The following is a 72089-nucleotide window of genomic DNA, read 5'->3' on the forward strand; positions in this document are numbered from 1 at the left end:
CACCAATTGCACTTACATTAGGAAAATATACACACACACACTCACTCACTTTCTTAACCGCTTATCCAATTAGGGTTGTGTGTGTGTGTGGGGGGGGGTGTTGGAGCCTATCCCAGCTTTTTCAATGTGCGCAAGGCACACAGTAACACCCTGGACAGGGCGCCAGTCCATCGCAGGGCAGATACACATACACACACCCATTCACCTATAGTGCAATTCAGTGTCTCCAGTTAACCTGACTGCATGTCTTTGGACTGTGGGAGGAAACCAGAGCTCCCGGAGGAAACCCACACAGACACGGGGAGAACATGCAAACTCTGCACAGAAAGGACCTGGACCGCCCTGCCTGGAGATTGAACCCAGGACCTTCTTGCTGTGAGGCGACAGTGCTACCCACCGAGCCACCGTGCTGCCCCACACACTTATACTTAGGGTAATTTCTAGTAGCTCCAGTTAGACTGAGTGCATGTCTTTGGATTTGTGGGAGGAAAACAAAGCCCCCAGAGGAAACCCATCTAAACATAGGGAGAACATGCAACCTGCACACAGAAAGGACCCTGGTCACCCAGTCGGGGAATCAAAACCAGGTGTTTCTACCTGTAAGGTGACAGTGCTACCCACTGTGCCACCGAGCCACCTCAATTTAAAATGGTATTATTGATATATCTGGGACACTGGATACAACTAGATCATTAAACCTTGGTCAAACCTTGGTAAATTGTCTTAAACAGTATGTTGTTAGTATTAACAGTACATTGCTAACAGTATACATAATGATTTAATCATTCACTGTTTATGGAGTCTAAGATTCTGCTTATTTACATCTAAAACTCCCTTTCACAAGCATTATACTGGCTATTACTTCTCCTAAATATCATTAAAAGATTCAACACTTCACAAGTTTATATCGAACACAGTCATGGACAATTTAGTGTCTCCAATTCACCTCACTTGCATGTCTTTGGACTGTGGGAGGAAACCGGAGCTCCCGGAGGAAACCCACACGCACACGGGAAGAACATGCAAACTCCACACAGAAAGGACCCGGACCTTCCTGCTGTGAGGCGACGGTGCTACCCACTTAGCCACCGTGCCGCCCCAACCAGCAGGTAAAAGTGTCTTCACAGGAAAAGCGATTTGACATATGTGTCTATGTTCATATATAAAGGCAGAGCAAAGACAATAGTACAACTGTCTATTTAAAAATGGATCACATTTACAGTCATAGGTAAGTCGTTTTCTGACATCTATTCCTGACCTCACAAATGCTCTTTTCAGTAACTCACAATTAGCAGGCAAACTTTTTTCCACAAGGAGGAGCCCTGTACTTGGAACCCCCAGCTTCAGTACTTGGAATATCCGTTTGCCTCGATAACCTCACTGACCCACTTCCCTGCTGGACTGTGTATTCTTGTGCTCAAATACCTTTCCTTTCCTGTGTCAGACAAAGCACTGATCCACATGGCCTTCTGGAGCAATGAAATGTTTTCCTCTCTCAGCTTTTGTGACAGCTCCTTAGTTTTTACCATGGTTGCAACACTCGTCTCTGGGTGGTGTTCATAAAATATATCACAGCTGAAGCAAATTATAGCTCATTATTGAGTTCCCAATGGGTCCTACAGTCTAGCAGTAGGTTTCAAGATCAGCAATATTTTGTATTGTGTAAGGATTGAATAATTGTCACATAGCAATATTGATAAAATATCCTGCTACTCTAAAATACTTCTACTTTCACCACAAATTATTACTCATAAGCACAATAATGGCCATTAAACAAATGTGGCTTGTCCTGTAAACACAGCCCTAATCCTAGTATAGACTGTGTGCAAGTCTGGGTAAATCTGCCACTGTAAAGAAATAAACACGTTTTCACTTTTTTCTAACGATGTGGATTGTCTCAATTCTTTGTGGTTTCTTTACAGTACTTGTCAAGGATTTACTGTGCATATCAAGGCATCAAGCCAGGTCTCCAGTACCCTGAAACTCAGTAAAGCAATATGTAAGCTGTCTGGAAATGCTTTTCATATATGCCAAATCAACATGCTTTTAATTCTACTTAAATCATTCCACTTACACACCTATTGCACACAAATTACATCGTGTGCCAAGACCACAAGATGATGAAGTCTTGGTGTTTGCATTGCATAAGCCAATTTGAAACAAATATGCCTTTCCCTGGATGACACACACACAACCATAACATTAAAACCACCTCCTTGTTTTTACACTCACTGTCCATTTTATCAGCTCCACTTACCATATAAAAGCACTTTGTAGTTCTACAATTACTGCTTGTAGTCCATCTGCTTCACCCTGTTCTTCAATGGCCAGGACCCCCACAGGACCACTACAGAGCAGGTATTATTTAGGTGGTGGGTCATTCTCAGCATTGCAGTGACACTGACATGGTGGTGGTGTGTTAGTGTGTGTTGTGCTGGTATGAGTGGATCAGACACAGCAGCGCTGCTGGAGTTTTTAAATACCGTGTCCACTCACTGTCCACTCTATTAGACACTCCTACCTAGATGGTCCACCTTGTAGATGTAAAGTCAGAGACGATCGCTCATCTATTGCTGCTGTTTGAGTTGTTTATCTTCTAGACTTTCATCAGTGGTCACAGGACGCTGCCCACGGGGCACTGTTGGCTGGATATATTTTTGGTTGGTGGACTATTCTCAGTCTAGCAGCGACATTGAGGTGTTTAAAAACTTCATCAGCGCTGCTGTGTCTTATCCACTCATACCAGCACAACACACACTAACACACCACCACCATGTCATGCTGAGAATGATCCACCACCTAAATAATACCTACTCTGTAGTGGTCCTGAGAAAGTCCTGACCATTGAAGTACAGCATGAAAGGGGGCTAACAAAGCATGCAGAGAAACAGATGGACTACAGTCAGTAATTGTAGAAACGAGGAAGTGGTTTTAATGTTATGGCTGATCGGTGTATATATATAAAAGTTGAGGAGAGAATCTGACTCACGCGCAGCCCTTAACAGAACCCTTTTCCACCCATGCACTCTGCACCAGCGCCTGTGTCCACCAATCAGGGTCCTTACACAGCGTTTGAAGACCGTGCCCACATATTCCGGTCATCCCTCCCTTCAGGCACTGCCAGTATTATAGGCACTGCCCACTAGATGGCGCCCAGCCGACCGGTGGGAACTCCAAGTTTCAAACCAAGGATATCAGAATCTTGGCACTGGTGTGCTAGCGGAATATCCCGCCTGTGCGCCCCTGGATGACACACTTTTAAGAAACAACTAAAAATTTTAACATTACCATAATTATCAGCTGAAAAGAGTACAACCCCAAATCAGAAAAAGTTGGGACAGCATGGAAAATGCAAATAATAAATAAGATTCTTAAATTTATTTTGACTTATATTTGATTGCAGTCAGGATGAACCTGAGATATTTCATGTTTTACCTGCTCAACTTCATTTCATTTATTAATTAACATCCATTCCTGCATTTCAGACCTGCAACACATTCCAAAAAAAGTTGGGACAGTAAAGCATTTACCACTTTGTAATGTTGCCATTCCTTTTCACCTGTCCTTTTTGGCACAGAGGAGACCAAGCGATTAAATGTTTCAGGTTTTATTTTGTCTCATTCTTCCTGCAACAGTACGGGGTCGTTGTTGTCGCATTTTTCCTTTCAAAATTCTTCACACATTCTATTGGGGACAGGTCAGGACCGCAGACAGGCAGGCCAGTAGTTGAGTGGTACAGAGTGGTACTGCTGAGATTCAGGTTCGAGTCACAGTGGTGCTAGCAGCTGGCCAGGCATCCACACAGACATGTCTGAGGGAGAAGGGAGGTGTCCAATGCCCTGTCCAGGGAATTCATGCCTTGCGCCCAGTGTTTTCCAGTGGAACCAGACCTGCCATGACCCTGGCCAGGAAAAATCAGTCGATGAACATGAAAAAGGTCCACACTCAAGAAAAATATAGCTTATTTAGTACTGCTGCCTTCACGTTGATTTTTTTTCAGAGGCTAAAGGTTGGGGACATTTTTTAGCTTTGCTCTGACACAATCTGGGCACTAAAGAAAGTTTCCATTGGAAGGAAGGAGTGACTAGAGCAGAGGGACTGAACTGCCGGCCAAGCACTGTTTCTTTACACTTGAAGCACAGTGGGGAGGGGAAACTCTCTTTTATTAAGCTATTCAGCAACGAACCACAAAGACGTGAGATAGGATGTCTTGAATTTCCTGCATTTCCATCCATCTCAGAATGGACGCTACCTGCCACCAGCATAATAGTGTAATCTTTTTGATTTTTATCACTCTGAACTCTGTAATTCATCAAGTCAGTGAGAATGCTCAGTGAGTGCCAGCCTCAGATGACTAAGTCTAATTTTCACTGTTTTGCGGAACACCTAGTGATGGTTGAAAGCTTGTACAGAAAATAAAAATTGTCGCTTATTTAGGACGTGGTTCAGTATATATTGGCTGTCTGATTGCTCTTATTTTGGCTATAACCACCCCCAAGAATTATTTTTCTTTTTTTCATGTGACTGCTGTACTTTTGTCTTCAGTAACACTATGCAGCAGTGTTGTCTTGTATGCTTTCTATCTTACCTGAACTCATATACATTCCTTAATTAACAAGCTCATAATTTGTCTTAAGAAAACATTACATCTGTATACTACAGAACTAACAGTAAATGTATTTCTTTCCAAAATTTCAACTACACAAATAGCTTTTTGTATTACAGGCATTATTGGCTGTCTAGAGGGTGTCTAAAGTGATGGATTGTTGCCCTGTCCAAGGTATTTTTGCCTTGCGCCCAGTGTTTTCTGGCAAAACTGGACCTGTTGCGACCCAGACCTGGTGCAGTTAATGAAATTATTAAGTGTATACTGCTACACACCAGAGTTGAGGTTGCGAATACATCGTACAGAATCTCAGCTCTGCCTTCCGACTGGGCTGGGCGGCTGCATGAACAACGATTGGCTGTTGTTCATAGGGGTAAAAAAAAGTTGGATCATGGGTCCTCATAACTGGTGCAACTGCGGCCCCTGCTGGCTGACTGATGGCGCCTGCACAGGGCTGAGGAATAATGCTGATGGGGGTGTGGCCCTCCGTACACAGTGCCTATCAGTGTATGAACTCGACTTGTGCAGGTGAAAAATGCAGTCTGTACTGACTGTACTTCTTACATCATAACAAAAGTTACATTTAGATTACAGATAAAGGTGAAATTTGATTTTTCTCATATTATAAAGAGCTTTTTGTTTATTCTGATCTGGGCCAGATATGCGGTAACGAATATCCAATATAAATCTGATCTGTGGTAATGTCTCCCCGGTCTGAATCACAGTTTAAATTCAGTGGATTTAGAAAGTAATTTAGTATTCCGCTAGCACATCAGCGCAGAGATTATGAACTGCTCGGTTCGAAACTCAGCGTTGCCACTGGTCGACTGGGCGCCATCTAGCGGACATAATTGTCACTGCCTGCAGGGAGGGATGGGATCCAAGGTGGACCAACTAGGTAGGAGTGTCTGATAGAGTGGACAGTGAGTGGACACGGTATTTAAAAACTCCAGCAGTGCTGCTGAGTCTGATCCACTCATACCAGCACAACACACACTAACACACCACCACCATGTCAGTGTCACTGCAGTTCTGAGAATGATCCACCACCTAAATAATACCTGCTCTGTGGTGGTCCTGTGGGGGTCCTGACCATTGAAGAACAGGGTGAAAGGGGGTAAAAAAGCATGTAGAGAAACAGATGGACTACAGTCAGTAATTGTAGAACTACAAAGTGCTTCTATATGGTAAGTGGAGCTGATAAAATGGACAGTTAGTGTAGAAACACGGAGGTGGTTTTAATGTTATGGCTGATTGGTGTATATACACCATTTAATGTATTTTTGTTTTTTCAGATTTATAAATAATAATAAGAGGTTGATTGTGGATATACTGTATATTAATTGTCAAAAACTTGCAAATCCCTGCTCCTAACTGACATACTATTAAAGCACCTACCCTTAGAAGCATATACCCTTATATATTGAAGCATATACCCTTAGATTTACATTTAAGACATTTATCCAAAGTGTCTTACAATTATAACTGAATACATTTACATTTTCGGCATTTAGCAGACACTTTTGTCCAAAGCAACTTACATTTGAAAGTATAAATAATTAGAGATCGCTACAAGAGCAATTACATTTCCATTACTCTTCAGGTGTTATTGTCCCCAATTACCACTAGATGGGAGCAGCGTCTAGTTGCAAAAAAAGCTCAGGATTCACACTGATTTCCCATTCTATAGTTATTCTATTTTAAATCCCCCCACCCCCGCCAGTCTGTGAGATTATATCTTATATAAAACTTGTCAGTGGCGCAAAAAAGGTTGGGTACAATTCAGTGTTAAGGGCCTTGCTCAAGGGCCCAACAGTGGCAACCTGGCAGCGGTGGGGTTTAAACCAGCAACACTCTGCTTACTAGTCTGGTATCTTTACCGCTAGGCTACAACTGAGCAACTTAAGCTATTAAGGACCTTGCTCAGGGGCTCAACAGTGGCAACTTGGTATTATTGGTGCTTCAGCGGGCAACCTTCCATTTACTGGTCAAGTACCTTAACCACTGAGCTGCCACTGCCCTTAGCCTATTAGTTTTTTTAACTTATGCATAATAAAATATGCAGAAAAAATTGCTTATATGTTTTTACACATTTGAAGAAATTCATTTTGAAATACATTTGTAAATCACGCTGGATAAAACTGGGAAAAAATAGCATGAATATAAGTATATTGTATGACATGATACTGATACTGACAATACGATACTGTATGTAATAAGCAGCAGTGTAAAGATTCTGTGTAAGACCTAAAGTGTAAGTAAAAATTACTGAATGTGTTTCATTCTGTTTTATGCAATAAAATGTCCTGTTTTGATATTTAATTCCTTTGCAATGCAGGATGGCAGTAAGGAGCACTAATGCCAAATGCTTTCAGGCTTAAGGCAGCACCCCATTAGTGTGTGACAGCAGCTGATAAAAGGCCACTGGGAGAAAGCCTGACTCTATTCACATACAAGCGTGGCATTAGCATTTTTCAAACAATATGGCTGAACGTCCTGACCACCTGTAACTGCACTGAATCTCAATGCTGTAGTAGAGTACTCCTCACTCCCCATGGTTTACCTTCTAGTAAACTGTAGGTTATCTAAAAAGTGGAGAAAAAGAAATGTTTGAATGGACATAAACTCTCATATTATCAGTTTATGAGGGTTTTACTTCTGACAAACATAAGTGAACTCCATGACCTGAGTCATAAATGTCACATGACTCACCAAGTTAGAAATGGTTGCTTGGTATTTTGGGTGATAGCACCATGAGATGACAAAGCTAATCTGATTTTTTGATGCCTTATATAAAAAACAAATAAATACTAAATAAAACTATTAAAGTACATTGTATAGCCAAAATTGTATATTACTCCACATTACTCACTATTAGGTATGTCAGTTTGGTAGACACTGTACGCCAAACAAATAAGATGAGGTCAAAGTAAACATTAAAATGAAGTAAATAATCATAGAGAAACCCAGACTTTATAAAGGACACAGTATCATGTTATAGACATTAAAACACTACACATTGACCAGGGAATAACATTATGACCACTGACAGGTGAAGTGAATAACACTGATTATCTCTTCATCACAGCACCTGTTAGTGGGTGGGATATATTAGGCAGCAAGTGAACATTTTATCCTCAAAGTTGATGTGTTAGAAGCAGGAAAAATGGCCTCCAAATTCCCCAGATCTCAATCCAACCGAGCATCTGTGGGATGTGCTGGACAAACAAGTTCAATTCATAGAGGCCCCACCTCACAACTTACAGGAGTTAAAGGATCTGCTGCTAACATCTTGGTGCCAGATACCACAGCACACCTTTAGGGGTCTAGTGGAGTCCGTGTCTCGATGGGTCAGGGCTGTTTTGGCAGCAAAAGGGGGACCAAAACAATATTAGGAAGGTGGTCATAATGTTATGCCTGATCTGTGTACATCATAGCTTGGTTCAATTGATCATTAAATATAGAGAAAATTATGAAACTACAGCTACACCATTGGCTGATCCCTTAAAATGAACGCTGCTTTATAAAATGTAACCAATATGACCAAGTCAAAAGAAAAGAAAAAAACACCCTTTGTTAATAATATAGTCAATAAAATGTAATAATTAAATGTAGCATTTACTCTAAGTGATATATGTGGTGTAAATCTAACAAACTGAATCAGCCAGGTAAGACAATTCCCACTGTAACATATGGTGGTGGTAGCTTCAAGACTAAACCAGGGAAAGAAGTTTGTTTGACATGCAAAACAATGACCCAAAGCAACACTAGTTTAGAATTTGGAAAATTGATATCCCTTAGAGGGGTGGCAAGATGGTCCTGGGTTCGATCCCCAGGCGGGGCGGACCGGGTCCTTTCTGTGCAGGAGCTCCGGTTTCCTCCCACAGCCCAAAAACATGCAGTCAGGTTAATTGGAGACACTGAATTGCCCTATAGGTGAATGGGTGTGTGTATGTGGTTGTATGTGTGTCTGCCCTGTGATGGACTGGTGCCCCGTCCAGGGTGTTACTGTGTGCCCTGCGCCCATTGAGAAGCTGGGATAGGCTCCAGCACCCCCAGTGACCCTAATTGGATAAGCGGTTAAGAAAGTGAGTGAGTGATGTCCCTTGGAGGCCCGGCCAAAGTCTTGATGTTAACTCTATAAAAGATCATTGCTCAGACGTCAAAATAACTGCACACTTGCACCACTTACATGTACAGAGAAATAAGACAAAATTGATTAATGACGTCCAAAATTACCTAAATAACTTTAACAAAACGACTACTGGCTGGCATATTTTTTTTAAATAGATGCAGACTTTATTTTTTTGGTATTTGGTCTATGAAAATAGACTATGTCTATTTAAGAAATTATAATCATTATGTTGTTAAAATGATTGGGGGCAAATACTTTTTAAAGGCACTGTATTTAATAAAACAGACATTAAATGTTACCTGAAAAAAAAATCTTGTCAGAAATGATACTAATTGTAAATGAACATATTTTGACTGCTTGGGTTAGCTGGACATACCTGACCAGTTCCTCCCTGATGTTTTATATGTGTGTAAGTAACATGATGAGCACACACACACGTACACACAGGTCAGACCGTGTGACTAGGGGAGGTGAGCTGTGGGGGAGTGCCAGACCATTTTTGAGTGCCGCCCACTGAGAAGTCGTTGGCTGTGGTTAGTGGAGGCAGGGCTACAGAGTGCAGAGCCTGTGGGAGGTGGAGTGGACTTGCAACTTGCTTGGGGGCTGTCGGCTGGTAAATCCAGCCATCCACTCTCATTCTTTAAGTGCACCTCAGACAGCCTAGAAAAGAGCAGAGCAGTAAAAGCTGCTACTCATCCTCTTTAATCAACAACCTGAATCAGTGAAATCACCAGACTGCTCAGCTCTACTGGAAGATCTGCATGACAAGACTAAACCAGAAGGAGATTCTACAACTCTGAAAAAAATATTGCATTATTTTTTCTCTTAGTTCTTATTACAAACCAGAAAGAAAAAGGATTACTCTTGGATACTTTCCCCCCACACTTAATAGCTCCTTAACCTAAAAAAACATGGCTGGACAGAACAGGCAGGTGTGTGTGGCCAGGGCTCTGACGTTGTTACTGGGACTGTTATTCATCAGTTTAGCCACCTTGGCAGAGGAGTACGACTATTACAGCTGGCAGTCAGACAACTTCCACAACGGCCGCTTCTATGCCAAGCAGCCCCAGTGTGTGGACATCCCAGCCGAGCTGCGCCTCTGCTACACCGTGGGCTACAAGAAGATGAGGCTGCCCAACCTGTTGGACCATGAGACCATGCCTGAAGTGATGCAGCAGGCTGGCAGCTGGGTGCCCCTCCTGGCCAAACGCTGCCATGCTGATACGCAGGTGTTTCTCTGCTCACTCTTTGCTCCCGTCTGCCTGGACCGGCCCATTTACCCCTGCCGCTCTCTGTGTGAGGCCGTCAGAAACAGCTGTGCTCCCGTCATGGAGACGTATGGCTTTCCATGGCCCGAGATGCTCCAGTGTGACAAGTTTCCCATTGATAATGATCTATGCATACCCATGCAGTTCTCTGGGAACCATGCCACCCAGACACCAGGTAAGACTGTAAAATAAATAATAGAAGAACTACAGTACATGCACTGTACAAGCAATAATGTCACAAGTGAAATGTAACTTTTTTCCAGTCCAGTGACTTACATCACTGACTAAGTAAATAAATATTTATGTACCTATTTAGTCACTTATAGAACTAAATATGTTAGTCTACTTTAACCACTGAGCTACAACTGTTTATGTATGTGATCAAATTAAACAGTTTAATACTTACACACCTACAACACTAATAACCTAAACAGAATTTAACTGTGTTAATAATTTTATAAATAAGTATTTATTGAACTAGCTGGCTAAATATTTATTTATAATGTGCATTATTATTTAAGTATATATTCATTTGATAAATACTCACATGACTAAGTAACCCAAACTAATAATCTTCCATGTAAAAAAAGAAAATAATAATAATAATAATAATAATACAATAATAACAAAAAACAATAATAATAATAATAATAAATTATAATGATAAATAATAATAATAACTGATGTCTTGTCCAGGGTATTCCTGCCTTGTGCCTAGTGTTTCCCAGTGAAATCAGACCCTGCAGCCCTGACCAGGATAAAGCAGTTGATAAAAATGAAATAAAAATTATATTAAAACATTAGGAATTTATTAAAAGAATAAACTTAAACATTTAAATTTAATTTAAATAAATGTAAACATTGGCTTAAATCTTCTTCAATCATTAAGCTACAACTGTTTGTGTTGTGATCAAATTAAACAGTTACCTACACACTTACAAGACTAATTAACTAATATTATTATTATTATTATTATTATTATTATTATTATTATTATATACTGTGATGGACTGATGCCTTGTCCAGGGTATTCCTGCCTTGTGCCCAGTGTTTCCCAGTGAAACCAGACCCTGCAACCAGCTGTAACTCTGACCAGAATGCAGTTAATAAAAATGATATTAAAACATTACTTACCAATTGATATTTTTTTAATTAATAACCCAAACCACTGGCTTAAATAATATAGATGCTAAAAGAATCAAATACAGAAAACAAATACAGAAAACTTTTGTACTATTAACTATTAAAACTGCTTCAATCTGTCTAAAAACTCTACATAATACAAAGTATAATTAAGCAATAAGTGGTAACAATGTAGCCCAAAAAAATTTAACAATATAAATGTCTTTCATAATATAAACTGTAAAGGTAAAAAAAAATCTTATAAACATTGTCAGTATCTAGATTTTTATTATTTTATGATCCATAATACTTGAAGTATAAGTAAAACAATGAGGACTGACAATCACTGCCAGTTTAACTTGCTTATTGTTAGTAAAATAATTGGGAATTGAGGAAATTGTATCAACAGACAAAATGTACTTTTACTATCTAAAAGTAAAATCTTATTTGAAATGTAAAGGGAAAGGGGGCAACTTTAACTGCGTCTGGCTTTTATCTTTCGTTTTAATCTGGCACTTAGGTGGCCAATTAGCCAGGGAGCCAATTACTCTGGCTACCTAATTAGACTGAATGGCCATAAATAAGTTACGTTAGGTTTGTCAAGGATATAAGCACCGTCTGTGAAAGAAAAAAACATTTAACTAGAATGAAATAGTCTGACAATAAACAGACATGAAGAGTAAGAAGAGAAGCATGTTTTTCTTATTTAATATTTAGATAATTGCACAATATAATAAACAATGACAATAAGGGAGCGGTCAAAATAAGAGACATGCACAGTCACAGTGCATTCTTTCTTTTTATTAAAAGAAGCTGGCAATGGGAGTGGGTCGAGTTGGCCCTGCGATGGATTGGTGCCCTGTTCAGGGTGTTCCTGTTTTGCACCCCGAACAGGATTAAGCAAATGATGAAAATGTAATGGTTTATATATTTTCTAAGCATTAGTTGATAGTTTGGGTTTTATTCTCAAACTTGATGAGGAAACACTGTTAAACGTACTTTGTGAAGGGTGCAGTTAAACTAGCTGTATTCATATAGGCACAGAAAAGGAAAGAAAGTCACCAGCTATAATGAACTATAATTAATATCAGTAAGAAAGAATTGGGATTCCAGTCATTCAGTCAAAGAAAAAGAACAATTACAGCAGTCATGGAAAAATGCCATAATTTCATGATTTGGTTATGACAGTTTTTCTTAAAATGTGTCCAGATAATTAACTTGAACTTGGCATATATTTGTTTCTGGTTTCTGTTTTTTTCTTTCTAAACACGCCAGCAGGTTAACTGGCTACACTAATGTACCGGCTAAACTGGTGAACTGACTAAACTAGAGTGAGTTTAAGAGAATGAAATAATTTCTAGTCAAAGATGCATGTCCACTGTTCGCCCACTAGTTCCCGGATAGGTTTTAAACCCAATGTGACCCTAATCAAAATAAACAAGTAAAATATTATGACTGAAAAATGACTGACAGTTGGCCCCTATTAAAATAAAATGATCCTGCTTCCTCCCCCCAGCAGTGCCTCATTGTCACCCAGATGTCACCTACCCTAAAGCCAAAAAAAATCATGTTTCTATATTAGTCTAATAGAATAGCCAAATAATAGAAATATAATAGTCTAGCCAACATCATTGACTGCAGCAAAAGACTTTTATTTTTATATGGTTGTCAGCTTCATCTAACATGTAAGAAATCTTCAAAGGAAAGTACATCAGTGTAATACGCTAGCCCGCTACAACCTAGACTCAGCTCTCAGACTCTGCACTAAAAAGACACAAGTGGTCTCTCTGAGTAAAAGGACCAGCGAGTCCTACTATATGGTGAAGGAGCCGACATGAGCGATGGAACAAGACCAAGGAAGAAGTATAGTACTGCAACTCTCCATAAAAATGCTTTACCAATGTCAAAGTAGGCATATGCTAGCTTGTAGCCCTTCTTTGCCAGCAAAGTAGCCTCAGCTTTAGGGGAAAAAAAGAAAATGACGATTAATTGCAATTATGAGTGGACACTTTACTCACTCATTTCAAAATCTAAATTCCCTTAGATTTTAATCATATAACCAAAATTGTCACTCAATGGAAACATTCTTCCAGATCTGCTAGTGCTATAAAACCCACTCTCCCATAATATTGTAGTTGTTGTTAAAGAAAGATGACACGTTTCATATTTGAGTAGACAACAACAAGAAGTGTAACAGTAATCTAACACTTAAAGAGCAGGGGTGCGTTTCCCAAAAGCATAGTTGCTAACTACGGTAGCAACTTACATAGTTGGAACGATGCAGCTGCGATGCAAGTGTTTCCCGAAACCATAGTTCGAACTACTGTTGTAGTTCACAACTGCTGGGCCAGTGATAGCTCAGTGGTTAGGGTACTAGTAAACAGAAGGTTGCCGGTTCAAGCCCCACCACCACCAAGTTGCCACTGTTGGGTCCCTGAGCAAGGCCCTTAACCCTCAATTGCTCATCGTGTTCAGCTCATTGTGTAAGTCGCTTTGGATAAAAGCGTCTGCTAAATGCTGAAAATGTAAATGTAAATGTTGTAACTACATTGGTAAGTTGCATAGTTCAAAACATCGTAAGGTGACAGGTGTTTCTCAAAAGCATAGCTCCAACGAACGTTTGTAACTACTGTGGTAAAGTTGTGTAGTTCCAACTACACCTGTAGATGTGTGGTTAGAAGCGTAGTTCCTGGTGACTACGTCATTGCTGACGTAGGACGCCGTTAAAGGACGGTAGTTTTGGACGGTAATCTTGGTGTACGAACATTTAAAATGTCAAATCTTTAATAATGTAGTTCTTAATGGACTTAATGTATTTATGTAAATATAGTTGCATTTGTCGAATAATTATATATATATATATATATATATATATATATATATATATATATGTATATATATGTATATATAATGTATGGGAAAGGATGTGGATGTTGTTTTCCCATTTGTGACTGTGATATTTGGTAGAAACCATCATCTGTACATAATGGATTCATGTGAATGAATTAAATAAATGGTTAATGGATGAATGAATGAATGAATGAATATATGAATGAAACGGTTGTAAAATAAGTGAGAATTATTATATGTAAAATTACAAAATGAATAGTGAAGGGAAAAGCTGTGGTTTACATAAAGGGTGTGTGAGAGGGTGGGTTGGAAGAAGATTTGTATATAATTCGAATTATTTTACTTATAATAATTATAATATATTAGTATTGATTATTTTCACGCTTATTTCAATATTATTGTCATTTCTATGAATGTTTTTGTTGTTGGTGGTGGCGGTGATATGAATATATATTATTAGATTAAATAATAATGACGTTATTTCGGTCACAGCGCTCATATTTTGGTCTAAAATTACAAAGTTTGTGAGTTTTGCATGTTTCTCGCTGTGGAAATCAGAGCAAACACGTCGGGAAACATTGTAGTTCAGACAACGGTGGTTTAAACCAACGTGGTTCGAACTACTGTGGTACCAACATGTTACGACAGTTTCAGGAAACAGTCGTAATTCGGATGTTTGTTAGTTTAACGATGCATCGTACTATGGTAGTTCAATGCTAACCTCCGTGGTTGTTTGGGAAACGCACCCCAGAGCAGTATGCCATATTGTCTGTTTTGTTAAGGTGGCATTTTGCTAAGGTGCCAGGTCTAATGTTTTTCTAGCAGCCTGGAGAATACTCCATCTCACAGTAATCAGTGGCCTAGCAATATGTAGAAGTTTTACTCTTTTGGTCCAAGGTGAAATCTAGAGCGGTCCATTCACAGCCAAGATCCCAGTTCCTGAATATGTATCTGGGGACTGCCATGACTACATGATGGATGCACTTTGGTAAATGGTGTTGCTACAGTAAAGGAGCGATGTGTGTAAGGGTTATTTAGACATTAATTACTATAACAGAAGAACATTTTTCACTGTGAGGCACTGCACTTTTTCTTTGAAAGCTAAAGCCAAACTGACGGAGCAGCAAACGCGAACACTGAATCATGGGCTTGTAATGTTTTTTGTCATAAGTGTTATTGCTTGTGGTTTGAGTGGTCTAAATGGAATGTTTTCTTCTCTTACGCTGTTTCAGAGAAACATGCTGGGGAACACATACTAAAAAACCTAAGAGGTTAAATAGACCAGAAGTCTGAGATGTTTGTCATTAGCATAACAGGCAAACAAATCACATTACGCTCTGATGACAAATCCAGTTACAGAGACCTTAAATCTTAACAAACCCTCCTCATGCATTACTACTTATTGTGTAAACTTAGAAGCATCCTAAAAATTGTAAATAAACCTAAAATTACTATATATATATATATATATATATATATATATATATATATACAGTGTATCACAAAGGTGAGTACACCCCTCACATTTCTGCAAATATTTTATTATATCTTTTCATGGGACAACACTATAGAAATAAAACTTGGATATAACTTAGAGTGGTCAGTGTACAGCTTGTATAGCAGTGTAGATTTACTGTCTTCTGAAAATAACTCAACACACAGCCATTAATGTCTAAATGGCTGGCAACATAAGTGAGTACACCCCACAGTGAACATGTCCAAATTGTGCCCAAAGTGTCAATATTTTGTGTGACCACCATTATTATCCAGCACTGCCTTAACCCTCCTGGGCATGGAATTCACCAGAGCTGCACAGGTTGCTACTGGAATCCTCTTCCACTCCTCCATGATGACATCACGGAGCTGGTGGATGTTAGACACCTTGAACTCCTCCACCTTCCACTTGAGGATGCGCCACAGGTGCTCAATTGGGTTTAGTCCATCACCTTTACCTTCAGCTTCCTCAGCAAGGCAGTTGTCATCTTGGAGGTTGTGTTTGGGGTCGTTATCCTGTTGGAAAACTGCCATGAGGCCCAGTTTTCGAAGGGAGGGGATCATGCTCTGTTTCAGAATGTCACAATACATGTTGGAATTCATGTTTCCCTCAATGAACTGCAGCTCCCCAGTGCCAGCAACACTCATGCAGCCCAAGACCATGATGCTACCACCACCATGCTTGACTGTAGGCAAGATACAGTTGTCTTTGTATTTCTCACCAGGGCGCCGCCACACATGCTGGACACCATCTGAGCCAAACAAGTTTATCTTGGTCTCGTCAGACCACAGGACATTCCAGTAATCCATGTTCTTGGACTGCCTGTTTTCAGCAAACTGTTTGCTGGCTTTCTTGTGCGTCAGCTTCCTTCTGGGATGACGACCATGCAGACCGAGTTGATGCAGTGTGCGGCGTATGGTCTGAGCACTGACAGGCTGACCTCCCACGTCTTCAACCTTTGCAGCAATGCTGGCAGCACTCATGTGTCTATTTTTTAAAGCCAACCTCTGGATATGACACCGAACACGTGGACTCAACTTCTTTGGTCGACCCTGGCGAAGCCTGTTCCGAGTGGAAACTGTCCTGGAAAACCGCTGTATGACCTTGGCCACCATGCTGTTGCTCAGTTTCAGGGTGTTAGCAATCTTCTTATAGCCCAGGCCATCTTTGTGGAGAGCAACAATTCTATTTCTCACATCCTCAGAGAGTTCTTTGCCATGAGGTGCCATGTTGAATATCCAGTGGCCAGTATGAGAGAATTGTACCCAAAACACCAAATTTAACAGCCCTGCTCCCCATTTACACCTGGGACCTTGACACATGACACCAGGGAGGGACAACGACACATTTGGGCACACTTTGGACATGTTCACTGTGGGGTGTACTCACTTATGTTGCCAGCTATTTAGACATTAATGGCTGTGTGTTGAGTTATTTTCAGAAGACAGTAAATCTACACTGCTATACAAGCTGTACACTGACTACTCTAAGTTATATCCAAGTTTTATTTCTATAGTGTTGTCCCATGAAAAGATATAATGAAATATATATCTAATGAAATTGCAGAAATGTGAGGGGTGTACTCACTTTTGTGATACACTGTACAGTATATATACTGTATATATATATATATACTGATCAACCATAACAATAAAACCACCTCCTTATTTCTACATTCACTGTCCATTTTATCAGCTCCACTTACCATATAGAAGCACTTTGTAGTTCTTCAATTACTGATTGTAGTTCATCAGTTTCTCTACATGCTTTATTAGCCACCTTTCACGCTGTTCTTCAATGGTCACGACCCCCACAGGACCACTGCAGAGCAGATATTATTTAGGTGGTGGATCATTCTCAACGCTGCAGTGACACTGACATGGTGGTGGTGTGTTAGTGTGTGTTGTGCTGGTATGAGTGGATCAGTTTTTAAATACCGTGTCCACTCACTGTCCACTCTATTAGACACTCCTACCTAGTTGGTTCACCTTCTAGATGTAAGGTCAGAGACGATCGCTTATGTATTGCTGCTGTTTGAGTTGGTCATCTTCTAGACTTTCATCAGTGGTCACAGGATGCTGCCCACGGGGCGCTGTTGGCTGGATATTTTTGGTTGGTGGACTATTCTCAGTCCAGCAGTGACAGTGAGGTGTTTAAAAACTCTAGCAGTGCTGCTGTGTCTGATCCACTCATACCAAAGTTTGTTGCTAATCTCGTATAAGCTGATTTATTACTTATGTTCTCTATATGTAATAATGTACAATCAGTACAATCAAAAATGTTCAACCCTCATTGCAAATTAGATGTATTAGCAAAATGTTAAAGCTTTCGTCTGTTTGCAGTAAACCAATTAAACAAAAACAATTTGAACAGCTCAACACATCTAATAATAAAAGTGGTTTCTTCAAATTCTACACAAAATGACACTTTTAATGGCTACTGGAGTCTGAGAACTATTCAACTCCTCCATGACAAGCATTTTTAGTACTTTGTAGAGCAATTATGCCTGTGCTTCAGCTTCCTCATAGAAGGCATGAGGTTTTCCTCTAGAATTTCCTGATTTAATTTAATATGCCCTCCACATGCTTGCCCCATAGCATCACCGAGCAACCACCATGCTTCAAAGTAGGGTGTTTTTTTTTTGCGTATGCTCCTCCAGACATATCGCTGATCCATAGGCCTGAAAAGTTCCATCCCTCCATAGAATAGAATTGCAAAACTTATGTGGCTTATTTATAAGGTTTTGAGTATACTGGAGTTGATTTTCTTGTGCTTTTGGGTCAGTGGAGGTGTACGTCTTGGAGTTTATGCAGGTAAATGTTACATTCAAAAAACCCCTAGCCAGTCCAGGTTTTTGAAAACCTTAATTAGTTGCATTATGTGTGCTTGAGATAATGTCTGATTTGCAAATGTGTGCTGTTATGAGGGATTTTATTCAGGGGATTGAATAATTCTGAAACTACAGTAGTCACTAAAAGTGGCAATTTCTTTTTTGTTGTTGAATTTGGAGAAACCACTTGTTATATTAGTTGTGTTGATCTATTTAAACTGTTTGGTTGGGTACATTAATGCACATATCTAAAACCTAAATTGCAATATGGTTGAATATGTAATTATAAGTGCAGTAATGTGAACATAGCAATTGCTTTTCTTTTTCCTGTTATTGCATATGTTATTCTCAAATCATAAAGCAAACATGATATTACTCAATGAGGATGAGTATAAAACACAATACATTTAAAATATAAACCTTATATATTTTAAGAAATACAGTTATCTAATTAGGGCGGCACTGTCGCCTCACAGCAAGAAGGTCCTGGGTTCGATCCCCAGGCGGGGCGGTCTGGGTCCTTTCTGTGCAGAGTTTGCATGTTCTCCCCGTGTCTGCGTGGGTTTCCTCCTGGAATTCCGGTTTCCTCCTACAGTCCAGAAACATGCAGTCTGGTTAATTGGAGACGCTGAATTGCCCTATAAGTGAATGGGTGTGTGTATGTGTGTATATGTGTCTGCTCTGTGATGGACTGGCGCCCCGCCCAGGCTGTTACTGTGTGCCTTGCACCCATTGAACAGCTGGGATAGGCTCCAACACCAACTGTGACCCTAATTGGATAATGCCTAATTCACACTACATAACTTTTGCCCTGATTTTCGCTCGCTGACTGGTCGGTGCTAGATTTGCCGGCTCGGGAGCAACTCGGCGTTCACGCGGCGATCAAAACTCGGCTCTCAATCGCCATGTGTGAACTACTCAACAACTCGATCCGAGCGGCTCGCCGAGCACTCGGTGACCGAAGCGAGATTTCTAGCATGTCAGTTATCTGAATCTGAGTTGCCCGACTGGCAATGAGTGCTATGTCGAACAGCCAATGAGAACGCAAGATAGGGTGTGAGGGGAAACGTATGGGAGGAGTTGTAAAAAGGTGGGACAGAGACATAATATAGTTTATATCAGAATACATCGGCACACACACAAGTTTTACAGTATTTCTGACCTTATCGTTCTCTACAAAACATAACACCAACGTTGCATTGCAAAAATATTTATTAAACGCCAACTCACTATACAACAATCCATGCTGTTCGCATAGCCAAATCCACTCAGATTCATTTATTTTTTCTTCTGGATTTTACGCTGCACATCAGCGCACAAACTTTGATCGCTCGCTACTTGTTGACGTGCATTTTTGGACGTGGTATCATTAAACCCCTTGTCACTTCTCGCATTTATTTTCATGACAAAACATAGTTTGGGAGACCAGAGAAGCTCGCCTGCGATTCCAGTTAGTGATAGATAGTGTGAAACCCCCCTATCGCCGATCAGTCGTGTAGTGTGAAATACACACCGACTTGAAAGACTCCCGATTACAAGAGATCCAGTCATGTAGTGTGAACTGTACAACGACCTGACGACTTGGAAAATCATGTACGTAGTGTGAACTCGGCATTAGTGGTTAAGATAGTGAGTGTGAGTGAATTATCTAACTAAAACTATTTGCCTCTTGATTACCCAATTAATCACTTCACCAAATTGAATTGATAAGCGGGTTTATTTAATCGAAGACAGCCAAGCTTCATTGTTGCCAGCTGTAGTTGCAGTCATTGCGGCTACAGTTGATGCAACCAGTTATAATATGAGTGTTGGATAACAGATTTTATATTTAATCATGTTTCACAAAAGATGCTGTGTGTTACTTCAGTTCTCTTTGAGTCATATTAATGTTTAGTGAGCTAAATTAATTTAATGTGACATGCAATACCAGACAATTGCAAACAAATGAAAAGTGGGAATTTTTTAAAGTTTACTTCACTTTAAAAAGCTTTTAAAGAAAATCCATATACAGTATATTAGAGACAAAAACACTCTCTCTTTTTTGGATCTTTGGATGCATCAAATCATTTGCCTTTGGTAGCTTTACTAAACTTTGTGTTCAGTAAGTTGAATATGGTATGAATTTAAAACTGACAATGAGTTTTAGGTAGTGGTAGACCTGTATAACATTTGACCAATGCATTAGTGTTATATATACACACGACAATAAGAAAACATACAGCTGAATGCTTGGCTCAATAACCAGTAACTTTAGTCTGTCTGCTAATGTGAGTGAATCACAAAATCCACAGTGCACACAGAAACTCAGTTTGCAGAATTCCCACTGCTTGCTCCTCAAGTAAAAGCTTTGGCACTGCTTCAAGAAGGCACCCTGCCAATAAACCACCCTGCAAAAGCGAATAAATTACTCTGCAGTTTAAATAAGACGTTACAACTTCAAGAGGTTGTCAAGAGACCAGAGCCATGAACGAAATCCCACAGTCCTTTATGCTGTGTAAGAGTCATCAGCAGACAATCACTCTGAGGACATTTCTGCTGGTTAGTGCATACAGAGGGGGTTTAACTCCCCACCACCCAAGCAATGAAGCCTGCTGAACTTTAACCCTACTTATTATCTTGCACAGCGACTGCGCTTGTGACAGGGGTGATAAACTGTGACCCGCACTTTTTAACCTGGAAGGCGGAATCCGGTGTGGAGGCATGTAATTGCTTCATCACAGGCACTTTTGTTATCTTATGTGGTTTATTGAGTTTGTCATTATCAAATTAAAAGTACTTTCGTTTACATACATTGTTGTATGTACAACATAAACTATCATTGTGATTTTTTAATACTTTAAAAGCTATTTTAATAGTTACAACCATAAGTTACATTTGTTCTAATACAGCACAATAAAACCCATTGTAATTGTTACTGTAATAGTGTTGCTGTCAGTAACTATACAAAGGGCTAAAGTCGGATTTACTTGAGCACTCAGTAATGCTTGGGAATATACCTCTTTAGAGGGTACTAATACAAACTATTAGCAACAATACATAATTCCCAAAAATCTAGTAAAATGGTGTAGGTACACCACACAGTCATGACCACAAATATCACCACCACTGCATTTCTGCCAGATCGTTGCAATTACAAATGCTTTATTACTTACATGTTTATTTCTTTCAATTGCTTTGGGACATCACGAAAAGATGAAAAGAAAATATCTGATATCTGATATTATTTTTCAAAGAACTCCAGAAATGAAGTAGACAAAATTATTGGCACCTTCTCAAAATTGCAACTGCTGGATTTGAACCATGTGATGCTTCTTTAACTTGTACTTAAACTTTGGCGTTTCGCAAAGAACATGCTGGAAATAGAGAATCACAACTTATAACTAGTTTAAATGTGAGAAAATTCACTAAATTTTTGTGCCTACTATTTGTCTACATTTTCAGAATTTAGCAGACGCATTTTATCCAGAGCAACTTCCAGTACTATGACAGTATACAGTCTAAGCAATTGAGGGATAAGGACCTTGCTCAAGCGTCCAACAGTGGAAACCTGGCAGTGGTGAGGCTTGAACAGGCAACCTTCTGATTACTGGACCAGTACCTTAACCACTAGGCTACAACTGCCCTACCACATTGAGCATGGAGAAACAAAAAAGGAGCAAAGAATTGTCAGTGAATAGGAGAACCAAAATTTGCAAAATCATGGACAATCACGTGGCTACAAGTCCATCTCCAGAGAACTTTATGTTCCTGTGTCCACTGTGTGCAGCGTCATTAAGAACTTTACAGCCTATGGCACTGTGGCTGACCTTCCTGGATGTGGACAGAATAGAAAAACTGTTAGAAGATTGCAGTAAGGTCATTCTTACAATTCGGTGCCTTTTGTGTCCCCAGTACTGATCATTGTATTTATTAAGTGAATTTTAAACAATACAATTTTCTAAACATCTTATTGAAATAATGAACACTTTCAAATACTAAACACAATGTTTTTACCCCCCCCCCCAATAAAATTACTGTATACATACTGTTATCTCTTAGATACCTGAGGTTTTCTCATGTCCCCAGTGCTGTACATTCTGATTTAGTGATGGATACATGAAGTTTAATCATGAAAATATCTCAGTCTTTCAATACTGTTTAAAAAGGTTTACTTAAGTCCCTCTAAACCTTGGATTTTTTTCTTTATGACTTTCATTTTATTTTTAATGTTCCACATTTTATCCTAAAAGTCTTATATGGTCAACATGTCCACCCTGTTATGGGATATATGAGAAAAATAATCATACTAAAAAGCAGAGAATTCTTTGTCTGAATTCACTTTTATGCTAGCATGGTTTTGCTCACTTGCTAGCTAATGGCTAATTTTATGTCAGAATGTTCACCCTGTTATGGTCCACCCTGTTACAACCTAATACATAACAGAGTGGACGTCACAGTGTATATGAGGTGCATGTGTAATTTAGCTTGACCAATATTAGTTTGGAAAAGTAGAACATGTCCTTTTTATAATAAAACATGAAAAACAAATTAAAACAGTGTTTCATTTTCAAAAAGTTTTAAGGTCCAAAAGGCACCCAATCCCAGGAATGACCCAGTAACTTGAATGCTATAGTAGAAGACCCAGCTGACTGAACGTTTGCCATAGGCTGTAAAGTTCTTAATGACGCTGCACACAGTGGACACAGGAACATAAAGTTCTCTGGAGATGGACTTGTAGCCATGTGATTGTCCATGATTTTGCAAATTTTGGTTCTCCTATTCACTGACAATTCTTTGCTCCTTTTTCGTTTCTCCATGCTCAATGTTATTACTTAAGAAAGTCACAATTCTTCTGGGAGAGCATCCTGTGGACAGATGAGACTAAAATAGAGCTTTTTGGTTAAGCACCCCTGGGGTGCCATCTGGCTTCGTCAGGGGTGCCGTCAAAAATATTCTGATAGCGATGGGTCATTCGCGAATGATCCGATTCTATAGAATGGCTCTTTAAAATGAACAAAAGGAACCGAGTTGCGCTTCTGGGAGCCACTACATATATGTTTATTTCTGCGCAGTTCGGCTGTAATCCACCCAGTCCGCTGCGCATCAGTAGAGGGAATTAATCAGTCATAAGAGCTGTTTACTGTTGAAATTCAAATCCGAAAACGGAGAGCGGAGAGCGAGCGACACACACACACACACACATACACACACACAGACACACACACACACACACACACACACACACAGAGCGCGAGAGAGAGAGACACTCAACTCAAACTCAAAAGAAGCTTTATTGGCAAGACAAATAAGGACATTCGTATTGCCAAAGCAAGTTACAGAGAAAAAATAAAAATAACAATAAGAAAGAACAAATATAAACAAAACAGTTACATGTGCAAAAAAAATATAAAATAAAATATTAATAAAAACAGTGCAAAATAATAACAATAAAAATTATACACACACACACACACACACAGAGAAAGCGAGACACACACACACACACACACACTCAGACTGATCGTTATTACTACCTCATTACTGTAAATATTAATACTGTTTGTATTAATATTTTATTCTATTTCATATTTTTGCACATGTAACTGTTTTGTATATATTTGTTCTTTCTCATTGTTATTTTTATTATTTCTCTCTAACTTGCTTTGGTAATACGAATGTCCTTATTTGTCATGCCAATAAAGCTTCTTTTGAGTTTGAGTTGAGAGAGCCGTAACCGAGCTACAGAGAGAACATGCAGAAAAGAAGCAGTGCTCATAGTATAATGACAAATAATTGAGAAATAAACTATAAACTCGTTTAATTATGTTAAATCTGATTTGTTCATGGCTCGAACTGAGCTTTTCGAGTCTAACTTACATCAAGAAGAAGCACAGGGAGCGACTGAGGGCTCTGGACCAGGAGCTCCGTGTCTGCCTCTCATTCATCTCTGCCAGAATAGGGTGATTGTGTGCATCATCCCAGGCTCAGGTTTCCCATTAAAAGTAAGTCATGTTTACCCCTCCCTCCCTAAATGACACCTTATGGTGTGTGTGCGTGTGTGTTAGCAGTCCGAGGGATGCAGAGTAAGTACGTTTTTTAATAAATTTTTGACTGGGGTGACTTTAGATTTTGCACACTTTTAAAGGGTGCCGTGACTGAAAAAAGGTTGAGACACTGGTCTAACATGCTAGCAAACCACTGAATCTTGTCACAGCCACTGCCTACACAATTTGCCGTGTTTGAGGGAGGGTAGAGCAGATGTAATCCTCAGGACTGGTCGCGGCATCTGCGCGAGTGGGTTCGGGGGGGGGGGGGGGGGGGGGGGGAGCATATCACAAGATGCCTAGCATAGCTCTCCATACACAATTCTTGCCTGTGTCAGAATCCAACACCGGCAGGTGATAAGAAGTGAGCGCAGATGAACATGTGACAGATGGGGCATGTGGTGATCCTGCTGTCCATGTTCAGATTAGGGGGATTAGAACTAGAAATGACTACAGATAAAGGGAGGAAAATCCAGGAAAAAAGACCTGGATCAGTTGGCTAAAGAAAAGTAGTCCAAAATTGAGGTGTAAGAAACTCATTCATGGTTACAGGGTGTACTACCAAATATTAAGTTGAGGCTGTCAATATTTTTGTCCAGTTCATTTCTGGAGTTCTGTGCGGATTAATTTCACATTCAAAGCACTGGAGTGTTAATATTTTTGGCTATAACTGTAATAGCTTGCATCTACTACTACATGTGTCACAGGTAGATATGAGAGGAGTTTAGAATTAGAGCTTTGACTTGTATTATTACATTTAAAACCTCACAGTGCCAGTCATGTGCTACCATCAGTTTAAACCACAAAAAATAATAACTATTATATACACTGATGAGGCATTACATTATGACCACCTCCTTGTTTCTACACTCACTGTCCATTTTATCAGCTCCACTTACCATATAAAAGCACTTTGTAGTTCTACAATTACTGACTGTAGTCCATCTGTTTTTTTGCATGCTTTGTTAGCCCCCTTTTATGCTGTTCTTCAATGGTCAGGACTCTCCCAGGACCACTACAGAGTAGGCATTACTTGGGTGGTGGATCATTCTCAGCACTGTAGTGACACTGACATGGTGGTGGTGTGTTAGTGTGTGTTGTGCTGGTAAATACCACGTCCACTCACTGTTCACTCTATTAGACACTCCTACCTAGTTGGTCCACCTTGTAGATGTAAGGTCAGAGACGATCACTCATCTATTAATGCTGTTTTAGTTGGTCATCTTCTAGACCTTCATCAGTGGTCACAGGACGCTGCCCACGTGGCGCTGTTGGCTGGATATTTTTGGTTGGTGGACTATTCTCAGTCCAACAGTGACAGTGAGGTGTTTAAAAACCCAAGCAGCGCCACCACCATGTCAGTGTCACTGCAGTGCTGAGAATGATCCACCACCTAAATAATGCCTACTCTGTAGTGGTCCTGTGGGGGTCCTGACTATTGAACAACAGCATGAAAGGGTGCTAACAAAGCATGCAGAGAAACAGATGGACTACAGTGAGTAATTGTAGGAGTACAATGTGCTTTTGTGTAGTAAGTGGAGCTGATATATATATGATGGCCTTTTTGCCACCACCTAATTCTTTAAAAAAGTTGTTAAAATTTATTAAAATGCATTATAGTGCAGATAGCATATGTATAGTGTCCTATTTTACTAGTACTTTGATTTTTACTAGTTAATCCCTGACTCTGGCAAGTCCACACAGTACAATATTACAATCCTGGCACACCACTGTGTTTTCCACCATTGGCCTGAAACAAAGCAGATTTTGCAGAAAGACATTATCGAAGTGTTTATAGCAACACATTTTCTGGATGTGCTTGTCTCTTTGGAATAAGTAGACATCTGAGTACTAAGGTCAATGGTTTTCTCATTGCTGAGAAAATCAAACATGTAGTTTCCTAAAGCAGTGGCTCTCATTATTCTGAGAGCAATAGATTAAGCACCATTAGCTCTGGCCTTTGGCCTCTGAATGAAAGCAGCAGAGTTGTACAGCTTACTAGCTCTTCATCCCACTGCCCAAATGAGATGTTCGTGCAAAAAAATGGTCGGAGATATTGGACGTGCAACTTATTACATATTACATTCAAGTGTCGCTTGAAAAATAATTGGTGTCTGGTTTTGTGCTTTAACTTATTCTTTCCAAGTCAAGTTCTAGAAAGTGGTTGCCAGATTCTCTATTTTCCTAGTAAAATATTTTAGTTAATATTTGTATCCAAAACACATTTGTTACGTAATGCCAGGCACAGCCATATAGTCGGTTTGGTTATCTATGCTTTTTTGTGAGTTGGAAGTTCTCCAAATTGAGTTGAATGTTAATGACAGCACATTGTTTTCCTTCATTGGTTTTCTTTATTTTTTTAATTAATGCTAAATTCTTTTTTTTTTTTTATTACAACAGTTAAATGTCCCAATAAGGTCAGTTTTGTCATGTAATCTTATCAAGAGGTCATTTCGTCTGCAAAAAAGATAAATACATTACCATGCACACACACACACACACACACACACACACACACACACACACACACACACACACACACAGTCTGTATGTCTACAACCCCAAATCAGAAAAAGTTGTGACAGCACAGAGTTTCTTACATTTACTTTGACTTTTATTTCATTGCAGACAGGATGAAAAAAAGTTGGGACAGTAAAGCATTTACCACTTTGTAATGTTGCCATTCCTTTTTATCACACTTAAAAGACGTTTTGGCACCGAGGAGACCAAGTGATTTAGTGTTTCAGATTTTATTTTGTCCCATTCTTCCTGCAAACATGTCTTAAGATGTGCAACAGTACAGGGTCGTTGTCTCATTTTTCCTTTCAAAATTCTCTATTGGGGACAGGTCAGGACTGCATGCAGGCCAGTCCAGTACTCGTACCCTCTTCTTCCGCAGTCACGCCTTTGTAATGTGTGCAGCATGTGGTTTTGCATTGTCTTGTTGAAAAATGCATGGACGTCCCTGGAAAAGATGACGTTATGAAGGCAGCATATGTTGCTCTAAGATCTCAATGTACTTTTCAGCATTAATGCTGCCATCACAGAAGTGTAAATGACCTTTGCCAAGGGCACTGACAAAGCCCCATACCATGACAGACCCTGGCTTTTGGACTTGTTGCTGATAACAGTCTGGTTGGTCCTTTTCGTCTTTGGTCCGGAGCACACGGTGTCCATATTTTCCAAAAAAGACCTGGAATGCTGATTCCTTTGACCACAATATACATTTCCACTGTGTGATGGTTCATCCTAGATGCCTCAGAGCCCAGAGAAGTCGACGCCACTTCTGGACATGGTTAACATAAGGCTTCTTTTTTGCACAGTAAAGTTTTAAGTGGCATTTGTGCATGTTACTCTGTATTGTAGTGCTTGACAAAGGTTTGCCAAAGTAATCCCTCACCCATGTGGTTATATCAGCTATTGTTGAGTGGCGGTTCTTGATGCAGTGTCGTCTAAGGGATCGAAGATCACGGGTGTTCAGCTTAAGCTTGCACCCTTGGCCTTTACACACTGAAATTCCTCCTGATTGCTTAAATTGTTTAATGATATTATGCACTGTAGAGGGAGAAATATGCAAATCCATTCCAATCTTTCTTTGAGGTACATTGCTTTTAAACATTTCAATAATTTTCTCAAGCATTTGTTGACAAACTGGAGATCCTCTGATCATCTTTGCTCATCAAAGACTGTATAGCCTTTCCTGGATGCTGCTTTTGTACCAAACCATGATTACAATCACCTGTTGACATCACCTGTTTGGAATCACATCATTATTTAGTTTTTTTCACCTCATTACTAGCCCTAAATTGCCCCCATCCCAACGTTTTTTGGAATGTGTTGCAGGCCTGAAATGCACGAATGGAGGTATATTAACAAATGAATTTGAAGTTGAGCAGACAAAACATGAAATATCTCAGGTTCAAACTGTCTGCAATCAAATAAAAGCCAAAGTAAATGTAAGGAACACTGCATTTTTATTTAATTCGCATTTTCCATGCTGTCCCAACTTTTTCTGATTTGGGGTTGTATAAAATACCATAATTTATATCACTTTCACATTCAGTGGTTTTAAGGTTATCGCTGCAGTCTCCTACATGAGCTAAGTTTGTAGAAACACAATCTGAGTCTTGCATTTGTCAGATTTTTGGACCCACCAGAAAAGAAACATATGACTTCAGTTGTCACTCAGTAGTTGTTTAAAAAAAATGTTACCACTTTGCATTGGGAGATTTTTGCCATGCCTACTTACTAAAAATATACAGATATCTAAATTCAAACATTTTCATCACCTTAATTGCAAAGCAAACATTGCAGCAGACTCCTGTTCTGCATATGGTCCTGGCAGAAAATAGCATCTGACAAGACGGAATTCACCATGTGTTTACAAAGAACTTAGCGCTGCTGAGCTTTACTGTAGACCTGTGTCTACCTCCATCTGTCATACAAGACCAAACATCGACTGTCGGGCACGAGTGAAAGAAATGCAACGGCTTATTAAAATATCACAAATATTGAAATAAAAACCCTCTGTTTTATTTTTTTTTATTATTTCTTCTTTGCAGCCTCAAAGGCATGTCCACCCTGTGACAATGAACTGAAAGCTGAAACTATAATGGAGCACTACTGTGCAAGTGATTTTGGTGAGTAACATTTTAACATGTAAACACACACACACACACACACACACACACATGAAAAATTCCAGCTTATCATTCCTGGGACCGTGATTAGATACTATTGCACAAAGCACAGAGTAGTAGAAATCCTGTTCATAGCACTGGCTACAGAAATTGCTAAAGAGTTTTGTCACCTCCCAATTTCTTCTATTTTTGCATTTCTGTCAAACTTACACTGATCAGCCATAGCATTAAAACCACCTCCTTTGTAGTTCTACAATTACTGACTGTACTCCATCTGTTTCTCTACATACGTTTTTAACTTGCTTTCACCCTGTTCTTCAATGGTCAGGACCACCACAGAGCAGGTATTATTTGGGTGGTGGATCATTCTCAGCACTGCAGTGACACTGACATGGTGGTGGTGTGTTAGTGTGTGTTGTGCTGGTATGAGTGGATCAGACACAGCAGCACTGCTGGAGTTTTTAAATACCGTGTCCACTCACTGTCCACTCTATTAAACACTCCTACCTAGTTGGTCCACCCTGTAGATGTAAAGTCAGAGACGATCGCTGCCGTTTGAGTTGGTCATCTTCTAGACCTTCATCAGTGGTCACAGGACGCTCTACGGGGCACTGTTGGGTGGATATTTTTGGTTGGTGGACTATTCTCAGTCCAGCAGTGACAGTGAGGTGTTTAAAAACTCCATCAGCGCTGCTTTGTCTGATCCACTCATACCAGCACAACACACACTAACACACCACGACCATGTCAGTGTCACTGCAGTGCTGAGAATGATCCACCACCTAAATAATACCTGCTCTGTAGTGGTCCTGTGGGGGTCCTGACCATTAAAGAACAGCATGAAAAAGGGCTAACAAAGCATGCAGAGAACCAGATGGACTACAGTCAGTAATTGTAGAACTACAAAGTGCTTCTATATGGTAAGTGAAGCCGATAAAATGGACAATGTGTGTAGAAACAAGGAGGTGGTTTTATTGTTATGTCTGATTGGTGTATATACCAAATTCAATTGACAATAATGTTTCAAATTCACTAGCAACACTATGGTATGATTTTTGAAAAATAGAACCTGTCTCGTAATGTAAAGCAGACCAGAAGGTCTCAAAAAGCAGCACATGATGCCAAGGATGCGAAAAAAAAAAAGTAGTTGAAATTTACCAGTTGGGAAAGCATTATAAAGTCATTACTATGGCTCTGGGACTCCAGCAAACCACAGTGAGAGCCACTATCTACAAATAGAGAAAATTTGGAACAGTGGTAAACCCTCCCAAGAGTGGCCGGCCTTTCAAAATTTCACCAAGAACACATCGACAACTCATCCAGGAGGTCAAAAAAGAACTCAGATGAACATCTAAAAAACTAGGCCCTACTTGCCTTAGTTGAGCTACATGTACATTATTCCACAAACAATGGGCAAAAATGGCATTCATGGGAGCGTTGCAAGGCGCAAACCACTTTTTTTATTTTAATTCCACGTTATTACTATATTTATTCACTGGGCTCTTTGGGTGTGTGCAAAAATTGTACTTATACTGAATGTATTAACAGTGGTTCTCTAAAGTCTACTTTAAGTAGAATAGTTTCAGCCTAATGGATGTCTGTGACTGACCTTTCCAGGTGAGTATCCAAAAATCATAATTTCTGTATTCAGAATTGGCTAAAAGATTTGGAAAAGACCTTGTAAAGTCCAAAGCAAATTCATATGAAAAGGTCTATTGAAAACAACCAAGGGAAGCATAAAATTAAGTGGGTTTTATTTAGTCAGTTGCTTTTGGCTGTGCAGATTCTTTGGAATAAAACAGATTTTAAATATGACAGATTACACCAAATGTGTTGAATAGAAGGACTGAAATTTAAAAATACAGCAAGTTAAATTTGTGACTGCTGAATTGCATAAATCCCAGTTGTTTCTGGTAAAATATAAAGCTTGTCAGATTGTAAATGACGTGTACAGGTTCCTGGTCTACATTAATGCTCACTGTTTTACAGTTGTTTACTAAGTACAGCAATTATACAGAAATATTAGTTAAAAATGGACTACGCCAAATATGCCTGGTGTACATACTGTAGGTTGCTAATGTAGTTAAACAGGAATAAAATATTATGACCAAGCGCCCAGGTGGCGCAGCAGGATATTCCGCTTGCACGCCAGCACCGAGTTTCTGAACTCCCCGGGTCGAAACTCGGTGTTGCCACCGGTCGGCTAGGCGCCATCTAGCGGGAATAATTAGCAGTGCCTGCAGCCACCGTATCTGCAGGGTGGGGTCCGAACTATGTGTGGGTGGGTCTTCATACGCTGTGTAAGGACCCTGATTGGCGGAAGAGACGCCTGTGCAGAATGCTTGGGCGAGAAGAGGAGGGCTGTACACGTGTCGGAAGAGGTGCGTACAGCGACGTGCTCTCCTCGGATGCAATCTGGCATCTCTAAGCAGCGGAAGACAAACTTGAGTGCTAAATCGGGAGGAAGATGGGGAGAAAATGCATTTAAAAATTTTTTTTTACATTTTGGCGCCAAAAAGTACCAAAGTCAATAACATTTAGTACACTGGTGATTTATGTTGGGAAGCCCAAAACCGAAGGGAAAGAACTGGTGTTTAAACTGGCCTCTAAACTCCATTCTTACCTCTAATCTTATATTTCCCCTGATATTAAATTGGGTTATAGGAGTTTTCTCTGTGGGTAGCATAGTTTTCAAATTGTATTTATGTTTAAAATGTTTAAAAAATCCATTTGGCTGAAAAACATCAAAATAAATTCTAAACCAATATATTTGACAACTTTTATACAAAAATCTAACTGGAGGACTTGCTTTGAGGCTCTTGTTAAGAAAGAAATAAGGGAATGAAGGAAGGATGGACAGACACTAGGGCCATCAGCAATTTTTGTTACAGTGTATAAGGACATAAAAACACTGATTTATTATTGTTTGTGTACTCTCCCTACATTCAGGTATTATTTGGATAGTGGATGATTCTCAGTGACACTGACATGGCGGTGGTGTGTTAGTGTGTGTTGTGCTGGTATGAGTGGATCAGACACAGCAGCGCTGCTGGAGTTTTTAAATACCGTGTTCACTCACTGTCCACTCTATTAGACACTCCTACCTAGTTGGTCCACCTTGTTGATGTAAAGTCAGAGACGATCGCTCATCTATTGCTGCTGTTTGAGTTGGTCATCTTCTAGATCTTCATCAGTGGTCACAGGACGCTGCCTCCGGGCCGCTGTTGGATGGATATTTTTGGTTGGTGGTTTATTCTCAGACTATTGAAGAACAGCATGAAAGGGGGCTAACAAAGTATGCAGAGAAACAGATGGACTACAGTCAGTAATTGTAGAACTACAAAGTGCTTCTATATGGTAAGTGGAGCTGATAAAATGGACAGTGAGTGTAAAACAAGGAGGTGGTTTTAATGTTATGGCTAATCGGTGTGTGTATATACTGTATATACAGTGTATCACAAAAGTGAGTACACCCCTCACATTTCTGCAAATATTTCATTATATCTTTTCATGGGACAACACTATAGACATGAAACTTGGATATAACTTAGAGTAGTCAGTGTACAGCTTGTATAGCAGTGTAGATTTACTGTCTTCTGAAAATAACTCAACACACAGCCATTAATGTCTAAATAGCTGGCAACATAAGTGAGTACACCCCACAGTGAACATGTCCAAATTGTGCCCAAATGTGTCGTTGTCCCTCCCTGGTGTCATGTGTCAAGGTCCCAGGTGTAAATGGGGAGCAGGGCTGTTAAATTTGGTGTTTTGGGTACAATTCTCTCATACTGGCCACTGGATATTCAACATGGCACCTCATGGCAAATAACTCTCTGAGGATGTGAGAAATAGAATTGTTGCTCTCCACAAAGATGGCCTGGGCTATAAGAAGATTGCTAACACCCTGAAACTGAGCTACAGCATGGTGGCCAAGGTCATACAGCGGTTTTCCAGGACAGGTTCCACTCGGAACAGGCTTCGCCAGGGTCGACCAAAGAAGTTGAGTCCACGTGTTCATCGTCATATCCAGAGGTTGGCTTTAAAAAATAGACACATGAGTGCTGCCAGCATTGCTGCAGAGGTTGAAGACGTGGGAGGTCAGCCTGTCAGTGCTCAGACCATACGCCGCACACTGCATCAACTCGGTCTGCATGGTCGTCATCCCAGAAGGAAGCTGACGCACAAGAAAGCCAGCAAACAGTTTGCTGAAGACAAGCAGTCCAAGAACATGGATTACTGGAATGCCCTGTGGTCTGACGAGACCAAGATAAACTTGTTTGGCTCAGATGGTGTCCAGCATGTGTGGCGGCGCCCTGGTGAGAAGTACCAAGACAACTGTATCTTGCCTACAGTCAAGCATGGTGGTGGTAGCATCATGGTCTTGGGCTGCATGAGTGTTGCTGGCACTGGGAAGCTGCAGTTCATTGAGGGAAACATGAATTCCAACATGTACTGTGACATTCTGAAACAGAGCATGATCCCCTCCCTTCGAAAACTGGGCCTCATGGCAGTTTTCCAGCAGGATAACGACCCCAAACACAACCTCCAAGATGACAACTGCCTTGCTGAGGAAGCTGAAGGTAAAGGTGATGGACTAAACCCAATTGAGCACCTGTGGCGCATCCTCAAGTGGAAGGTGGAGGAGTTCAAGGTGTCTAACATCCACTAGCTCCGTGATGTCATCATGGAGGAGTGGAAGAGGATTCCAGTTGCAACCTGTGCAGCTCTGGTGAATTCCATGCCCAGGAGGGTTAAGGCAGTGATAATAATGGTGGTCACACAAAATATTGACACTTTGGGTACAATTTGGACATGTTCACTGTGGGGTGTACTCACTTATGTTGCCAGCTATTTAGACATTAATGGCTGTGTGTTGAGTTATTTTCAGAAGACAGTAAATCTACACTGCTATACAAGTTGTACACTGACTACTCTAAGTTATATCCAAGTTTCATGTCTACAGTGTCGTCCCATGAAAAGATATAATAAAATATTTGCAGAAATGTGAGGGGTGTACTCACTTTTGTGATACACTGTATATATATACTGTATATCTATATATATATTGTATATTGTATGTTCTCTTTGTGTCAGCATGGGTTTTCTCCGAGTGCTCTAAGATTGGAAGCCAGATCTCAGTGCTGGTGGGCTACAGTAACAGACCACTGTGACACCCAAGCGTCTACAGCAGAATATATTGCAAAGTGTCTTAAAAACAAATATACTCAGATTAATGCACTGCATTAGTGTTTTAATCATACTCACTGCTTTCCCAGTTGGAAAGTAGTGATCATCACTTACCTCATAGCAAGTCATCCAAATTCTGTTATGCTAATGTAGTTCACAAGTAATGGAAGGTTATGACCACCAATTAGTAACATGCACTATAAGATTAATTGGTTTTTAATTGCTATTCTGGTTGGGATCTACAAAATAAAGGAATAAATAATGAATTAAAACCATTAAAGACCTAAATGTATGCATTTAAATAAACCATGACTACATAATGACTCATTAAATAAATACCAGGTTGTGTCCATTTAAATTCATGAAAGCCAACACAGCTCATTTGGGTGTGACAGGCAGCACACAGAAGTGCTTATTTAAACACATCTGTGAAACTAAACTAGTAAATGTAATAATACAAAATAAAGTTGCACCCAACTCTACTGATAAATCTAGTTTTTGTATGTTGGCACTGTTGCTATAGTGCCTCAAAACAACTAAAGAACAGGATCTGGTTCTTCTCAGGGTGAATACCTTTTCCCACTTGCATTCATCAACCCTTACTAACTCCATCAATCCAACCACCCGCAATTTGGACCAGCTCTTGTTTAAAAAGTGGGTGTAGCTTGTCACCGTGATGTTTCCCAGGCACTTAACTAGCATTATGGCTGATGGGCAAAAACCATTTACATTACTTTTACATTTTCAGATGCTTTTAGGTATTATTCCAAAGCGACTTACAGTACTGTGACAGTATATTGTCTAAGCAATTCTGGGTTAAGGGCCTTGCTCAAGGGCCCAGCAGTGGCAACCTGGCAGTGGTGGGGCTTGAATCAGCTACCTTTCGATTACCAGTCTAGTACCTTAACCACTAGGCTACAGCTGGCCTACAAGAACCAAAACTTGATGTACAGTAGGTTTCATTTTCGTGAGTTATGAGCTTTTCCAAAATAACCCAACCATCATTGTTTAATGTGATCATCAGTGAGTGTAAATAATCTATTTCTTCTGTCATTTGAATTTGATTTTTTTCTTAATATCTCTAACCAAAATATATCACTGTCAGTGATTATTTTGAACAATGTTTAGGCTGTTGCCAAACCACAAAGCAAAGGAAAGTTAGAAATAGTATTCTAATCTGAATAGATTACCTGAAATCTATACTGACAGCATGTAGAGAGATTCCAGACAGTAGGTTTAACCAGCATTTAGTAGATTTATTTGAGCATTTACTAGATTCATTTGACTTTTTCTACTAAAATCTTTTATTCATCAAAGTAGTGGTAGCTAATCAACCTGCCATGCAGCCACTGTTGGGCCCTTGAGCAAGGTCCTTGGCTGACCCTGCGCTCTGACTCCAGCTTCCAAACAACCTGGGATATGCGAAGAAAGAATTTCATTATACTGTATGTCTGTATACACTGATCAGGCATAATATTATGATCATCTTCTTAATATTGTGTTGGTCCCCATTTTGCTGCCCCATACATAACCAACTGTGATGCACGGTGTATTCAGACACTTTTTTATCAGAACAAGTATTAACTTCTTTAGCAATTTGAGCTAAAGTAGCTCGTCTGTTGGATCCACACGGGCCAGCCTTTGCTCCCCACATGCATCAATGAGCCTTGGCCGCCCATGACCCTGTCGCCGGTTTACCACTGTTCCTTCCTTGGACTACATTTGATAAATACTGCAGACTGCAGACCGGGAACACCCCACAAGAGCTGCAGTTTTGGAGATGCTCTGACCCAGTCGTCTAGCCATCACAATTTGGCCCTTGTCAAACTCACTCAAATCCTTACGATTCCCCATTTTTCTTGCTTCTAACAACATCAACTTTGAGGATAAAATGTTCACTTGCTGCCTAATATATCCCACCCACTAACAGGTGCCATGATGAAGAGATAATCAGTGTTATTCACTTCACCTGTCAGTGGTCATAATGTTATGCCTAGTCGGTGTATGTATATATGACAAATAGATGCATTCTGTATTTAGATTCAATACGTTGTAGGCAGACATTACAGGTTTTTTTTTTACATACATTCCTGCAGGTTTTGCATACTTAGATTTGGGCAGTTTAATCTATTTTTCAAGCATTTACTCAAGCTCTGTCAGATTGAATGGCAAATGTCTATGAACTGCAGTTTTTTTTTTTTTTCTCCACATTTGCTCAATGGGTTTTAAGTCTGGGCTTTGGCTGGGCCATTTAAGGACATTCAGACACATCAGCAAATTTAAAGCAAATGTATTGTTGTTTTGGCTCTGTGTTAAAGGTCTGTATGCTGCTGCCAAAGTGAAAGGTGAACTGGCACCTCTTCTCATCTAAGATGTTCTTGTATTTGGCTGTATTTACCAGTTCTTTAATTCTTACCAGTCTCTTTGAGATTTCCAGAGACTATATTTGATTTCAGTCCCTTACCGATTCAGGGAGTGCAGCAGAGATTGTTGTTTTTCCCAAAGAGGTATTCACAAAACTTTTGGGCATTGTCTTGTCCATTAGTTAATACTTTGTGTAAAACATTTCTACTACACAACGTAATCCAAACCTCATATAACCAACCACTGAATTTATACTCAATCTGTAAACCAAATTCAAAAAGCAACTCACTCAAAATGATAAGGCTTCATTTTAGCCAGTTTTTACATTAATTTTATTTATTTCTTCATAGAGGATAATAAGAATTACAGAAAAAAATAATTATAAGAACATAAGATTTTAATAACTGTGTTTTCAGTGATAAACCAGGCACATTTTTGATTCTTAGTATATAGGTTTATCCAATGGTTGACTCACAATTACATTATATTAGAAGGCCTCAGTAGCAAGTTATAAGTAGCAATAAATCAAAAGTCAAAAGTAATAGTACACACTACAGAGATTCACATTATACAAATAAGTATCTGTATAATAACAACACTCAGACAACACACTACAACAACAGGACCTGTGGGTACATATGGAGGTGTTATTTCAGTTTCCATCTTAAGGCTGGTATAGATTGTAAGTAACAGCTGTAAAATATAAATTATAAAGTAATTCATATTTTACATTGTTGTTTCTGTTCTGTCTGGAATGTTTCCATGTATATACATATGGTTAAAACCTTACAGCATTTTAATATATACAAGGGATCTATAAAAAGTTTCCGCACTTTTATATTTTGGTTGGAAGCAGTGAGGGTGGGAGGACGAGTAATTGGTCGTGTCTGAGAGAATGAGAGATGCTTATAGTCTGGATTAAGTGCCACTGATTTCTACCTTTTTGTACCTCTCAAGGAAGCTTTAAGGGGAAGAAGATTTTTATGTGATGATGATGTGAAAGCAGTGGTGTATCAGTGGCTACACTCTCAACCAAAAATATTTTTTTGCTGATGGCATTGCATTGCAAAGGAAGGTGACTGTGTAGAAAAGTGATGTAATTAGTTTTTGAAATTCTTAATGAACTAAAATAGTTAAAAAAGTGTGGCAACTTCTTGAAGTTCTTCTTTTAAAACAGCAAGTTTTAGACCTAGCAAAGGAATATACACCAATCAGCCATAACATTAAAACCACCTCCTTGTTTCTACACTTACTGTCCATTCTATTATCTCCACTTACCATATAGCAGCACTTTGTAGTTCTACAATTACTGACTGTAGTCCATCTGCTTCTCTGCATGCTTTGTTAGCCCCCTGTCATGCTGTTCTTTAATGGTCAGGACTTCCACAGAGCAGGTATTATTTGAGTGGTGGATCATATTCAGCACTGCAGTGACACTGACATGGTGGTGGTCTGTTAGTGTGTGTTGTGCTGGTATGAGTGGATCAGACACAGCAGCGCTGACAGAGTTTGTAAACACATCACTGTCATTGCTGGACTGAGAATAGTCCACCAACCAAAAATATCCAGCCAACAGCGCCCCATGGACAATGTCCTGTGACCACTAATGAAGGTCTAGAAGATGCCCAACTCAAACAGCAGCAATAGATGAGCAATCATTTCTGACTTTACATCTACAAGGTGGACCAACTAGGTAGGAGTGTCTCATAGAGTGGACAGTGAGTGGACATGGTGAGTGGACACGCTGCTGTGTCTGATCCACTCTTACCAGCACAACACACACTAACACACCACCATGTCAGTGTCACTGCAGTGCTGAGAATGATCCACCACCCAAATAATACCTGATCTGTAGTGCTCCTCTGGGGGTCCTGATCATTGAAGAACAGGGTGAAAACAGGCTAAAAATATGTGGAGAAACAGACAGACTACAGTCAGTAATTGTAGAACTACAAAGCGCTTCTATATGGTAAGTGGAGCTGATAAAATGGACAGTGAGTGTAGAAACAAGGAGGTGGTTTTAATCAGTGTATATACCAGATGACCTAAAGTTTTTTTGATTTGCTTTTTTGCTTTGACCCTAATATTTAAATGTAACTTTTACAGTACCCTGTTTAGTACTTTAGATCCTTTTATTTTATTATTTAATTTTACAAGGCACTTTATAAACCACATGTGTGGGTTAGAAAGCTCTGTAGCTCCATGAAGGAGCAGTAAATGATGTGGAGTGTTTCACATCTGTCTTTAAAACTTTCCATTTGACTCTGTCTTATACCGGGTGACTGCAATTAGAGCTGCGCAAGGTTAAATGATGCTCCTCTGGGGAGGTGTAAACTATTCCAGTTAATGGGATTGACACGGCTGGTCCTGTGTGCTTGTTGTGAAATGTCTTGCTGCTTGAGAGAGTACAAATGAATAAAAGACCCAGTGTGACAGTGGGAGCCCCAAAATCAGTTACTAATCAAGGGATTTTTAAGTTTTTCCGATGTGTAAATATGAGTGACAGCACGCACACAAACAATCTAGACTTTTTTCCATTCTTAACCAATGCTCATCCTAGCTAAATAAAAGAGGTTTGTTTTTCAAAGATCTAATCATTTCAACCGCTCAGGTGGCGCAGCGGTAGAAACACACGCTGTTCACCAGAGCTGAGACCTCGAATACATCGTATCGAATCTCTGCCTGCCGGCTGAGGTTGAGCGGCCACATGAATAACGATTGGCCTGTTGTTCAGATAGGGTTGGGATTAAGCTGGATGGGGACTCTCTCAGACTGGTGCGATTACGACCTCTGCGGGCTGGTTGGTGGCGCCTGCACGGAGATGGGAAAGGAGTGCGGTAGAGGGTGTGGCTCTCCGTACACAGCGCTGTACTGCACTGCACTCGTCAAGTGTAGGTGATAAGATGTTCGATTGCTGTTCACGTGTCGAAGGGGGCGTGGAGCAGCCTCGTCCTCCCCAATCAGGAGCAGGGACCAGCATTAGTGAGAGGATGATTGACGGGCAGAAATTGTATGCACTAAAGAGGGAGAAAAAGGAAAAAAAAAAAGATCTAATTATTTCTTCTCTCTTGCAGCACTTAAAATGAAGATCAAAGAGGTGAAAAAAGAGAAGGGTGACCGCAAACTTATTGCCGCACAGAAGAAGAAGAAGGTTCTAAAGATGGGCATCCTGCGCAAGAAAGACCTAAAGAAGCTGACGCTGTACATAAAAAATGGAGCAAACTGCCCCTGTTCCCAGCTCGACAACCTCGGGAGCAGCTTCCTCATCATGGGCCGCAAGGTCGACCAGCAGCTCTTGCTTATGTCTATCCACAAATGGGAGAAGAAAAGCAAGGAACTTAAGTTTGCCCTTAAATACATGAAGTCTCATCAGTGCCCGACATACCAGAGTGTCTTCCAGTAAACAAGAACTACGATTATACTCTGCTCGCTCAAAGCCTTCCAGTCCTCCACAAATATAGCATACATATTCTTATTCAGCCGTGGCCTTTGGGAAGCATTCATTTGCTAATGGTTTAATACTTCATATTACTACAATCTTCATATTTTCTTCTATATATACTGTACTTATTTACATTTCTTAGAGCAGAGGATTGTGTATTACTTCCAAAGAACAGTTCTAGGTGGAATGCTATATTTTATGTGGTAAAATAAAAGTAAGAATGATTCCAGAGCCATGTTAAGCTGCCAGACCGAGGAAAATCAGTAAGTAAATGTTTGATTAAAAGCCGAACATCACCGCTCAGGTGGCGCAGCGGTACAAAGTACGCCAGCACACCAGAGTTGGGGTTTTGAATCGAATACATCGTATCGAATCTCAGCTCTGTCTTTCCGACTGGGCTGGGCGGCTGGATGAACAACGATTGGCTGTTGTTTACAGGGATAAAAAGTCGGACCATAGGTCCTCATAACTGGTGCAACTGTGGCCCCTGATGGCGCCTGCACAGGGCTGAGGAATAATGCTGATGGGGGTGTGGCCCTCCGTACACAGTGCCCGTCGGTGTATGAACTCGACTCGTGCGGGTGAAAAATGCAGTCTGTACTGACTGTACGTGCCGGAGGGGGTGTCCTCAGTCAGCAGTGAAGGGTTGAATCAGTATAGAGGACATAATCAGGGTAATTGGACACGACTAGATTAGGGGAGAAAAATTGGGGGTTAGAAAGAAGAAAAAAAAAACGGCTGAACATCCAGTTTAAAAATATACTGACAATTGGACTATTTTTGTAGACATGAATAATTCTACACCATGTATGATGTTGAAAAGATGATTGTTCTGGAAGGCTGTCTAGAATGCAGAACCACGTGAAATACGGTTCAAATTGAGATGGAGGACTTTGTTGAAGCTACAGATGATTGATGGTCAGTGGGACTATAAGCAGCAGCTAGATTACTTTCCTGTTTTAGGAAAGTGTCATAAATCAGCCAGCTGGATGGCAAATTTTGGACAAAAACTAGCAGTTGGGTTGGTGATTATGCTGGTTTCCTTTTATTGATTTTATTTTTATTTTTTATATTTACTTATCAGTATCAGTTGCTTCAAATATTCATTCTTCTATGGTATGACAAAAAATCAGATGGGCATATCATCTAAATTCACTGTTGCTACAATAAATCATAAAATCTTTATAAAAATGTTGTCATAAGTGATTTCCATGAATAAGCTGGGTCAGATTTAAAGCTTTAAAATATTGTCTGTTTCAGCTCTTTCACTTTTAGGAGTAGCCAGTCCAAAAATGTGCAGCCAAATAGTGCAGTTAATAGAGTCATTGCTGCTCAGCATCAAGGTCCTAGGGACATAGATTTAAGCTTGCAGTTACTGTTTCTGGGTAGTTTTATATGTTTATATGTAAGGGTTTTGTCCATAAACTTTCTTATAACTTCCAAATCATTTAATATGGCTACTTTAAACTGCCCAAAGGTTTGATTTAGTAAATATACACTGATCAGCCATAACATTAAAACCACCTTATTGTTTCTACACTCACTGTCCATTTTATTAGCTCCACTTACCATATAGAAGCACTTTGTAGTTCTACAGTTACTGACTGTAGTCCATCTGTTTCTCTGCATGCTTTGGATTAGACACTTCTACCTAGTTGGTCCACCTTGTAGATGTAAAGTCAGAGACGACTATTCTCAGTCCAGCAGTTACAGTGAGGTGTTTAAAAACTCCATCAGCATTGCTGTGTCTGATCCACTCATACCAGCACAACAAACACTAACACACCACCACCATGTCAGTGTCACTGCAGTGCTGAGAATGATCCACCACCCAAATAATACCTACTCTGTAGTGGTCCTAATTGTAGAAATATAAAGTGCTTCTATATGGTAAGTGGAGCTGATAAATTGGACAGTGAGTGTAGAAACAAGGAGGTGGTTTTAATGTTATGGCTGTGCGGTGTATGTTGCCGTGAGTGTCTCCCTGACTTTTTTAAAGTGACGTCAAACCAACCTCAACCTTGATCATGATAAAGCAGTTATTATGTCCTCATTTAGGTATGTTTTTGGGAGGTGGAGATAACCAAAATGTCTAGAGGAGGCCCATGCAGACACAGGAAGAAAATGTCTTGCCATTTTTGGCTTGCCCATAGTATTTCTGGGTGACCACTGGACACTCACCACTGTTGCTCTAAAAAACACTTAATCATCTCAGCATGACACCAAGTCAATTACACTGTAGGAATCAATCAAGCATAAGCAATTGTAAATCAATTTCCCCTTATTTGGTATAAACCCATCACACTGGAGACGCAGCGGTGAATGTTATGCTGCCCGCAACATCATCCAGCATAATCGATTTGGTAGAGGGTCAGTGATGGTCTGAGGAGGCATGTCTTTGGAGGGTCGCACTCACCTACACATGATAGCCAACAATATGCTGACTGCTTTTAGGCACTGGGAAAAAATCCTCAAAGCCATTGTCACCCCCTGCATTGGTGCAGTGGGCCCTGTGTTCCAGCTGGTGCAAGACGATGCCCGGCCAGAGTATGTAGGCAGTTCCTGATAAAGGCCCTCACTTTTTCCAGACCATAATCCAATTGAGAACCTCTGGGACGTTATGTTTTTGAGCATCTGAGGCCACCAAGTACCACCACAGACTGATCACAGACTGATCACCACTCAATTCCTGGTACAGGTCTTGGAGGTGATCCCTCAGAAGGATACCTGCCGTCTCATGTGGAGTAGACCCAGATTTTATCGAGCGTGCATACGAGGTACATGGGGGCCATATACAGTACTGAGACATGTAATGGTAGAGCTGCTGTGATGAAATTCAGGCAAATTAGATCAGCAATCAATTTAATGGATAATTAGGCCAACCGCTAGACATGTGTGTTATGTTTTAGGTTGTGGTAATGCTGTACATAATCCGAACCTAGTCATTAATCCATTAAAAAAAGGTTTAATGTGTCACACCACTATGTACAATCTCTAATATCAATTCCTAGGCATTAAACAAACTATGCTTTATTGACTGGCTATATACAAAACAGAATAGATGATCCTACCCTGGAGCCAAAAAGCAAAAAAGAAACATCTTCAATGTATAAGAGGGAGGAAAGAAAAATGTTAAGCAAGAGATAGCAACCATGCTGAGAAAGTGGAAAAAGAAACATAGGAAGTGTGTCCAGTAAAAAGAGCCTAGTCATGGTAATGCATCAGACAGGCGATGTGTCTGTGGTACTGGCCCCCAACCCTCACGTCTCTGTCATCACCTGCTCAAAGGTCACTTAACATCATTAATAAGAGCCTGATGAGTGCAGGCGGACGGAACAGGGGGCCGCATTGTGTCAGATGACCGATAATATAAACAGGCCACCTCTCTAGCAATCAAAAGGTAATTTAGATCCTCCGTCAGCTTCTGTGTCAGACTGATTTTGCTGGACAGTTAATATAACTGGGAATGCAGTTCTCTGTCAAGAGCTCCCTTTCATTCTCTCCCACTCTTGCTTTCCACAGTATTGGCTAAGATAGAGAATGAGCTCTTTCTCTTTGTCTGCTGGTGCAGAGATAGTGGGCATCTTTTCACGGGTAACTTATGTATATTTACATAATTTACATGTATATTTAGAGAGCTTTTCTCCCAGACACTGACTATTTCTCATATGTTTAAACATTACACAAATATGGCATAGGTGTTTATCGTATGCTCTTCTCCTTATCAAGTGCACAAGTCAGTTTAATGCCTGGTTCAGACTACATGATTTTTGCCCTGATTTGCACAAACCGACCGGTCGCCGCTAGATGTGGCAGCTCGGGAGCAACTCAGGGCTCTCGGTCGCTATGTATGAACTGTTCAACAACTCAATCCGAGTGGCTTGCCAAGCGTTTGCGGACTCAAGAACAATACGTCAAGTGCTATGTCGGACTACAGCCAACGAGAATACGGATACGGGTGAAAACCCAGGGGAGGAGTGTAAATATGTGAGACTTTGGCATTATACACTGATCAGCCATAATATTAAAACCACCTCCTTGTTTCTACACTCACTGTACATTTTATCAGCTCCACTTACCGTATAGAAGCACTTTATAGTTCTACAATTACTGACTGTAGTCCATCTGTTTCTCTACATACTTTTAGCCTGTTTTCACCCTGTTCTTTAATGGTCAGAACCCCCACAGGACTACTACTGAGCAGGTATTATTTAGGTGGTGGATCATTCTCAGCACTGCAATGACAATGACATGGTGGTGGTGTGTTAGTGTGTGTTGTGCTGGTATGAGTGGATCAGACACAGCAGCGCTGATGGAGTTTTTAAATACTGTGTCCACTCATTGTCAACTCTATTAGACACTCCTACCTAGTTGGTCCACCGTGTAGATGTAAAGTCAGAGACGATCGCTCATCTATTGCTCATCTATCAGTCATCTTGTAGACCTTCATCAGTGGTCACAGGACACTGCCCACGGGGCACTGTTGGCTGGATGTTTTTGGTTGGTGGACTATTCTCAGTCCAGCAGTGACAGTGAGGGCTGATAAAATGGACAGTGAGTGTAGAAACAAGGTGGTGGTTGATGTTATGGCTGATCAGTGTAGTTTCTATCAGAAAACATAAGTTTTGTGATCTTATCGTCCATGCAAAACCATAATACCAACAATACATTGCAAAAGATATGTATTAACCTCCAACTCAATACAGAACAGATTATCCCTGCTGGTCATGTTGCCAAATCCACTCGGATTAATTTATTTTTTCCTACTTGCTTTTACGCTGCACATCAGCACACAACTTTGATCGCTTGCTTCTTGTTGACGTACGTGTCACTTTTGGCGTGTGGTTTCGTGACAAAACGTAGTCTGGGAGACCGGATAGACTCGCCTGTGATTCTTCCCGGTGATAGATCGTGTAGTGTGTAATACACAACGACTTAAACAACTCCCGATTGCAAGAGATCCAGTCGTGTAGTGTGAACTGTACAGCGATCTGACGACTTGGAAAATTGTGTAGTGTGAACTTTAATTACTTTAATTACTTTAAATTAAAGCAAATGTTTACAGGTGGTCACCAGTATGAGAATTTTATTTAGGACTGTTACAAAGGTTTAGTGTCTGAGCGTGTTAGCCTGTATAGAACATGTTCCAATGCTATTATTAGTTCACTTAGTTTTACAATAGAGTTTTCAAGAAAATGTGTACAATAGAGCAGAAATGTCTGAAAGATTATGTATTAAAAAAATATTTGGAATCTAAACTAAGTCAGCATTAGACTGTGCAACCGTTGGCAGGATTTCTCTCCTGCAGACAAAATCACAAATCGAGAAGACTTTCTTTGGTTTTGAGTAAGGATGGGTGGTCTTGGATATGTGACATTTTTATTGCTGGCCGATTTAGTGTTGCGATTAAAGACAGCCCACAAAAGTTCTGGCAGAGTCAAAACTCTTGAAACAAAATCTTATAATGTGAAGGTTCATCTATAATCCACCATTATAAAACCATAGGTGGATTATAGATGAACCTTCACGTTGTAAGATTTTGATTTAAGTTCTGACCCTGCCAGAGGTTTTATGTTCTGGCAAAGAATAGAGCAGATTAATCTGGTTTAGATGTGCAGACAGTATACAGAGGATTATGAACAACTATTGTTGACACAATTATTTAAAAGAACAACTTAGTTGCTCACACTGATTTACACCGCCATACAAAGTAATGCCAAGTTCACACTACACGACTTTTAAATAGTCAGATCACTCTCACACTACACGACTGATCAGCAATACTACAACATCTACCATCAGCAGGAATCACAGGCAAGTCTGTCTGGTCTCCCAAACTACGTTTTGTCATGAAAACACATGCGAGAAGTGACGAGGGGTTTAATGATACCATGTCAAAAAATGCACATCAACAATAAGCGAGCGATCAAAGCTGATGTGCAGCGTAAAAGCAAGTAGGAAAAATAAATGAATCTGAGTGGATTTGGCAACATGACCAGCAGGGATTATCTGTTCTGTAGTGAGTTAGAGGGTTAATAAATATTTTTTGCAATGCAGCGTGGGTATTATGGTTTGGCGTGAATGATAAGATCACAAATACTTTAAGCTTGTGTGTGTTGATATATTCTGATAAATCCATATTATGCCACTGTCCCATAACTCCACCCCCGGGTTTCTCCTCACCCCGTTTCTGGCGTTCTTATTGGCTGTAGTTCGACGTAGCACTCACTGCCACTTGAAACCATTAGGCATAACATAGACACTACTATGGCAATATGTTTTACTGATTGCTGGCATGACATGGCATGACATGTCAGTGTATCTGCAAGTCTGTCATTAAATAGATCTAGAAGAACAGAATTGTATTTATTTATAATGTGACACAGAGTACACATGATGCCTAGTGTGTATGAGCTCTGTCACATTTTTAGTGTCTTCTTTTTGTCTTTGATGTGAGTTTTTAATTTGTTAATAACTACCTGATTTACAGTGGCTCGTGGGTAGCATTGTCGCCTCACAGCAAGAAGTTTCCCCAGTGTATGTGTGCAGTGGCATAACTAGGAGCTCATGGGCCCCAGCCAGTGCAAAAAAAAATTAAAAATTGGGCCCCCTCAACAAATTTCATATATATACGTAACCACTGAGCTACCACTGCCCTTAGACTGCCTAGCTCCAGCACCCGAACTACCTATTGGGTTCAATGCTGCATTCTGATTGGCTGAGCTGAATGTCACTCACATATCGCCGCTACAATATTGTAATATAATAATAACGACCTGGCGAGTGCAGAGCCAATGTGGGGCAGTGCGGTGGGGGGTTGAGTTCATGTCATGGAGGGCCCCAATCCCCCCACCCACCATGGGCCTCAGTGCACCTGCCCCCCCCGTAGTTACGACTAAAAAATTACTACTAAAATTGCCCTTATTTGTGTATGTGTATGTTAAGGTGTGACTGTGTTTGTGTGTATGTCTGCGCTGCGATGCCTTGTGCCCATTGAGACCTGGGATAGGCTCCAGCACCCCCCATGACCCTGATTAGGACAAGCAGTTTAGAAAGTGAGTTTTTTATCCACATTCTTTTAGCTAAGGTGTTAAAATGTATTTGCAACCTTAAAAATATTTTGTTAACTGATAATGTCACAAAAGGAGCCTGAAGAATCAGACTTGTGCAGATAATAACAAAACAGTTTATTGGTAACAGCAAACAAATACACCAGGGACACCCAAACCAAGCAGAGAGTCAAGCACGCTGAGACGTCTAAACTAACAAGATCAAATGGCAAAACTGAGAATCGTCGTCGAGAGAGTTTAACCTGGGTCATACATGAGAAGTCAGAATCACACATGAACACTCAGAATGCAGGGAAATGCTGGCGATACCTCACAAAGAGTAAGCTAACAGAAACATGGTATATTTTCAATGGGCACAAGGCACACAGTAACACCTTGGACCCTAAGCGCCAGTCCATCGCAGGGCAGACACACTTACACACACACATACACATACACAGACACACACATTCACCTATAGGGCAATTCAGTGTCCCCAATTAACCTGACTGCAGGGGACCCAGGGGAAATGCACACAGACACGGGGAGAACACGCAAACTCCACACAGAAAAGACCCGGACCGCCCTGCCTGGGGATTGAACCCAGGACCTTCTTGCTGTGAGTCGACAGTGCTACCCACCGAGCCGTAGTGCCACCCGCACCACAACCACTCAAGATAAATTGAGGGTTCAATGTTAAAACCCCAGATTAGGCTGGTGCTAATAGAATGTAATGACTATGCAGAACAGATTTTATCCTGTTTATAACTATTATCACATTATGACCCACACAGAATAGAACACCTGCTAGAGCTTTTAGTAATTCGCAGAAGTGATGGGTAAGCCTACTCATAATATTTTGCCCTAGAAAGCCATTACAGGATGCATTACAGTGTCCAAACATCTCTCCAGCTGAGCACTGAATGGCTTGATGACAGCATTTTGGGATTCATTACAGTGTGATTCCAGGGGAAGCTCCTCTCTGTACACATTAATAGTGATTCCAGATGGTGAGCTGGATAAACGGCCAGTGGGACAGCTGAGAGACAGCGCTTAATCTGCAAAAGCAATTAGATAAACTGTTTAAATAAAACGTAAAGGGACAGAGATTCTAAATCTTAGATTGTTATTCCACATATGAAGAGTACAAAGAGGCTAAGTTAAGGAACAGTCTTAGGGTGGTGTCGTACACAACAGTCACACTTAAATTAAAGTTACAGTATACATATGAGAAATGACAAGTTTAGAAAGCCATCAAGGAAGTCAAGATTGTGAAAAGGCATTATATATTTTTTTTACTATTAGCAACAGGTTAATGCAAAATCCAGACTGTAATATTTTTATTGAGCGAAAACTACATTTGTTCACAGTATTAAGAGTACTAACTAAACTAGAAGACTAACTATACAAATGTAGAAACAAGATCAATTTAAATCATATATTAAAAAATAATGAGATTTTAAATCTTCCAAAATACCAGTTTTTATGTATTTATATATACAGTGGATTCAGAAAGCTTTATTGTATTGTGGATTTAATTTAAATATGCTACTGTTTTCATGTATGAAAAACTACAACCCTGTTTAAGATCACTGTTTTCCTATAGATAGATGGATAGATGGATGGATGGATGAATGGATGGATGGATGGATGGATACTTTATTTATCCCAAAGGAAATTATTGGCCTCCAGTAGCTAAACAAGAACAAAAGGAAAAAAATAAGAACTAATACAGATATACAATATGCAAATAAATGCAAAAGATTTGCAGTTGTGCACATGGCTTGCAATACAACTAAAATAATAGCAGCAGTAGTATTTACACTGGCAAGGCATAACATTATGACCACTGACAGGTGAAGTGAATAACACTGATTATCTCTTCATCATGACATCTGTTAGTGGGTGGGATATATTAGTCAGCAAGTGAACACTTAATACTCAAAGTTGATGTGTTAGAAGCAGGAAAAATGGGCAAGCGTGAGGATTTAAGGGAGTTTGACGAGGGCCACATTGTGATGGCTAGAGGACTGGGTCGGAGCATCTCCAAAACTGCAGCTCTTGTGGGGTGTTCCTGATCTGCAGTGGTCAGTATCTATCAAAAGTGGTCCAAGGAGGGAACAGTGGTAAACCAGCGACAGGGTCGTGGGCGGCCAAGGCTCATTGATGCACGTGGGGAGCGAAGGGGACAGAAGAGCTACTGTAGCTCAAATTAAAGAATTAAAAAGGTTAATGCTGCTTCTGATAGAAAGGTGTCAGAATACACAGTGCATCACAGTTTGTTGCGTATGGGGCAGCAAAAGGAGGACCAACACAATATTAGGAAGGTGGTCAAAATGTTATGCCTCATCGGTGTATATTCTCATTAACAATCTATACAAATGTATGCATGATCCATATAGGACATGACTGAATGACTTGTAAAATGATTGTAATATAGGGCTGTTTAAATCTATCAACAAAGTAATATTTAACAAACGCATTCCAATAATAATCACATGATTACACCTCCCATGTAAAACTTTATACTTATACTGACGGCCTGTCCAGGGTGTTTCTGTGCCTTGTGCCCCTTGAGAGCTGGGATAGTCTCCAGCACCCCCCGCGACCCTGATTGTCATATAAGCGGTTTAGACAGTGAGCGAGTTATAGATCTGTTAGTAAAATGACAATGTGTTTCTACTGTTACTATACACCACTGTCTAGGAGGCACAGGCAGTGAACACAGTGAAAACAACATCTGTATTCCCAGAGCTGTGTTCACTCACTTTCACACACTAATGTGCTGATATCAATCTCTTGTAGTGTCAGTGTTAGACTTATTTTTTAAGCTCTAGATACTTACAACAGTATGTCAGACCCTGTATTGACATGTTTTATATAATAAATAAAACATTGACAAGAAAAAATGTAGTACCTTTATAGTATATATAGTGATGTTATATAACAATGGCCTCCCTCACTCTTTTTCTTTTTTTTTCTTTTACTGTCCTGCTTAATTAGCAGTGGCAACTTAAAAGTGACTTTATATTGTAAACAAACACAACTAAAGCCACTGAGGGTTAAGGATTTGGCAACCACTGCTACCATATACAACAATAAAGGGGGTAGTTTTTTTTATGCTACTGTAGAAATTATAATTTTCTATGATTTTTCATTGAGCAGAATTGGGCTATAAACAGCTTAAAGTTAAAGTAATACTAAGCTTTGTACGGCTGTAATTACAAACCACTTCAAGAGCAGTCAGCTGTTTTTAGTGGCTCATGAAGAACATTTGGTTGAAGCTCATTAGTGGCTACAGAGGAAGGTGGTATGAAAGGTACGCTCATTTAGGCAGTTGAAAACACAAGACTCAGATGAGTAGGTCTTTCAGCAAAGCCAGCACACAGTCATCTGGACAAGGCAATCTGTATATTGTTCAGCACTGAAATGTAAATGGAAAGTTCTTGCTAGCAGCTGCTCATGGTTAGAAACCAGCTCTTGTGGCAGTGCAGCCCAGCAGCTCTCCCATGTAAGAAGGAACTAATTGCCCTGTATGTTTGTGTGAGAACTTTACGGGATGGTTCTCGTCTCCCGCTGCTGACAGCGCTAAAGCGAGTCCATTATACAAAACCATTCTGAGGTTGGTCTCAGACCGTGGGCTGGATAGGTATGTTGTTTAACATAGCCTGTCAACTCTGTAGGCTTACTACACATCACTTAAACTAAGCCCTGTGTGCAAAATAGCACCATGTGAGGTTGGTATGGCAAATAAATAAATAGACAAAAATCTAGTCAAGGATTAGAAAAAAGTGGGCTTAAGCTTAGGTCTAGGATAAACATGCTAAATTTTTTTTACTGTGTTAATTAAGGTCATAATGTGCACAATCTTTAGTATGTGTCTTTTTGAGGACAATATTATTATTATTATTATTATTATTATTATTATTAATTATCATTATTATTTTTATTATTATTATTATCATTACTATTATTATCATTATCATAATTATTATCATTATTATTATCATTATTATTATTATCATTATTATAATTTTTATTATTGTTATTATTATCATTATTATTATTATTATTATTATTATTATTATTATTATTATTATTTTCTGGGCTAAGTGGGTAGCACTGTTGCCTCACAGCAAGAAGGTCCTGGGTTCAATCCCCAGGTAGGGCAGTCCGGGTCTCCTCTGTGTGGAGTTTGCATGTTCTCCCCGTGTCTGCGTGGGTTTTCTCCGGGTGCTCCGGTTTTCTCCCACAGTCCAAAGACATGCAGGTGAGGTGAATTGGAGACACTAAATTGCCCATAACTGTTTGATATAACCTTGTGAACTGATGAACCTTGTGTAATGAGTAACTACCGTTCCTGTCATAAATGTATCCAAAATGTAAAACATGACATTTAAAATCCTAACAAATAAACAAACAATATTATTTCCTCTATCAAGGGTCGCCACAGCAGATCTGGTCCGCATACATACAAAACTTGGCACAGTTTTTATGCCAGATGCCCTTCCTGACGCAACCCTCCTATTTTTATTTGGGCTTGGTACCAGAACTGAGAGCACACTGCCAAGTCCACCTGCCACAGACCAGGCTGTTTCAGCTATCCGTTCCCCCCTCGGACATTAGCCAATCATGTTCATGCAGATACTTGCCCAGCTGGTACTATTAGGTACATATTAAGCATATTAAATAGTCATCAGAAGATTGCAGTTTCAAGCTCCACCTCCACGAAGCTGCCCATGTTGGGCACCTGAGCAAAGCTCCTTGATCGCTTTAAATAAAAGTGTCTGCCAAAAATGTAAATGGAAACATGGGGTGACAAAGTGTGCAGACATTTACATTTTCGGCATTTAGCATACGCCTTTATCAAAAAAAAAAAAAAAAAAGTACTAGTCCAGTACCTTAACCGCTAGGCTACAACTGCCTAGAAAATGCAGACCAACAATGTTTGTCTTTATGGTAAGTTTAGTTTAGACAATAATCCCCAATCTACTAAAAATAATTGATACTATGGAAAATAAAAATTAAGGGAGAAAATGTATGAATGTATAATGGTTATATAATGTTTTGTCTGGTCAGCTTAATTTCATTTGTTAACATACAGTAAATCCATTCCTTCTCACAACACTTAAAAGATGTTTTGGCACCGAGGATACCAAGCGTTTTAAGTTCTTCAGGCAAACGTCTTAAAATGTGTGACAGTACGGGGTTGTCCCTGTCAAAATTCTTCTTCCACAGCTATGCTTTCGTAATGTGTGCAGCATGTGGTTTTACATTGTCCTGTCTGCAAAAGTTAAGTAAAGGTAATAAACACTGCTTTTTATTTGCATTTTCCATACTGTCCCAACTTTTTTTTTTATTTGGGGTTATATAAATGTACATACCAGATAGATAGTACTTATAAAGTGTTTTGTGAGTCTACCTTGCATTGTCTTAAGTGCCGACTGGCCATATTCATTTTTTTTCACTATAGCTTTGTATACTACGGAGCCCCTTAGGGGTCACTAAGGAAAAAAAATATGTGAAGACAAAATCCGTACCCTCGGTTTACTAATCCGTACCCTCAGTTTAGTAAACCGTACGCACGGATTAGTAAACCGTACCCTCGGTTTACTAATCCGTACCCTCAGTTTAGTAAACCGTACGCACGGATTTGTAAACTGTACTCTTAGTTTAAAGTCCGTCCGCGGTCACGCTAACTGCGCTACAAGTTTTACTGTGCGCCTAAAACCCGTTTTACGGTAATACAGTTGCGAAGCATTGAAGAGGATAAAGCATCTTTTTGCAGCTTAATATACTATATATTAGATATAATAACACACACACACACACATATATATATACAGTATATGTGTGTGTGTGTGTGTGTGTTTGTTATATCTAATATATAGTATATTAAGCTGCAAAAAGATGCTTTATCCTCTTCAATGCTTCGCAACTATATATATATATATATATATATATATATATATATATATATATATATATATATATAGACGACAACAAAAGCACATAACATGGTAAAATTACGCAAATGTATAATTTTAAAATTCCATTAAAACAAGTGGAATTCTTACAGACCAATTTGAAAGGTCTAAAATAAGCAAATTATTATCAAAGCACTCCACTTTTTTCTTTAAGAGCATTAGCTCTTTTATTAATGGAATACATTTCATACATCTTTACTGTAGTAATCTGGGGTGATGGGATAGCAAACTTATTAAAAAGTCAAATCAATAACAATAAATAAACAATAAATAAATCAATAAATAACACTAGTACTCATCTTGTGATTTTGAGACTATTTTACCCTAGGAATTTAGAATAATAGGATTGCAAACCAACGTAAAGTAAAATGCAAATCAAATTATTATCAAATCACCCCATCAGACTCTTAAAGAATACTCCTACTTCTACTTACTGACTTTATGAGTCTCAGACATTTATACTGTACATTTCACTTTACGTTAGTTTGCAATCCTATTATTCAAAATTCCTAAGGTAAAACACTCTCAAATCACAAGCTAAGTACTCGTGTTATTTATGATTGTGGGGTGGCATTTGATAAGATTTTGATTTGACTTTTTAATAAGTTTGCTATCCCATCACCCCAGCTGTAAAAAGATGCTTTATTCTCTTCAATGCTTCGCAACTGTATTACCGTAAAACGGGGTGTGGGCGCACAGTAAAACTTGTAGCGCAGACAATCCGTGCGTACGGATTACTAAACCGAGGGTACGGATTACTAAACCGAGGGTACGGATTACTAAACCGAGCGTACGGATTACTAAACCGAGGGTACGGTTTACTAAACCGAGGGTACGGATTACTAAACCGAGGGTACAGTTTACTAAACCGAGGGTACGGATTACTAAACCGAGGGTACGGTTTACTAAACCGAGCGTACGGATTACTAAACCGAGGGTACGGTTTACTAAACCGAGGGTACGGATTACGCTCTTCATATATATTTTTTTCCTTAGTGACCCCTAAGGGGCTCCGTAGTATACTATATCTTGACTGGTTTGATGACAAAATATGACTGACATCTTTTAGTACTTTTTTAAACTTGTAAATTTGTAACGTATCCTTAACATTACCATCCAACAACTGGCCATAAGGTAACTTCTAAGATTCTAGGATTTGAAGTTCCTTTGGTTTGACTACTGTATAATGAATAATGAAACATGGGGATATGAGTGTGAGCAATAGATTTTGTTTTGTGAACAATTGTTTTATTGTTTTTTTAAACTTATATGTTGTCATACACATTATCATGAACACATACAAACATAGAACACCCCCCACCCGGGTGTGTTGGCCAAAAAAACAAAAATAATTAAGATATAAATAACAACTCTAGCGAGAGCCTAGTAAAGACTCCACTGATTTTAGCACCTTCTTCCAAGTACAATAGTCCTTGACTGAGCTCCATGTATACGAGCAACTGAAAGTTCCAAAGAAATAATGTCAAGTGCAGACAAAATCCATTGCTGTTTTGGGATGACATGAGGAGGCTAGATGAGTGTGAGCAATAGATGACAAGCTATTGGTCTATTAGTTGGCTTTATATGCACTGTTTTGTTCAAATTTCCACTTTACAGTGTTACTGTGCTTGTTCTGCAGAATTAAAAAACACAAAGAGCAAAAACTATAGCCAGTTACCACTTACTAGAAAACTTTGGTTCAAATTTGCTTACTTCATAATCCCTTGAGTGACTGTAATACCTATGGCAAGAGTTAGCAAGCTGGCTAAATTACAGGAAGGGCTAGCATGTGCAGATGAAAACATGAGGAATGACATTATGCTGCACCACCACAGATGCTAATAACATTAACTGAGCATCAGTTAAGTCCATTGCAGTCTCAGCCCTGCTAACTTATATGTGAAATAAACACATCCACCAAAGACATTACACCACTCCAAAGTCAATTTTAAAAATAAGTCATGACAGCTCTGCTTTTCTATCTTGTTTTCTGTAAGCCTTATTAATAAATGCTCCCATAGGGTCAAGGTTGTCAGAGAGGTCAACAGAAGCGACATTGTCAGTTAGGTCTAAACGGTTTCGCCTCAGGATTGAAAACATTAACCTCTGGGTCATGTGTCCAGCCTGAGAAGTCCGGACAGTTTGGAGTTAACACACAAAACCATGCAGCTGTCCGGCAAGCCTATGACTACTAATTAATATAAACCTTAAATAGCATCTTGTTAGTCTCCTTTCAGGTTAATCAATGGGGTCTGCAAGCTGGGCAAAGGGGAAACTTGGGGGTGGTAGAGTGGAGCGAGAGCTTTAGTTAGCCCATTCAGCGTCTCCAAAGCTTCTCTACGTATCGCCTGAGGAGGGCTTGACAAATAAAGCTATTCTATGGCATTGTTCAATAGGAATGGCCGACTGCCATTGCTGCTCTTGTCCGGCTATTGCAGCCCCCCTCCACACTCAAACACAGTTCCCATGGGGGAAACGGGTAAGCACAATGCTTCATTGGGAAAGAAATACAGCTTTCAATAAGAGAGAAAGAATTGAGGTCATTAGGGTTGTGCCACCCCCTTCCTAACCCTTACCTCCCTCACTGCCCCAGCCACACACATGCACACACCCCCCCTCCCCACAAGTCTTTCTCATTTCTGTGAATCCGTTTCCTGTGAAAAGTGCTGGACTGACAGGGGATCATTGATGGATGGCCTGTCAATGAATGTGTCAGGTTTGCTGAATGAGCAGGTACAGCAACTTCAAACAGTATTAGGAATTTGTTTCTAAGACTAAAACAAAATCTACTTAACTAAAACTGTTACCAATAACATGTATACCTACCACAGCTACCACTGCTTCAGTAAGTTTAAAATAGTCTTAATAAAATTTACACTACATAAATATAGCTTTTTGTCCCAAGATTTTCAGGTAATTTGGGCAGTGGCTAAAACACTATAAGGTATCCTTGCAACTTTTTATTGGACTTAAGATCAGCACTTTAACTGGACCCCTCATTTAACTGGACTTTCCTCATTTTAAACCACTATATTGTTCATTTGACAGTAAGCTTTAACTTCCGAACCAGTTTAAGTCTTGACAGTATGGCAATGGACTTAATGCTGGAGTTTTTAAATACTGTGTCCACTCACTGTCCACTCTATTAGACACTCCTACCTTGTTGGTAGTTGGTCCACCTTGTAGATGTAAAGTCAGAGACTATCGCTCATCTACTGCTGCTGTTATATTTTTGGTTGGTGGACTATTCTCAGTCTAGCAGTGACTGAGGTGTTTAAAAACTCCATCAGTGCTGCTGTGTCTTATCCACCATTGACCCACCACCTACCACCCAAATAATACCTACTCTGTAGTGGTCCTGTGGAGGTACTGACCATTGAAAAACAGCATGACAGGGGGCTAACAAAGCATGCAGAGAAACAGATGGACTACAGTCAGTAATTGTAGAACTACAAAGTGCTTCTATATGGTAAGTGGAGCTGATAAAATGGGCAGTGAGTGTAGAAGGTGGTGTTATGGCTGATCGGTGTATATTTATTGTACTTCATTGTTGGCAGTTTGTTTTAATTATGCTTGAATTGTACAGTGTCCTTGGGTGGGGAATTAAATTCTATTATTAGTATTTTTTACATTGAAAACATTTAGAGCACTATAAGGTGCAATACACACCAAAAAAGAACTCAGACTGCTGAGCAGCTTAAAAGTTATACTAAGCAAGAATAAATTTACTACTACCACTCCCCCCACTTGGGTTTATAATTTAGAGATGATTTTTGTTGTAAATAAGACAGACATTGGAATGAATCATTAACTATTCCCTGCTTGATTAGTTTTTGCTTCCATTTTTAGAGTAATGTGTTTCTACTTGAAGTAATTGCCAATTGCCGGACAGTCATTTATGCACATTGCTTAGTGGGCAAGACTTCAATGTCTTCGGTAAATCACAAAAAGTTATACTTGATTAAATGATGTAAGATTATTCGAGTTTACACTCTCAAAATAATCATGTATTCTAAGGTCTGAACATCTCAATTTTTTAATAGTGCTTTAATTAATTCACTTTCACTAAGCTCATGTAAAGACATGGACCACCTACGAAACCCCTCAAAGACGATGACCGGGACCCATGCTGCATCACAGGTACATCAACTATCTAAATACACCGATCAGCCATAACATTAAAACCACCTCCTTGTTTCTACACTCACTGTCCATTTTATCAGCTCAACTTACCATATAGAAGCACTTTGTAGTTCTACAATCACTGACTGTAGTCCATCTGTTTCTCTACATACTTTTTTAGCCTGCTTTCACCCTGTTCTTCAATGGTCAGGATCCCCACAGGACCACCACAGAGCAGGTATTATTTGAGTATTGGATCATTCTCAGCACTGCAGTGACACTAACATGGTGGTGGTGAGTTAGTGTGTGTTGTGCTGGTATGAGTGGATCAGACACAGTAGATGTAAAGTCAGAGATGATCGCTCATCTATTGCTGCTGTTTGAGTTGGTCATCTTCTAGACCTTTATCAGTGGTCACAGGACGCTGCCCATGGAGCGCTGTTGGCTGGATATTTTTGGTTGGTGGACTATTCTCAGTCCAGCAGTGACAGTGAGGTGTTTAAAAACTCCATCAGCATTGATGTGTCTTATCCATTCATGTCAGCACAACACACCCTAACACACCACCACCATGTCAGTGTCACTGCAGTGCTGAGAATGATCCACCACCTAAATAATACCTACTCTGTGGTGGTCCTGTGGGGGTCCTGACCATTGAAGATCAGGGTGAAAGCAGGCTAAAAAAAAGCATGCAGAGAAACAGATGGACTGTAGTCAGTAATTGTAGAACTACAAAGTGCTTCTATATGGTAAGTGGAGCTGATAAAAATGAACAGTGAGTGTAGAAACAATGAGGTGGTTTTAATGTTATGGCTTATCGGTGTATAAATCAGTAAAAAAGAGGATTTCCAGCTTTTAGCACATAATTCTTAAATAAACAGTGAGCACCTGCCAAAGTATACAGCATGAATGTTTTACTCCTGTATGACACTATTTAGGGAGGCGTTTTTGTCTGTGTGTAATTGCTAGGGCTGGTGACCCCAATGTTCACAGTTATGTCTTTGCTCCAACAGAAAAGGCACTTTCAGTGTCGGCTGCTCAATTGTGTCAATAAATGCGTCACAGCAGCCTTTAAACAACATGATTAAGGACTTCCAGTCCTGTTTCCTGTTTTTAAAAAATGTACAATGGAGGTTGTTCCCACACACAGCGGTTACCACAGAGGCACCTTGACTACACTAACAAATAAATGTCAAGCTTAAGGAACTTAATAAAATCATCCAAGGTTTAACATGGGCAGGTTGGCCAGACTACAGTGGTTGACATTCTTGATTACAGAGCTGTTTGTATCCAGATGTTTTTCCCTGATGTAATGTCATTGTGTCCAGTTATTTTATCCTTTCTGTAGCACTTGTGGCTGGTATAGAGTGGCAGCAGGTGGTGTGTATGCCACACAGACTCAGAAATCAGGGTTCTTGTCTCTATTTTCTGCCATGGGAGTCAAACACTGACATTTCTTTGCAGGGGTTTCAATGTTTTGGATTTTTGAGGCACTGTGATATTGAACGCCTTTAGCAGGATGGTCACTTCTGGGTGATTATAGCTATAACTTAATGAAATACCTCAAAGACTGGATTGTGAGTAGAGAAGTTTTAATCTTGTCTGCAGAGAAGGATCACACTGAGGCAATGTGAATGTGATAACACAGGAAAAAACAAACATCCCTGTACACTGATCAGCCATAACATTAAAACCACCTCCTTGTTTCTACATTTACTGTCCATTTTATCAGCTCCACTTACCATATATGAGCACTTTGTAGTTCTACAACTACTGACTGTCATTTATTAAGCCCCGTTTTATGCTGTTCTTCAGTGGTCAGGACCCCCACAGGACCACCACAGAGCAGGTATTATTTAGGTGGTGGATCATTCTCAGCACTGCAGTGACACAGCCATGGTGGTGGTGTGTTAGTGTGTGTTCTGCTGGTATGAGTGGATCAGACACAGCAGCGCTGATTGAGTTTTTAAACACCTCACTGTCACTGCTGGACTGAGAATAGTCCACCAACCAAAAACATATCCAGCCCACAGCGCCCTGTGGGCAGCGTCCTGTGACCACTAATGAAGGTCTAGATGATGACCAACTCAAACAGCAGCAATAGATGAGCGATCGTCTCTGACTTTACATCTACAAGGTGGACCAACTAGGTAGGAGTGTCTAATAGAGTGGACACGGTATTTAAAAACTCCAGCAGTGCTGCTGTATCTGATCCACTCATACCAGCACAACACACACTAACACACCACCACCATGTCATTGTCACTGCAGTGCTGAGAATGATCCACCACCTAAATAATACCAGCTCTGTGGTGGTCCTGACCATTGAAGAACAGAGTGAAAGCAGGATAAAAATGTACATAGAGAAACAGATGGACTACAGTCAGTAATTGTAGAACTACAAAGTGCTTCTATATGGTAAGTGGAGCTGATAAAATGGCCAGTGGGTGTAGAAACAAGGAGGTGGTTTAAATGTTATGGCTGATCAGTATATACTCTCATTGGTGACCTTGTAGGACAGTGGGAGATTTTAGACATCATATAGTGCAATTGACACACTTCTTATCCTGTACACCATGTACACATCCAGAATCATTGGAATATGACTACTGGCAATCATGCCCTAACCATATCTCCATTTCCTAAGTAGTAATTATAGAAATAGTAAAAATAATACTTCTAGTGTAAATTAACATTTTTCATCTCTCACACTGTGGTTAAGTGGAGTCCTAGAATCTTAGAAATTACCTTATGACCAGACTTGGCTTGATGGTAAAGTTCAGGATAAGTTATACATGTACAATATATATATATATTTTTTACAATTCATACAGTGTGACAGATACAACAATGAGCCAAAACATTAGGACCACCCTTCTAATTTGGAGTCAAACCAGCTCTGTGTACTGTGATATTTGATCCAATAAAATTACCAGGTGGTTAATCAATCATCCTACAGTGCATTCTGCTACCATATCTTCCCCAATTAAACAAAGCACACCTGCCCAGACCTTCATATTATCTTGAAGAAAATAGGATTTGGCAGACTAGTCAACTATGCAGCTCCATACACAAAATTTGTAGCCCTTCTGTTGGTCTGTAACATCTGACACTATAGACCTCATGTCCTTTGGTATTGATGAGTCTTGGCCACCCAACAACCTGTTGGTGGCTATTCCCTCCTCAGACCATTGCTATTGGGTACTCTGGGTTGAATTACCTTTGGAAAAACAAGGTGGTGCTCATGATCTGGCCCTTATAAAAGTCGTCCAGGTAACTAACTACACCTAATAAATCCAGCATATCATATACCTAAGCGTAACACTGTTACAAAATGTAATTAATGGCTCATCAGTGTATGAATTAAGAGTCACCCACTTTTCACACCACGGTATAAACACATCCAAGAAGGTGTGACTTTCTTGATCCAACATGATTTCAGACAAATATTTGGAGTTTGTGGCCTGACCTCAACCCAAGTGAATATGTCTGTAAGCCAGACATTGTGGTTTACCTCACAAATGTTCTTTTGAGGGCAGCGTTGGCGCAAAATTCTAATTCACTAGCCCACCAGATCTCAAGCTTGGCTTTAACTTAGTATATAATTGTCAACGACATACTGTGTACAATAACAGAAAAAGCTGTTTTTTTTAGGGTGATGCATTTTTGGATGTGTAGCATATAGCTGAAGCTTTAAATAAACAAAGTATAATTAAATAGACTGTGTGCATCAGGATCAGTGTTTCCCAGCTGCAAAAAGATATATTATTTTATCTTGGTTTTACACCAAGTCCCACACCTCAGTGCTCAAATTCCTAAGCAAATGTGTTCCAGCAGAGTAATCCAACATGGCTAACTAACTTCCCATAATGGTGTCATCCAACATTTGCAAAGCAGTAAAAAACCCAGGGCTTACACTAGCATACCAGATCTGGGATCTCAGATACATCGTATCGAATTTCAGCTCTGCCATCCGGCTGGGCTGGGCAGCCACATGAACAACGATTGGCTGTTCATTCTCATAACTGGTGCAATTACGACCTCTGCGGGCTGATTGATAGTGCCTGTGCAGAGTTGGGGAATAATGGTGATCAGGGTGTGGCTCTTCAGGCACAAGGCTGGTCTGCATATGAACTTGCCTCGTGCAGGAGAAAAGAGGCAGTCGGTACTGCACACGCGTCGGAGGGGGCGTGTGTCAGTTGCGAAGCTCATCAGTCAGCAGTGAAGGGTTGTATCGGTAGAGGTGAAGCATAACACAAACAGGGTAATCGGATACAACTAGATTAGGGGACAAAATTGGGGGGGAAATCAGAGAAAAAGAGAAAAAAACATATTTTTCTGGAGCACTTAATCTCTACAGATGCTTTAAGCTATTATTGGATTGTCTTTGGGATAGAAGGTTGGCTCTGGGTACAGAATGGTAGCTTAAAATATGTTTGGCTATGCTGTAAATACAGGTACAGCAGAAGCTGTTGGGCACTGGACCAGGGGCTCCACCTGGAGGTGCTCACCCATATCATGGTACGGCTTTAAAAACATGATTCATGGCTTTTTTTAATTAAGCACCCTCTCATCTGCCATAATATCTCCCTCTCACTTTTTAATTTACATCATATCTCTACCTCCAACACGTCGATCCATTCAGGAGTGTCACTTGAAGGTTATCACCTGCCGAGTCATAGCCAGGAATGATTAGTGTGCTTCCAGAGAGCAAATTATGGTCTAGTAGACTTAGCAGAAATGCTTTCAGGGCTGAATGAGTGGGGTAGTGGTCAGCAATCTCAAAAGCCTCAGATATAAATTCTCATTGACATGCAAATCTATAGACATGCATGGCATGCATTTCCTATAACTACTGATCAGACTTGATCAGACAGTCGTTTAGTGTTTCTTCTGGGATGCCACATCAGTTAATATAGTATTTCACTTTTGTTAAGATTTATGTGACAGACCACTACTCTCCATTTAATCCTCCGCTACTGTGTTGTCCATAATGATTGCAAGATGTCAGTTCAAGAAGCAGCAAGGAATTTCCAGTCATACACCTGCCATCATGCTTCACACTTATTTAATGTTGCAATTCTGTTGCATTAACACAGTGGTTCAAAAAAATTTTAAGACCCCCTTGACAGGGATTATGATATTATTCTTACACTTTCAGCATGGATGACAAAAGGGTCATTTTTTTATTGCTCATGGGAAATGGTATACAGGGTAAGGTATATTATCTTGGTATGTTCTCATTTTGGTCGATGTAGTGGGTTTACTTCTGGTGAAGTAGTGGTGGGAGCCTCCTCACGTTGGTCTACTTCAGCGGGATCTGAACAACAGAATCAAAATCTCTCGTAGTTGCCGTCAGTTGACCTTTGCACTTGTGTGGTGGTCTCAAAGACCCACCATAGGCTATAAGCCCACCATAGGTTTAGAATACATTGATATGACACCACAAGAAATCTCCTATATGCAAATAACCCATTGATTTTCCCGTCCCATTAATTGTTATTATTTTTTAAATGCAACAGAACCCCCCTCTAGGCTCACTAAGGCCCCCTAGGGGTCCTTGGCTTCATGGTTAAGAACCACTGCATTAACACATTTGTACAGTGTTGTTCTCAAATTGGACTCATAGGAGATTCAGCCCAATGCAGGTCTTTAGTTGTTACCTTGTTGGTTTATTATTATTATTATTTTATTATTATTATTATTATGTTATTGTTATTATTTTATTATTATTATTATTTTATTATTATTGTTATTTTTTATTATTATTATTATTGATATTATTATTATTTTTTTTTTTATTATTATAATTTTTTTTTTTATTATTATTATTATTATTTCAGCTTTATTTCTTACCATAGCTTTATTCTGATCATTTCCACACGGAATGCAGTAACACACCCAGGACAGGATGCCAATCCATCACAAAGCCTCAGCCACCCACTCTCCTCAGACATAGCTAATCATGTCTATATGTTGACGCCCAATGAGCTGATAGCACTGCTGAGTATTCGAACCCTGGATCCCAGGGATTGTGAGCTAGTTTAATTTACTGCTGCACCACCCAAACGCCCAGAGTAAAATGATTTAGTGTATGGTATTTATTTTTTTTACTTAGATTATTGGGAATTGAAAAATCCATCATCTAACACTTTCTGTTTTACTCAATATACACTATAATGCCAAAAGTATGTAAACAGTCCCCCTAAGTATTGAGCTTAGGCTTTAAAGCCACACTCACTGCTAACAGAAAAATACAATTAATTTTACATACATACAATACATGTATGCTTTTAGCTTTTGACAGCTTAAGAAAGGCTCTTTCTTGTTTCTACATGTCCATAAAGACAAAGATTTGAGGTTTGTGGCCTGTGCATAGACCTGACCTCAACCCAACTGAACTGACTGTGAGCCAGACCTTGTGGTTTACCTCACAAATGCTCTGAGGGCATTGGTGCAGGGTGTTGGTGCAGAATTGTAATGCACTAGCCCACTAGTGCTAAGATCCCCAGCTTGAATCTCAGCTGTACTATTGACCTGGCTGGGCATCTAAAGGGCACAATTGACTGTGCTTATGGGAAAAAGACTGACAGAGTTTTTATTGCCTCTGTAGATGCAATCTCTCCTGGTTGGTCGAGGCACTCTGTTGTTCTCTTTCTGTGTTCAGAAAGGGCAGTGGTAGCTCAGCGGTTAATGTACCAGACTAGTAACTGGACGGTTACTGGTTCAAGCCCCACATCTGCCAGGTTGCCACTGTTGGGCCCTTGAGCAAGGCCCTAACCCTCAATTGCTTGCAATGTATACAGTCTCAATTGTAAGTCGCTTTGGATAAAGACGTCTGCTAAATGCTGAAAATGTAAGGGGTGGATGACTGACAGAAGGGCACAGCTGACTCTCTTTATGTGATACGGCTCTGTAAGACCACCTCTGGCAGCTGAAAAAAAATAACCAACGACTGCATATGTGTCTAGGTAGGGGTGGTGCCAGTCTAGGTAGGGGTGGTGCCAATGTCAGAGGAGTTACAATTGATTATACTGGTAGAAAAAGATTAAAATGCAGAAATAGGGTTGACCCTTTGACTGGATTACCAACAGACACACTCCAAAATTATGTGAACAGTCTTCCCAGATGAGTTGCAATGGGGGGCAACATTATATAAATTTATATTAGCTTTTGAAATGGGATGTTCAATAAGCTCATAATCAAGTGTCCACATACTTTTGGCCATGTCATCACAGAGGGCAGACTTCTACTTATGTGTGCCATGGTCTCTGTCAATGCCAAGTGAACTCTACTTTACAGAGATCCACAGGGTTTAATCCCTTATCACAGATTTCAGCACCAGCATGCCTGACTGTTTGTGCTTTACGCTATATAAATCACTTAACACAGTTCAAACACCATGGGAAATGAAAGCAACAGTACAAGCCAGAACTGAAGAATCTAAAATCATGTGTCACTCAAAGGCAAAGCACTACTGCAGACACCCACCCCACTCCCAACCTCCCTAACCTCCCTACTGCCATACAGTCCAAAAACAGCAATGCTGTAGATGGTTTCGTTTGAATTCTTTTTCACACACTTTGTACTGGAGAATTAACCAGAACTAGTAAGATAACACAGTAAAGGGACAACATGAAGAAGTATTAAAGACTGTACTATTCAGAAGATACACCGATCAGCCATAACATTAAAACCACCTCCTTGTTTCTACACACTGTCTATTTTATCAGCTCCACTTACCATATAGAAGCACTTTGTAGTTCTACAATTACTGACTGTAGTCAATCTGTTTTTCTGCATGCTTTGTTACCCCCCTTTCAAGCTGTTTCATGCACTTACACAAATATACACTTTATATCATAATGCTTAACAGTTGTTAAAAACACTGATCTACTCTATATATTAACAAATGTAGGAAAGGGGACGAACAATGAATGATCAGTCTGTAATATATATTTTTTATTGCTTATCAGGTCCTCAATGCAATCTCATTTGACATAAATTCTGTTTATTGTTTATGTGCATGTGTGTGTGTGCATGTGTGTGTGTTTGGCAGAGTTTATGTAGTGGCTCAAAATTCCATTACAAACTATAAGCTGTATTTCTCAAAACATAATGCTATAAATGTATTTACTGACTGCTGATTTTTTTTTTTTTTACTTGCTTCCCTACAGTCAGCACTGTTGCCTCACAACAAGAAGGTCTTGGGTTCGATTCCCAGGTGGAGCGGCCCGGGTCCTTTCTGTGTGGAGTTAGCATGTTCTCCCCAGGTCTATGTGGGTTTTCTCCAGGTGCTCCGGTTTCCTTCCACAGTCCAAAGACATGCAGTCAGGTTAATTAGAGATAGTAAAATGTGTGTGTGTGTGAGTGTGTGTGACCCACTGCCACCCTAAATAGAACAGAATATATAAATGCTTCCCTCGATCATCTCAAAGAGGTCCAAATAAGGACTAGGTCACTCATTGTCCATTCAAAGATAGACTTGCTCTTGTGCTTTGGATTGTTGTTTTGTTGCATTATTCATCACAGACTGATGACTGGACATAATCCTTTAGGATTGTCTGGTAGAGGGCAGTACTCATAGTATAAACAGTAATAGCATCTCATATGTATGTCACCTAGGTACGGAGACCCAATGTATACACACTTGCCCTACAAGTGACATTTGGTATGATTTCTTTAGTAAAATGATGTGGAAATGTTATGCTAGATGAAATTGAGCTGCTTGGAGAAATTTGGTAAACCAGCAAGATTATACAGTTATACTGTATATTCACAATTTAGAAATAATAGCAGTACACAATTATATTAAATATTAGATGCATTTAAGTAGTATCTTTTTTCTAATCGAAATGTAGGTGTCATTTCTAAAGGATATGACATATATTAATAGTATGAAAACAACTCAGCTGTGGTGCCGACACACTGCAGAGACAGCACACTGGATTTTCACCTACTGGCAGTGCTTTCTCAGGCACTCAACACCTTTACATAAAGCAAGAACAGTCCTGTGCTGGCAGTAAAAAAACTGGTGGACTTTATCAGAGCGCCCTGTCACTGCCCGGCTAAGACTGCTGTCAACACATAGTCTTTACACAAATCTATAAATAATTATGACTCCTTTGAGCACCTATTAGCAAGTAACCAGTCACTATTTAGACATCAAACCTACATTTAGATTTTATATGCAAACAGCATTGTTATGTTTTTACAGATCCAGTTTTCTGAAAATGTTGTACGTTTAAGCCTAGTGCAGTTGCCCTTAGTCTTAGCCTAGTGGTTAAGGTACTAGTCCAGTAATCAGAAGGTTGCCGGTTCAAGCCTCACCACTGCCAGGTTGCCACTGTTGGGCCCTTGAGCAAGGCCCTTAACCCTCAATTGCTTAGACTGTATACTGTCACAGTACTGTAAGTCGCTTTGGATAAAAGCGTCTGCTAAATGCTAAAAATGTAAATGTTTTGTAAAATGCAATAAAAAAAACATTTTTTCATTTAACTGAGGAGAATACAAAAAAATTACTTGGCTGCCAGGTCTCATTCTTTAAACAATACAAATGTGAAGTGTGCTTGACTGGTCTGCCTGCAGTCCAAATCTGTCTCCTATTAAAGGGTCTGTCACATCATAAAGGAAAAAAATCAGACAACATCAACTACAGATTGTTGAGCGGCTGAATTCTTGCATTATGCAAAAATGGGCAAACAATTAGTTTCCCAAGTTCCCCACTTATTTACTTATACCTTGAAAAAAGTGGAACGTTCTGCAAAATTTGAGAATTAACGTACATGGAAAGACACCTCGCCCATTGTTAACATAAGCTCATTAATGCAGTTAAACTTTAGCACATAATACATGTATTAAGTTTGTTTGTTTATTAGTATTTTAATGTCATGTTTTACACTTTGGTTACATTCATGACAGAAACGGTAGTTACTCATTACACAAGATTCATCAGTTCAGAAGGTTATACTGAACATAATCTTGGGTAAGGAACTGACCTCTTGGACAATTTTTTATCTCCAATTTACCTTACTTGCACATCTTTGGACTGTGGGAGGAAAACGGAGCACCTGGAGGAAACCCACGCAGACACGGGGAGAACATGCAAACCCCAAACAGGAAGGACCCGGACCTCCCCACCTGGGGATCGAACCCAGGACCTTCTTGCTGTGAGGCGACAGTGCCACCGTGCTGCCCCATGTATTAAGTAAATAAATAAATATTATAGGGCGGTTTGGTGGCACAGTAGTAAAGCACACTGGATCCAGGGTTCAAATCCTAATTGGTGCTATGACCAAAAAAGGTGGTTACAAATAAATCAATAAATAAATGAATAAATTAGTTATATAGTTGGCAAGTTCTGTTTTCATTTTTGTTTTATAAGATCACCTTTTAAAGGCCTTTGCCTTTGTTGACATTACCATTTCACTATTCTGCAAATGATGAACACTGCAGTACGTTTGTGTAAGTCCTGGCATACACCTGATAGCTGCTGGGTTGGAGCCTCACTGTTATTTCCTGGAATCATGCAGTGATAGCAGACAGACATAAATTCCAACACAATTACTACATTTCTACATCCTGGGAGCACTGCAGTCACGTGCACAGTCAGCTCAGAGGTGAGTGTCTTGACATTTCTGGATCTGGAGACAGTATGTCCGGACTGGGGAAGGCAAAACAGTCAGCAGCTCCGCATAACAGTGTTATCTTGGGTAAGGGATTGACCTCTGTCCTGGAATGCACAGAAATGCCTTCACCCCAAGGCAGGTAGAGATTTTAGACATGCAGTGGAAACTGGACAAGTGGATAATTTAAATAAATACCTAAAAATGAACAGACAGCATTTGAATAATGTGGCCCTTTGGAAGAGCCCTAATCTGTTTGCTTTATCTAAAATAGATTAACAAATAATTCCTGTCTGGGTCTTTAAAATGTATGGATAGTACTTAATCAGCCTTGGCCTATCTGTAAGTAAAATGTACCTAAAGGTTATATTTACACTTAAGTAACATATATTTCATGGAAGTCTTGGGATTTTAATTACTTTTAAATGAACTGCTTCTTTTCTGTGAGTTAATGACTGGTAAACATATTTAAAATAAAACTTTAATTAATGAGAATTGTATTCTGTTGTCTGACGATATGATCAAATATGATGTTTCCAAAATATACATACAGTATGCAAGGTGTAAAAGGTTCTATAATGTCATTTTACTTTTTGGCTTGGCCACTATCCCTAGTAAGTATATTATGATTATTATTATCATTAAGCACGGTGCTTCTCTACACTATTGTAAATCAAGCTAGTTGGACTTCATACATTAAACGTACATGAAACAGTGATTCTTATGCCATAATCGAGAAGAAAACCCAAATTGTAAACTTATGCTTTTTTACATCTAAGATGTAATAAATATATTTTCTGCATAAGGTGACAGTTTGGGTTGTCTCATCAGCCACTGTTATATTAATAATAATAATATTAATAATAATAATAATATTAATAATAATAATAATAATTATTATTATAATTTTAGTTATTATTATTATTGTTGTTATTATTATTATTGTTATTATTATTATTATTATTACTGTTATTATTATTATTGTTATTATTACTATTATTGTAATTGTTATTATTAGTTATTATTATTATTGTAATTATAATTTTTATTAATATGATTATTATCATTGTTATATAATAATAATTATTACTATTATGATTATAATTATTATTATTGTTGTTGTTATTATTACTATTATTGTATTTGTTATTGTTATTATTATTACTATAGCAGATGGCATGGTGGCTTGGTGGGTAGCACTGTCGCAAGAAGGTCTTGGGTTTGATTCCCAGGTGAAGTTGGCCGGGCCCGCAAGCTACTAAAATTGCCCTAGTGAATGTGTGTGTGTGTTTGCCCTGTGATGGACTGGCAACCTGTCTGGGGTGTTTCCTACCATTCGCCAGGGATGGTAAAGCGGTGGTAAAATGAATGAATATAGATGTGCAGCTGGTAGTGTGGGTGCTGCACAGCAACATGTTTCTTGGGTACTATCTTTATTTATTTAATCTGTTTAATTATTTAATTTAATATATCTGTATAATATATATTAGGAATATATATTAGATATTATATGAGGAATTTGGCATGTTGTATCTGTTTCTGTATACTATATTTAGTATCTATAAGGAATTTGGCACGTTCTGTCTGTATAATATATATTATATTACATATCTGTAATGAGTTTTGCATGTTCTATCTGTATCTATTTAAGTGTTTAATAATAAACACAAAGCATTTTTTCCATAAAATAAGGTGACAATGTTTACATTGACATATTTAAGGTATAGCAGATGCATAAAGTGTTTCCCATTTATTCATGATATTGATCAGTAATGGTATTTCCCACAGTAGGGGAATTCCTCTGCAGGACAGGTCCCTCTACTGTCATTGACACCTCCCACTGTAGTTATTTCAGGACCTCGAATCTCTGCTGCAGCCCCCAGCTGTTCAGCCACTATAAATCAAACGTCTGATCTAATCTGACCCACTGGAATGACAGTGCCTAAAAATTTCCCTAAAGGTTAATGTGGTAAGCTCTGGCTGCCATAGAATGTCCTGCTCTGTGTCTCCATCACCTCGTCCACAAATCTCCTGCCAATTTGACAAGATCCACAAAGACACTGTCAGAAGCTTAGAATGTTTGTGAGTGAGAAAATAGATTATAATCAGTAACTGTGTGTGAAAAGAAAGAATATGGACAAACAGAATAGCCATGCAAGACAAAGAGGTAAAAATTGTACACTAGTGTTTAATTTAAATATGTTACATGTATAAAATTACTGTGCAGGTTTGTGGAGCCAACATGGTTAAAGGTTGCATCTTTGACAGCCTTCCATAAAAAGGGCAGTGGTAGATCAGCATTTCAGGAACCCATGGTTCAGGCCTATCCACCTCCAAGTTTCCACTGTTGGGACCCTGAACAAGGCCTCCACCTCTCAATTGCTTGCTCTGTAATAAATCACTTTGGGTAAAATCTGCTAAATGTCATACATGTACATGTTATTATTATTATTGCAGCAAGATAATTGTTTGAGTCTTTTGCTTTCCAACTTCATAACACTGAAGTCATATAAATCTTCCAAAAACTGCAACAAGCAGTCTGGTCACACAGCAGTCTATTACGTTAGCCTGCCAACGCTGAGATCTGGGTTCAAACATCAGTGGCCAGACATGATTGGCTATGTCTGAGTGGGGTGAACGGCCAGTGAACTGTAATAAATTGGTGCCCTCTCTATGGTATTCCTACCCTGCGCCCAGTGTTTCCACATGAAACTAGACCCACTGTGACCCTATCAGGATAAAGCAGCTGATAAAACCCAAACCATACAACCCAAAGAACATTTGAATAGCTCTGGAGCAAGTAACTGAACTTCCTTGAGTGACCCAGCCAAAGCCCTGAGTAAAATCCCATCAAACATTTGTAGATTCAAACATCAGCAGCCAGACATGATTGGCTATGTCTGAGTGGGGTGAATGGCCAATGCGCTGTAATAAATTGGTACCCTCTTTAGGGTATTCCTGCCTTGCACCCAGTGTTTCCACATGAAAATAGACCCACTGTGACCCTACCAGTATAAAGCAGCTGATAAAACCCAAACCATACAACCCAAAGAACATTTGAATAGCTCTGGAGCAAGTAACTGAATGTCCTTGGGTGACCCAGCCAAAGTCCTGAGTAAAACCCCATCAAATATCTGTAGAGAGACCTGAAGGTGGCAGTTTGCTGATGCTCATCCAATCCAAAAGGGCTTTAGAGGATCTGCCATGAATAATGAGATACATTGCCCAAATCCAGAAATGTTAAGCTTCTAGAGATTTACACAAGAAGCCATGCAGCTTTAATTGTTGCCAAAGGGGCAGAAGGAGCTGGCCAGAAGGAGCTGGCCAGTACATGAATCCAGCAGTGTTAAACCAAGGTGAGCTGCTCTTTCCATCTGGGGTAAGTTATCACCTCATGTGAGCAGATTTCTGTTGGTTTTGTTTGGCAGCATTTTTTCCACAGTTTGCAGCAAACAAATCCATGTACATCTTGTACATTTGTGCCCAAACACATGCACACACACACCATTTTATTAGCTCCACCTACTATACAGAAGCACTTTGTAGTTCTACAATTACTGACTGTAGTCCATCTGTTTCTATACATGTTTTGTTAGCCCCCTTTCACATTGTTCTTTAGTGGTCAGGACCACCACAGGACCTCTACAGAGCAGGTATTATTCGGATGATTCTCAGCACTGCAGTGACACTGACATGGTGGTGGTGTGTTAGTGTGTTAGTGTGTGTTGTGCTGGTATGAGTGGATCAGACACAGCAGCGCTGCTGGAGTTTATAAAGTATTATTTATAAATACCGTGTCCACTCACTGTCTACTCTATTAGACACTCCTACCTAGTTGGTCCACCTTGTAGATGCAAAGTCAGAGACGATCACTCATCTATTGCTGCTGTTTGAGTTGGTCATCTTCTAGACCTTCATTAGTGGTCACAGGCTGCTGCCCACAGGGCACTGTTGGCTGGATATATTTTTGGTTGGTGGACAATTCTCAGTCCTGCAGTTACAATGAGGTGTTTAAAAACTCCAGCAGCGCTGCTGTGTCTGATCCACTCATACCAGCACAACACACACTAACACACCACCATGTCAGCGTCACAGCAGTGCTGAGAATGATCCACCACCCAAATAATATCTGCTCTGTGGTGGTCCTGTCCGGGATCCTGACCATTGAGGAACAGCATGAAAGGAGCTAACAAAGCATGTAGAGAAACAGATGGACTACAGTCAGTAATTGTAGAACTACAAAGTGCTTCTATATGGTAAGTGGAGCTGATAAAATGGACAGTGAGTGTAGAAACAAGGAGGTGGTTTTAATGTTATGGCTGATCGGCGTATAAGACTTTCAAA

General features: G+C 39.7%; 1 protein-coding gene across 3 annotated transcripts; it reads left to right on the forward strand.

Annotated features, from left to right (window-relative positions):
* The first annotated feature begins 9347 nt into the window (after positions 1-9347).
* sfrp5 (secreted frizzled-related protein 5) lies at positions 9348-41119 on the forward strand. 3 transcript variants are annotated; one of them, XM_062995189.1, is made up of 4 exons: positions 9348-10184; positions 12651-12670; positions 28900-28969; positions 39595-41119. In XM_062995189.1, the coding sequence occupies exons 1-4, from the start codon at positions 9653-9655 to the stop codon at positions 39921-39923; spliced, it is 951 nt and encodes a 316-aa protein (XP_062851259.1). In that variant the 5' UTR covers positions 9348-9652; the 3' UTR covers positions 39924-41119. The 3 variants fall into 3 exon arrangements, with proteins under 3 accessions (XP_062851259.1, XP_062851258.1, XP_062851257.1); XM_062995188.1 differs by lacking the exon at positions 12651-12670 and having other exon boundaries at positions 9348-10192; XM_062995187.1 differs by lacking the exon at positions 12651-12670 and having other exon boundaries at positions 28892-28969.
* Positions 41120-72089: the final 30970 nt, after the last annotated feature.

The sequence above is a fragment of the Trichomycterus rosablanca genome, chromosome 5 (assembly GCF_030014385.1).
Source record: "Trichomycterus rosablanca isolate fTriRos1 chromosome 5, fTriRos1.hap1, whole genome shotgun sequence".
In the NCBI taxonomy this organism is placed as follows: domain Eukaryota; kingdom Metazoa; phylum Chordata; class Actinopteri; order Siluriformes; family Trichomycteridae; genus Trichomycterus; species Trichomycterus rosablanca.

Coding starts and splice junctions, on each gene's coding strand:
- sfrp5 (XM_062995189.1), top strand. CDS start 9,653: ATGGCTGGACAGAACAGGCAGGTGTGTGTGGCCAGGGCTCTGACGTTG. Junction 10,185..12,650: donor CCATGCCACCCAGACACCAG/GTAAGACTGTAA, acceptor TCCCCCCAGCAG/TGCCTCATTGTCACCCAGAT. Junction 12,671..28,899: donor TGCCTCATTGTCACCCAGAT/GTCACCTACCCT, acceptor GCAGCCTCAAAG/GCATGTCCACCCTGTGACAA.